The sequence below is a fragment of the Chenopodium album genome, chromosome 8 (assembly GCF_948465745.1).
Source record: "Chenopodium album chromosome 8, dcCheAlbu1.1, whole genome shotgun sequence".
Classification (NCBI taxonomy): domain Eukaryota; kingdom Viridiplantae; phylum Streptophyta; class Magnoliopsida; order Caryophyllales; family Amaranthaceae; genus Chenopodium; species Chenopodium album.
In genome coordinates, this window is record NC_137841.1 from 64,835,363 (window position 1) to 64,896,177 (window position 60,815).

At 35.6% G+C, this 60,815-nt stretch overlaps 8 protein-coding genes across 8 annotated transcripts; 4 read left to right on the forward strand and 4 right to left on the reverse strand.

The window, feature by feature from the left end:
• Nucleotides 1-5,258: 5,258 nt before the first annotated feature.
• LOC145643199 (F-box/FBD/LRR-repeat protein At5g22660-like) lies at nt 5,259-6,713 on the reverse strand. The gene has a single exon (XM_081694353.1). It carries the CDS (start codon nt 6,711-6,713, stop codon nt 5,259-5,261), a length of 1,455 nt encoding a protein of 484 aa, XP_081550479.1.
• A 2,653-nt stretch (nt 6,714-9,366) lies between these two features.
• On the reverse strand, nt 9,367-10,926 carry LOC145643200 (F-box/FBD/LRR-repeat protein At5g22660-like). Its single transcript, XM_081694354.1, has one exon. The coding sequence runs from the start codon at nt 10,924-10,926 to the stop codon at nt 9,367-9,369; it is 1,560 nt and encodes a 519-aa protein (XP_081550480.1).
• A 1,696-nt stretch (nt 10,927-12,622) lies between these two features.
• On the reverse strand, nt 12,623-22,785 carry LOC145556262 (uncharacterized). Its single transcript, XM_081617913.1, has 8 exons — nt 22,649-22,785; nt 22,274-22,553; nt 21,954-22,016; nt 21,085-21,124; nt 15,050-15,114; nt 14,510-14,620; nt 13,786-13,914; nt 12,623-13,454 (listed from the first exon to the last, which is right to left on the reverse strand). The coding sequence occupies exons 1-8, from the start codon at nt 22,696-22,698 to the stop codon at nt 13,341-13,343; spliced, it is 852 nt and encodes a 283-aa protein (XP_081474039.1). The 5' UTR covers nt 22,699-22,785; the 3' UTR covers nt 12,623-13,340.
• A 2,058-nt stretch (nt 22,786-24,843) lies between these two features.
• Nucleotides 24,844-38,034, forward strand: LOC145641994 (DDB1- and CUL4-associated factor homolog 1-like). Its single transcript, XM_081693039.1, has 14 exons — nt 24,844-25,256; nt 28,647-28,728; nt 28,864-28,980; nt 29,071-29,252; nt 29,338-30,241; nt 30,348-30,445; nt 30,564-30,984; nt 31,140-31,742; nt 31,815-31,994; nt 32,102-32,629; nt 32,881-32,991; nt 34,985-35,103; nt 35,199-36,801; nt 37,107-38,034. The coding sequence occupies exons 1-14, from the start codon at nt 24,979-24,981 to the stop codon at nt 37,788-37,790; spliced, it is 5,910 nt and encodes a 1,969-aa protein (XP_081549165.1). The 5' UTR covers nt 24,844-24,978; the 3' UTR covers nt 37,791-38,034.
• A 470-nt stretch (nt 38,035-38,504) lies between these two features.
• LOC145641995 (protein NRT1/ PTR FAMILY 6.4-like) lies at nt 38,505-42,246 on the forward strand. Its single transcript, XM_081693040.1, has 6 exons — nt 38,505-38,746; nt 38,837-38,954; nt 39,050-39,267; nt 39,694-40,241; nt 40,995-41,569; nt 41,662-42,246. The coding sequence occupies exons 1-6, from the start codon at nt 38,744-38,746 to the stop codon at nt 41,937-41,939; spliced, it is 1,740 nt and encodes a 579-aa protein (XP_081549166.1). The 5' UTR covers nt 38,505-38,743; the 3' UTR covers nt 41,940-42,246.
• Nucleotides 42,247-48,093: 5,847 nt separating this feature from the next.
• On the forward strand, nt 48,094-50,738 carry LOC145556263 (uncharacterized). The gene is made up of 3 exons (XM_081617914.1): nt 48,094-48,305; nt 50,474-50,574; nt 50,672-50,738. Exons 1-3 carry the CDS (start codon nt 48,165-48,167, stop codon nt 50,706-50,708), a joined length of 279 nt encoding a protein of 92 aa, XP_081474040.1. The 5' UTR covers nt 48,094-48,164; the 3' UTR covers nt 50,709-50,738.
• A 230-nt stretch (nt 50,739-50,968) lies between these two features.
• LOC145556264 (uncharacterized) lies at nt 50,969-55,337 on the forward strand. Its single transcript, XM_081617915.1, has 9 exons — nt 50,969-51,123; nt 51,241-51,456; nt 51,539-51,758; nt 51,894-52,441; nt 52,916-53,030; nt 53,634-53,683; nt 54,232-54,335; nt 54,436-54,523; nt 54,853-55,337. The coding sequence occupies exons 1-9, from the start codon at nt 51,022-51,024 to the stop codon at nt 55,183-55,185; spliced, it is 1,776 nt and encodes a 591-aa protein (XP_081474041.1). The 5' UTR covers nt 50,969-51,021; the 3' UTR covers nt 55,186-55,337.
• Nucleotides 55,338-56,214: 877 nt separating this feature from the next.
• LOC145641996 (protein Dr1 homolog) lies at nt 56,215-59,551 on the reverse strand. Its single transcript, XM_081693041.1, has 6 exons — nt 59,360-59,551; nt 58,837-58,907; nt 58,167-58,256; nt 57,843-57,937; nt 56,904-56,972; nt 56,215-56,790 (listed from the first exon to the last, which is right to left on the reverse strand). Exons 2-6 carry the CDS (start codon nt 58,892-58,894, stop codon nt 56,623-56,625), a joined length of 480 nt encoding a protein of 159 aa, XP_081549167.1. The 5' UTR covers nt 58,895-58,907; nt 59,360-59,551; the 3' UTR covers nt 56,215-56,622.
• Nucleotides 59,552-60,815: the final 1,264 nt, after the last annotated feature.

Below are 60,815 nucleotides of genomic sequence, written 5' to 3' on the forward strand. Positions count from 1 at the left end.
CCAACATGTTAATCAATAGGTCTAAGATGCACACTTGTGCACCTATTTTAGATGCAACACCAGCTCACAAGCCCAATTTCAAACGCGCCCTATTAAAAAAGCCCCAAACCAAAATGAGCCCACCCAATAACTGAACATATTTTTAAAATGCAGCCCACTTAACCATCACTTTCAACAACTATTATTTTTTAAATATATATTTTTTTTAAAAAAAAAAAGCGTTACTCTTAAGTTTAAATTTCTGAAATTTATTACTCCTCTCTTTGAATTTCTCTCTCTAACAATCAAACACAATTCACTCTTTCACTTCAAAAACAACCATGAATATTTGAGATGAGATGAAAAATTAAACGGATTCTCCCCCAAAAGGCAATTTTATGTAAATTTCACTTAATTTTGTTTGAATATTGTTCGATACTCTATTGTTCGAAATCTTTTATTGGAATTGTCAAAAAAATTAGTGAAATCAAACCGATACCTTATGTTCACATTCTGAAATGCATGTGTTCATATTTTGAATACTTATGTTCACTTTCTGAAATGCATATGTTCATATTTTTTTATGCATATGTTCACTTTCTTAAATGCTTATGTTCATATATTGAATCCTTTTGTAAATTTTCTGAAATGCATATATTCACTTTCTAAATCCATGTGTTCATATTTTCTTATGTTTACGTTCACCTTTTAAAATGCTTAATTATGTTCATACGTATTAAAAAATGAACCAATGCAAATGTTCATATTTGAATGCGTATGTCCATTTTCTAAAAAGCATATGTTCATATTTTTAATACTTATAATGCATATATTTTATAATCATATATTTTTTTTCTTCAATTTTTTTATGTTCATAATTAAATGCCTTATATTCATGATAATATTTTATATGTTTATAATGTAAATATTTGTTGTTCATGAAATATTCTCATTAAGTCTGTTTGTGCATATGTTCTGTTTCTTAAATGCATATGTTCATATTTTTTACGCATATGTTCAACTTTTAAATGCTTATATTCACGTTAAGGAAACCAATGCTTACGTTCATTTATTGAATTGTTATGTAACTAGCTGAAATGCATATGTTCATATTTTTTATGCCTATGTTCATATTCTGAAAAGCTAATGTTCACATTTAAGGAAACCTATGCATATGTTCACATTTTGCATGATTATGTTCATTGCTAAAAAAAATGCTGAAAATCAGATGAAATTCATATACAGATGAATTTGATCGAAGCTAAAAAAAAATCAATTCATATGAATTCAAAAAATCATATAAACTTAATCAATTGAAATTAAGCACACATTCACCACATAATAAATTCAATTGAAAAATTAAATCAAAAAATTGAAACAAAAGAGAAAAAAAAACAGAGGAGAGAGAAATTAAAGAAGGAAGGAGAAAAAAACAGAAGAAAAGAAAATCATAATGAAATTTTTGATCGAAAATTTTAATGAGAATTAGGAAAGAAAAGAAAAGAGAAGAGAAGAGATAGAATTGGTAAGAAGGAAACCAAAAATTGTTGACCGAAAAGAGGAGAAAAAATTGGGAAGAAAGAAATGTGTTGGCGCGAAGAACGTTGATAGAGTTCAGAAGAACAAGACCTTGTTTTGCTGCGTTTCATTCAGTGAAACATGCGTTTTGGGTTGTTGCATCTACCTCTACATGCACAAGCATGCAGCTAAGTATATGCGCATGTTAATTACTCACTATTCCAAAGGGGCCGGGCCTTCGACGTGCAAGATAATAATTCATTGACCAAATGCGCATATTATTATGGTACCAAGCTTGGAATCCTAGGCTCGTACGCAAGAACATGTGATCCTAGGTTCAATTTGATTCTTTAGTACAATACTAAACTTTTCCTAAGTATCAATTCTTTTATTTCAGACTACAAATTTCAATAAGTCTTTGATTCTAGGTATGATATGATATTAGGTTTTTTTTTTTTTTTGAAAGGAGCAAAGTTATATATTAATAGCAAGAATATCCATCGTTACATATGGGGTTACAGAAGGTGGGACACAAAAATCCCAAGTTTGCTCAACATTAAAAGGAATAAAACTTGTGATAGATAAGGTTGTGTGCCACCATATTTCCTTCTCTTCTAACATGGCTCCATTGTAGATATTAGTTAGTGTGTCAACAAGTATGATTACTCAGTTTTAGATTGATATTGAGGTTTCTAATAGCTTCTGCTACATGTTTATCTGAAGATTATGTTATAAGCTAAAGCTCGTATCAGTTCCAAACTCATTTGAAGTCAAAGAAAAATGTTTCTTTTAATAAATAAATAATAATAATCCTAAGACAAAGGCAAAGGATCAAAGTGATAATAATCTGTTTGCTACTTCTCTTTATGCAATTATCCCGACTATACAAATTCTTAAATGGACCTGGTTCACACTAATTTATTGTAAACCACCAACATTAGAGATAACACGATAGTTTTATTAATAAAGAAAAGTCATTATATTAAAATAAAGGTTATTATGTAAAATAAAAAAGATTAAAGGTCACACAATAATATTATAGTGGACCAAGTCCATGCAAGATTTTCTGTGCTATAGCTATACCTTAAATTACCAGAAATATTTGTTATTTATGGTACAGTCAATGATTTTTTTTTTTTTCTTTCTTTTTTTTTTTTTTTTTTCAGAATCCACTGAAATGTATATTTCCTGAGTTGATATTTCAATCTTACTCTGATCCCAGTTGAAAAATATAAATTTAAATGTTTGGTTTGACATTTGCTGCTGCTTGTTCAATAGATATTTTATTTTCATAAACAAGTATGCTAGAGAAATACCAATTAAAAGAGGAAAAGTCAAGGAAGAAAACAGAGTTTAACAATTATAAAGGAAAAAATAATACAGGTATGCAGAAAATTACTAACCTTAGACAAACCAAGGAAACAGAGAAGAAATAAATTAGAAAGAAATCAGTTGTTATCAGGGCAAGGAGAGGGGTCATGATTTGGAGTTGGGTGATCAAAGATGTTTTTCGAGGTTTGCCATATTAGGGGAGAGGGGTAACAGTGAGTTAAGTTATAAAAAAGTTGTTAGTAGCTTGAAGGAGAACTTAGTTTGTTTTTTTAGGGAAAAGCCGAAAAGCTCTTTAATAAATTGAGTTAATTAGAGAGAGATAATCATGTTGAGTATTTTGATGAGTGATTAGTTGTAGTTTTGGGAGAGTGCCCTTCCCCTTGAAAGATTGGCAAGGCTGTAATTGGTGATTACATTGATTAGCAGTAATGCATATATATCTCTGATTGTTCTTCCTGTAATTTTCTTCTTCCTCCCTTCGTTCCTGTCCTTAATTTCGATGTTTGGTCACTTATCTGAGCTGACGACTGATAGCATTTTGATATTCCCCAGCAGGGCAAAATAATATTAAGAGTGAAAAGGGTAGCAAATAGCATATGTTTGTTGCAGAAATGCTCCCAGCTGCCTGATGTCAAGGATCCAAGGCGGATTTAATTGAGTTGCTTTTTTGTAATGCTGCTTACTGACTAGATTTACCTGGTTTAAAAGCTTCAAACTGTCAGGAGCTAATTTGATGTTTGGTTCAGGTTTTGTTTGTAAGTGCATGTTTTGATCCATGTTATCCTTGTTTCATGCTTGTTGCTTCTATACCTTACTTTGCTAGTAAATTTTGCTATTGTTTCTGCACTTTCTACGAACTGGTTAGTGTCCACTAAGGTTTGCACCTCCTGAATCAATTTTTCCATATACTCTAATTCTACTTGAAGGAACACGTACAGTACAGATTTAATTGAAGGAACAAATTACAGATATGATTGCTTTAATTATAGTATCAGTAGCTGATATTCACTGAATCACTGGTGCTTGTTCTTTACTGATCACAAAAAAAATATGCTAGGGAATTAATTAATTAAAAGAGGATCATAAAAGTCAAGAGGAAGGTGAATTGCTGAAAAAAATTATGATGAATTCATCTAGGGGAGGGGTTGGCATTGATGAATTACTATCGAAGCAGAGAGATTAAGAAAGGGTACATATTAGCTTCCGGTTTGGATTGATTTCAATACTTCGTACTCTCGTATTAAGGCATTCTTGTCACAGTTCGTTCCTTTATATGAACAGAACCACAAGGAAAGGCTTTAATATTACAACCTGCATTTGAGTATTTATGTTTTATGACTCTAATCGACGTATCATTTTGCCATTTTGGTTGTGCATTCGACTAAATTTAGCCTGAGGATATTATTGAGGGGTTTGCAACACCTAATGCCTAGGCTTCCTTGGTCTACATATGGTTTCTAGCTATTTTGTTTCAGCCTAATATGTTATTAGGAAATAATGGTGTAATTGTGTTTGATTAATGCGGAACAAGTCAATGAAATTAAGAACGAGAAAAACAATAAAGAAGATAAACAAAGAACACAAGGATTTACGTGGTTCGGTCAAAATAGATCTACATCCACGGGTGGGGGATTCGAGACCTTCTTCACTATAATGGAGAAAGAAACAAGAGAATAATACAAGGAGTCCTAAATCTAATGGCTCAAAAGGTATGATCTAATTGATCAACTAAAGGGTCCTTTTATAACACAAGGAAACCTAATAAAACTCTAAAATTGTTCCCCAAGTATACTCAAATAGCCGTCATAGAAAAGATATAATTTTAGGAAATATTCCATAAATTATCCTAGAATAACCTAACTACCGAGCTATAGCTCGGCAGCTAGCGGCCCGCAAGTCTTCATAGGGCCGAGCTATAGCTCACTCGCATACTCGCATAGAGCTATAGCTCGCAGCCTCGTTGCAAATTTCCAGCTTCGTCAGGTTTTCCTAAAACGGTCATAACTTTTTCGTTTCTTATCGAAATTGGGCATATGACCTATCGTTGGAAAGATCTTGAACCAAGCTATCACCTCCAACTTGAATCACCTCAAAATCAGTTGTAGTTTGAGAGATATAAGCGTCCAAATTCAGCCCTACTAGATTTCGAGTCACAATTTAACATAATACTTATTACACTTTGTGCACTCATTTCGTACAGTCCACATGACTGTTTAATGTGTACAGCTGAGAGCTGATGAAGGAGATCAGAACTATTCTATTAAGTGTATAATATATACAATATCCCATAATCAGTAGCATGTAATTGAAGTAGGTCTTATTGCCAAGTTTCTACCAACCAACATATAAACATGAATAATAAATAGCAAGGTTTAAGGTCGTTGACACCATCGAGCACTTTTGACAAGTGATTCTAAGCATTAAAAAAACTACTGTATACAAAAATAACGTCTGATTCTTTCAGGTGTAAGGGTAATTCCGTTTTCCCAATCATCACTTGACGTTTCGAGCCCACGTAAACTAAACACAATCTCACAAGTTGAAGATGCCTTGGCTAGACGGAACAAAGACTCACAGAAATTACACATTTCCCTTAATCGATCGTCTTTTTCACCAATAATACATCTACCACGCACTACATAAAGCTTTTTCAATACAAGTGCATTACGTAGAATGTACTCTAGCAACACGAGCTCATCATCAATAGCATCTAGTCCAAATATACCTAACATCTTCAACTTACTTAAACACTCTGGTACACACCAATTCCTGGGATCCATTACGGAATTTGTACAACCCATATTAGTTAGGCATACCGAAACATGCCTTAAGTTAGGAAAACATCTCATCGAAAGTAGCAAATCCTTCCAGCCGCCATAATTTAAATTCGTTTCAAGACGTTCTAGATTAGGAAAGGTCCCGAGATTTACAGAGTTAAGGCAATGATATAGGTTTGTATGCTCTTTATGCGCTAGCAGGAGAGAAAGCTCCCTAACACTAGACAATTGCCAAATAAACTTGAACATTTCCTGTCCATCTAAATGCCTCGGATTCCAGTACATGTCAATCGATGCTTTGACTAATTTCGACGGATTCTGAATTGAGTAATAATCTGATGTGAAGCTCACTAGATTAAGGGTCTCCAATTTGGGTGCATCGATGAGGATTTTAGGCTTTTGGTTGTACATATGTTCCAACAATCTTATTTGCAACGACCTCAGATTCGGCGCTGATATATTTAGAACAATCTGGGGTTCGGATTGGGTTATATAGTGATTGAATATCAATTTTGCATCTATCAAACATTGACAAGACCTAAATAGATTCCCCAAAAACTGTTGAGGGACGTCAACCATATAGTTTAAACTAATCTTCTTCAAATTCGGAAGTTGAATATCTGTATTTTCTGATGAATTAAACTTGATCATACCTCTTAATATCAAAACAACCAGATTCTTGGAAGAAAACAGAAACGAAGGAATAGGAAAGCAATCCTTAGAATAAGGGAGATCCTCTTCAATAATGACCTGCTCCACGTTTCGGCCACAAACTTCCCGGAAACATGAATCTGCAACACTAGGGTTACATAAGTTGGACAGAGAACTTAACTTGAGTTTGAAGACATGTAGTGTCTGAGAGGTCAGTTGTCGAACAATGTCGACGACAACGGTAGAGAATTTATTTGAGGCTGGTTTGGAAACGTAATGTACATTGAAAGTGGTGACACCGGTCCAAAGGTAGCGCCATCGATGGGATAAGACGGAGGTGGCAACGGCGGAATTGATTTGGAGACGAGAGAGTATATTGGCCAGAATATCATCCGGAAGAGAACTCAATTTGTCTTCCTTGCTCTTCATTCTCTTGTAGGCTGTAGCAGTAGACATACTGCAGAATTGAGTAGGTTAAGTTGAGGGCTAAGGTGATGGTATTGCACCTGTCAAAAAACAAAGGTGATTGTATGGGTGTTAATACTTGAAAAAATAATCAAGAATTATTCGAGATTAAATTTATAAAATTATTGTTTAAAAAGAATTATAAAATTATTGTTTAAAAAGAATTATAAAATTATAAACGTTCCATATATTATACCATGGTTAACATAATTATAATTATTCATATAAAAATTGATAGAGAAAATCCGTAGATATCATAAAGATATTCACTGTCAAAATATATCCTTAACTTAAAAAGAATGTTTTCTACGGATATCTATAGTTTTTTATATACTAAATTAATTCCATAGTTATCCCTAAGATATAAAGGAGAGTTTTTAATTTATTTTTTTCAATGGCCATGTAAGCAAAATTAGCGAATGAGATTTAAAAACTGATCGAAATTTGTAGTCTGAAATAAAAGAATAGTATCTATAGGATTTAATTATTATGCATGTTAGTGTGTGTGTCGGTCATCAATCAGTTTGCGTTTGTTGATTGATTTTTATCAATTGTAAGTGTTTACTGTAATTTACTGTACATCGAGTACACTTTTGTCAGATTTAGTGTCACTTTTGTCAAATTTATCAATGAAGCATAAATAACTTTCACATAACAAGTGAGAGGTGTGATGGCCCGCTATCAGGTATGGTCCATACCAAGGGACGAAAACATTATAAGTTATAAAATCAATAATAAAAAAAAAAGTATAAAATTAATAATAACAGTATAAACAAAACACAAAAAAAGTACTTGGTATGGACCGTATCAGATATTGGCCTATACTTACTCATCAGGAGACATGCAAAATGATCGCCAACACAAAATACACACTTATTATTCGCTAGTCACAAATGTGATATTAACAATGAGGAGATCAAAATAATACAATAGTAATTGACAAAACAGAGAAATTATTCTGTTGCACAGCAGAGTATCATATATAAGGATGCAATAACCAACATTACTAGAAGCAGCAGTAAAGTTTTAATACAGATGTTTTGAACTAGAGGAGAAAGAAATGGATTGAACGAATGAACGGAAGTAAACCAAAGCAAGACAGTAAAGATTGTCTGACAGATTTTTTTTACAACATAACCCTAATAAATAACTAGAGCAACAAAAGAGTAGCCTTGTGAATAATATCAGAGATCATGCTTGGGACAACAGTAAGGGTAATAACATCAGATACACATTTGAGTATTTTACCAAAAGAGAGGTTCTGAAAGGCGGAAAGGGTCCAAAAAAAGAAAGGAAACATCCCTTAAAGAGTAAATGACTCGAAAAATAATTGGCTCCTACATAATAACAAGTGAATTTTCATTAAGAACATAAAAAGCACCAAATATTAAAGTGGAGGTTTCAAGGGCCTGAAAGACCATTCCAAATGTGAATCCAAAGCATAAGGCGATGTATAGATAGATGTACCGTTAAAGAAATGAAGTTAGTAAGAATCAATATCAGGAGTAAATCCTAAATAATAAGCAATAACAAAGAGAGAAAAAGGGGCTGAAATGACTTGCAGCAAAGCAACCAACAATGCAAGACTAACTTCAACACAGATGCACAAACGTTTTAGAAAAGAATAACAGATCATCAACTCCAACTACATAGCTATCACTAGCCAATATTAAGGAGTTTGCAAAATTCAGGGGTAGTTTTTAGTAAGCAGAACAGCAGCTAATGCAATCTGAACAGAAACGGATTTATTGAATCATACAAGTTTCGTACATTGCATTGTGATTGCTGTTTACAAGCTTTGCACATCATCAGTCAATTATTGATTTTTCACAATTCTTACAGTTCTTTAAGCTCAGAGGAGAAACCCTTTTAACACTACTACACAAAGTGTCAAGAACTGTACAAATTTCACACTGTAAAAAAGGACTGACAGTGTAAAATTTGTAAGGAATGAGCTAACAAATGCTCAAGAAAGACACATCTTTGCGGACAACATATCTCACTAGCTTAGTGTTATGCCTTCAGAGATCAAAACCAACAATTTGAAATGGAAAACTACTTTGTAACACTCACTTATCAATCAATTGTATAGTGGCATTTGTAGTTTTAACTGAGCCTGAACCACTGAATCAGATTATTGTTTTGTCCTGTTTGTTGATCATATATACTTTGAGCAAGATGCTAGCATAAATTAGCCTTTTAAAGGATGTAAATCATGAGAAACTTCATTCTACACTCTTGATTGACAGGTTTAGACAAAATAAATAAATCCTCTCAAACATCTATTTAAATACCCAGTTCAATTAAATGACCAAACCTATGTTCATTTTCACCAAAATTAATATGCTTTGTGCCTGATAGTTTTGACAATTTATCACTAGAATTTAACATAAATTAATGATACACAACAGCAAAAAGGAGAAAATAAATCATTCATGAAATTATTTTATCAATAACAGGTTGGATATGAATACATATCAAAAGCATAAAACTAGTACATCTGGAGGGAATTGAATAGTCCAATACACACCAGCCCCAATGCTCATCTTAGAGAACGCGTCTCATTCTCACCTCCATCCTTTAAATAGGAAGCACATTGTAGATAAGTTAGCACTTAGGCACATATCAGTCAGTACCCTCTATTTTAAATTTCTTCAAAGTTGGCTTTTGGAGAGTAGCAAGAAAATAAATTGTCAACCAGCAACCTATGCCATTTGACATTAAGCTTTCTGTTTTCCGAAACATTACTTGATAATGTAACACAATTACCCGAAAACACAACCTCACAAGTCAATGAGCTCTTAGGAAGCTTATACAAGTACCTACCAAACTTAAGTTCTGCTTCTTCAGAATATTCTTTGACACAATCTTTTAAGTACAGCTCTTTCAAAACTTTTGCATTAGCTAGAATGTACCTTAGCAACTCCAACCCACCATCATTCTCTTCCACTCCCGTTATCTTAATCGTCTTGAGCTTACTTATTAAACAGCTTGGTACAATATTTGGTGCACGCCAATTTCTCTGCTCCATTCTAAGCTCAAAAATATTATGTTTATTGTGGGTCACCCAAAGATGTTCTAAATTGGGGAAGCATTGAAGTGAAGCCAACAGATCCTCGCAACCATCAAGACCAAACAGATACAAGGTCACTTTAAGACGGACTATATTAAAAAACATGGGCTGATTCACATTCAAACAAGTGAATATAGTAATTGAACTCTTCACCACCAATAGCTCAAGGTCGCTAGTATTAGAAATTCCTTTAAAAATCTCGGAGAACTGGTGATGATTCAAATCATTTTTACAATAGACTCCATATCCATATTCATTCATACATAGCCTCACCGAATCAATACATGCTTTGACTAATGCAGTTGGAATACTACGAAATCTATAAGGTAAAACACAACCATATATCACAAGGTTTGTCAATTGGGGTGCATCGATAGAAACCGGATTAATATCCTCCAACACTCTCCAAGGGAACAAATCTAACTTCAATGACTTTAAATTCGGGAAAAATATATTTACGGAAGGTATTGTATCTAAAGGCTGCAAAAAGGGTAGAGCAGAAATGAGAGTTAAATCTTCTAATAAAGGGGAAGACATATAAAAAGACTCTAACCATTGAGGCAGATAAGTAAGATGAATTAACGAAAGCTTCTTCAAATTCGGAAGTTGAATATCAACAGCTTTACTGTAATCATATCCAAAGGGACCATACAAATCCAATACCACCAAAGATTGACAATTAAGCAAACAATCTGGTAACGGAAAGACTATACCATAATCTAGGTTACTGAAAATGAATTGCTGTACATTGCGACAGCAAATATCATGAATGAGTGATTCTAATGCATGGTCACATACAAACCACTCGAATGTCCATGCAACCTCAACTTCGAATACGTCAAGTTTTGGGGAAGTCAGTTGCAGCAGGATGTTGCTGAGGAAGTCGGTGAGGTTTCGTGTTTTAGCTATATGATGATGACCTTGACCTCGGTATGGTAATAATAATGGTTTAGTGCGGAATTTAAAGCAAGTGAGTCTGGTCCAGAGGTGGCGCCATCGGTGAGATAAGACAGAGGTGGTGGCTGCAGAATTGATTGGAAGGCGAGAGAGGATGTCAGTGAGGATTTCATCTGGAAATGAGCTCAATCGATCTAGGCCTTCGCCCTCGGGGATGTGGTCTGCCAACTCCATTGGCAATATCACTCTCTTTGGGTTTCTACAAAGATATTCAGTTTCAGCAAACGAATATGGAGGGGATTATTAGTTTATGATCCGTAAAATATGCAAGGATAAATTTTCAACGACTATTAAGATATTTTAGGGTTTTATATATTTTATATCACAAGTACTATGTAAATTAAAAGAAGACAAAAATAACCTCTTCTAAATCAATACTATCGTTTTTGGTTATTATAATCAATACCGTAGATACTCCTTCCCCCCTTCTCTTAGGCCCTGTTTGGTTTGATGTAAAAGGTTTTCCTGGAAAATGAATTTTTCATTTTTTCCCATTTTCCTTTGTTTGGTTTGTCAAGGAGTGGAAAACTATTTTTCAAGGGTGGAAAATTCCATCTTTAATGATGGAAATCATTTTCCTTCTAAAAACAAGAGAAGCCACATTTTCCTCTCTCCTCCTTACCTCTTTTTTAACTTCCCTCTCATTGCAATTGTGTTTTTCCTTGAAAATATGTTTTCCATGAAAACTAATTTTCCATTGAAAATGTTTTACATTAAACCAAACGGGGCCTTAATGTCTACTGTAGATTCTTAAGTTGACTTCACAAATTGTTGTTATATACTTGTATTTCATAATAAGGTAGTTTACTTTTCATATATATGTCTAGTTTGTGGGGAAAAAAAAAAAATGTCTTTACGGGGCGTTTGGCAAGTGGGAATGGGAATTTGGGGATTATAGGATGGGAATGGGAATAGGAGTTAGAAGGTGAGAATTCATATCATATGTCCAAAGTCTTGTTTGGAAAGAGATGGGAATAGATGGGAAATAACATTTTACAATTACGAAAACACCCTTGTAAAAATTATTCCATTCTATTTCATTAATGGCATTTTAGTCAATTCATTACTTGTTTCCAATTCCCATCCCTATTACCTACTCCCCCTAGGTAATAGAATGATGGGAATAGAAACATTTTATTCCCATTCCCCTTCCCCTTTATTTTCCCATTCCCATGAACAAAACATGGGAATCACCGTAGGTTGGGATTAATATTCCCAATCCCACCCTCAATTCCCACTTGCCAAACGCCCTCTTTAAGTTATAATTCACTGTAGATTTGATAAGGGAATTTGTCTTGACGCCCGGAAACATCATCCCGTAGGTGGTTTAGAGTCCCGTAAAAATAATTCGATAGGTAGTTTAGAGCCCCGAGAACATCATCCGGTACACAGCTTTCAGCCCCGGAAACGTTATCCGGCAGTTGGTTTTAAAGCCCGAACATTACAACCAATTGCTAAATGTTGGTAATGGAAATTTTTTAGAGAAACTTTTCCATCAATCTTACAAGTATTATATACTTCGTATGACGAAAGTGACAGGAAAAAAAATCAAAAGGTTAAAGAAGTTGAAATTTGTGTACAAGGGGTGAAAGGGATGATTATACACTACATATACTCCGTATATAATTTCTGGGTTGGAAGTTGGAACTCTTGGACTTTAGAGTCTTTAAAAGAGGTTATTTTAACAAAGGGTAAGATTGGAAATCAATTTCTTCGTAAATTTTAATTTGTCCTGCATTTAGGTAATTTTGTACCTGCATTTAGTACCTCATTTTAAAATGTAGGAAGTTGAATTTTTAACTAATGATTATGTTGAAGTTTAAAATAAAACTGTAAAGAATAGATAGACTGGAAGAAGAAAACAAAAAAGAGAGGGTAAAAAAAAATTTAAACAAAAAATAAAAACGATAAAAAATGACAAATTAAAAGAACACAAATTTTAAACAAAATGACACAAGTTTTAAGCAAAATTATACGGAGTACAAAGTTTTGATTATTCACGTAATCACGTTAATTTTCCTTTGGACATTACATATAAAACTCACCTTGTTAGAGACTTTGTGGAGTTGATCTAGATCCAATTCACCTTATTAGAGAGCAAAATATGAGTTCATGAGGCAGAAACGTTCTTTGAGTTCCCTTTTTAACTCTGCCCAGTGCCCGTGTTAATCTTTATATTTCCTGCTTTGATGTCGGCATGCTTAGTGAGCCACCAGAACTAGGCATCGTCTGATAGGTGGATGAATGCAATATTCACTTTTAGATCGTCACTCAATCGACACATTCAAATGTACTGCTCCACGTCAAAGAGGAAGTTATCTCTTCTCTTTTGCGTCTTTAACGCCACTATAGTCACTAGTTTGGTAGGTTTGATCTTCACCGCACCAAAACCACCGACGTCCACATTAGGACAGCACACTTCTCAAGTGCTTCCTCACCTTGCCCTTGTGCACAATTCAACTACTCACACAGCATTTCTCTTTCTTGCATTAACTCGTCAACCACACTTTCAAGTCGATCGATTTGTTTGGACTGCTCGATCATAACCTGCCTGAGCTTGGTCCATTTTCTGACATACCTTCGAGAAATCAGGGTCTTTCTTCAATAGTTTCCATCGTTATGTAGCCCTCACTAGGGTTATCACATGGGGTCTTTGTCAATGAGGCTTGATTGCGCAGATAATCTCTTGACCTTAAATCAGCCTGTGGAATAAGGAGAGATGTAACTTCTTTTTTCTCATTGATCTTTAGTCAGTTACATAATGAAGGCTATAATATTGAAATTCCAAATCAAAAGCAGTTAAGGGTTCTAGTAAACGGTAAAAGTAGAAAACAGCAGTGACAAATAACAAACTGCAAACACATGAATATAAGTAGATGCAACTATGCAAGAAACCCATCAACCTACTTCTTAAAGTCCTTATCACCTATTTAGCACTCAGTGAAAGTGTGAACTGTGAAAGTGTGAAGTACTTAATTTGTGAATGACACAGCCCATACATGTGACTGTGAGCAAGGAATAAGCAAGAATTACCTGCCTGATTGGCTCCGGCACACGGTACTTGCAAGTCAATTTTACAACCTTCATGGCCGTAGTAAGTGAAATACGATGACCAATTGAAATATATATTGGCTTCAAAGCACCCAAAGTGGATCTCATAGCCTGCAACAAATAGTCAAGACCTAAATTTTAAGACATGTCAACCTGGAACTACATTTAAGCCAAGGGATCAATAAGAAACAGGTGTTGAACAGTTGATCTCGAACAACTCAATTTTCCGAAAAGTTACAAGATATGAAGCTTTTATACTTCAAATTTAATCATTTTCCTACCTCAGCACAGCTAGTAAACTGGCAAGAGATGGCATGACCTGATTGCCACTTACCCTACTCATCTACATTCCCTATACAGAAATTTTGAGTAAAGCTCACACCTGACCAGCCCCTTAGATCAATGCAGCTTCAACAAATGACATATCTAGAGATATAAAAGAGCACAAATCACAAAATTCCGGTGACATCAACATCAAATTTTGGAAGCATGAAAGCAAGACATTGTGATTTCTAATCAAATGTGGAGCTAAAGGAGACAATCGATCAAATTACTCCCTCCACATCCATCAAAACTTGCCCTATATATTTTTTTTTAAAATGTTTAAAAAAATATTTTTGTTTTTTTAAAAAAAAAAGAATTTTATAAAATGAGCTTTTACAACTAACTGAAAAGATGTAACCTTTGGTGTATGTTGCTTGCTTACCACACCCAATGTCTGTCCAGAGTTTCCATTCAAATAAACTGATTCATTATAATCACCGGTCTTAAAAAGGTCTCTGACTTCTGAATGCTTTAAACCCTCAACATGATGTAACTGCATTTAAGATTAAACAAAGTGAGCATCTTTTATTTAAATCACAAGATTGCCAACTCCTAAAAACACATATGCAGCAATGCATGGAATCATCCATGACAAAAGATGGATTATTGCTACAATTAACAAATCTAAGATAAAGTATTCACATATGATAAGCAGGTATATGACGAATTCCCTAAAAAATCACTATCTGTCATGGTAAACCTTTGAAAGAAAAGCTTTTACACAAATCTGGCATAAGAACATACGAAGTATCAAACATAAGGCCATAAAGTGGAACACTTTTTTTGGGATAGTTAAAACCAGAAAGTGTTAAAATCTCTAACAGAAAATTAGAGTTACCAGAATGAGCATATGTAAGTACTAAAGCCTTTAACAAAAAAAATCAAAAATGGATTCATGCAGCCATATACAGACAGAACTCACATTTTTTCCTATTCCGATTGTTGGAAGATCAGCCATAACTCCAAGGTGACAAGCCAATCCAAAACCTATAAAGTAACATTTCAGAATAAATATCTTGCCTTCAGCAGCAAAGCTACATCCAAATGCATAAAATGCATTTTTCACTAGCATATTCTACATCATTTCAAAATAAGGGAATGCCGCATGTTATCACACAAGAACACAGCCAATCATACTTATAGCTTCTTTTTTTTTTTTTTTTTGAAAGGATGGAAGGAATCATCCTGTCACCAAAAAGAAAAAAAGAAATAAAAAAACCGACTCTCTCAGTTCATTGATAATAAATAAAAAGCCAGAGTCCAGAGTGCCACTGCTCAGTATATAAGAATTCTTGAAAATCCGCATCTGAAGATTTGAGAAAGTTGAGCCACTATTATGACTTATTCGTCAAAGTCTCATAAAAAATCTTGGCTCTGAATTTCACACAATATGAGCAGCTAAGACCCTAAGCCTCCTTTCATAGGTCATAGTCTTTTATATATATGTAATGCAACATTAAGTAAATAAGAACAATATGTTTGAAGTATTTGTAGGGATCGGAAAGGGGTCAATAAGACACCCACTATGTCACACACAAGACAATCAACCCAAATTCAATTCAATCAAACCAAATTCTCACACAACTAAGATTACACAACCAAAACAGCAATAGGCAGTAGCAAAGCAACAAATACACCAACAACAATAGAAAGAAACAATAATCATTAACACACAAAGATTATACGTGGAAAACCCCTTTAATGTGAAAGATAAAAACCGCGGCACGGTTTAAGGAGTCCACCCTTTCTTCTTCTCTTATAATGATAAAATTGAGGGCAAAATGAACCTAATTCAGTTCACAACAATTACAACCCACCAAAGAACATCATACAATAAGAGATTAACAAGAAGAAGAGCAAAAAAGTGAATAATATCACCAAAACACAAGTATCTGTCCAACAGCAATTTCGGACGAACCAAAGCTTCAAACAACGATCCAACCGTTCAAATAGAGGCCCTATGTGTCCTCAGTCAAAATTCCAGCACGATCTAACGATTGAATGTCCAGCATTTCTGGAAGTTGTCCTTGAAAAACCAAAACTGAAGCACTTTCTTTGAAACCCTTGCCTATCCTTTTCTTTTTCTGTTTTTTTTTTTTTTTTTTTTTTTTTTTGTGTGTGTGTTACTTGCTATGCCACGCCCACGACTCTTTTTGATGACTTTTAGATACCAAGTATACATCCTTGCAAATTCCAAGAGAAGCCACCAATTAAAGAACAACATGAACTAAACACATGAGACTAAGTTTTGAGCTTCTCCCAAAACAAACTATCACAAGTTTACAAAACTTATGCTCAAAAGTGGGCTGGACCCTAACAAATCTTCCTCTCCAGCCCAACACGAGGAAGACCAACATGCTTCAATAATCACTTGAAGCTCATTCCCACAAACTTGCTACAAACATCAAGCTTGCTCTCGAGAACCACTTTAGTTAACATATCTGCAGCATTCTTGTCGGTGTGGACTTTCTTCAAATTCAAATGCCTCTCTTCAATCACATCTCGTAACCAATGATATTCAACATCAATATGCTTGGTACAAGCATAGTACATTGCATTTTTACTCAAATCCATAGCACTTTGACTATCACAAAGCATTACATATTCTCCTTGCTTCAAACCCAGGCTCTTAAAGGAACCTTTTAAACCATAGCATCTCTTTGCCAGCAGCTACAATGTACTCTACCTCGGGACAATGCTCTACATTTTTGTAGCTTGGATTGCCATGAAATGGCTTCCCCTGAAAATGTAAACATAAAACCTGAGGTAGATTTTCTGTTATCGAGATCACCTACCATGTCAACATACATCTGAATAGCCTCCAAGTAAAGGTTTGCCACTTCCATAACACAAACTCAATTTGGAAATGCCCCGCAAGCTATGTTACTCGGACACGGCAATTTTGTCGTCATATCCGAGTCGATACGACCCGACACGGTTCCGGGTATGAAATCCGTTCCAGACACGCCACTTGGCTCTCGGGTACGACATTGTCGTCTTGAAAATGATTTTCATGGCAAAGATCTGTAGAAAAAACCCATAATTTAAGCTCCTGTATACTTTTTCGGCGAGGTTAACTGGCTACTTCCATGCCATATAAAAAGTTTTTTATTTATATAAAAGGAGTGGGTTGGATAAATCTGTATTATTTTAACTTTGACCTCTTGACCTAACCAGCACTTCTGTGACCATACAAATTGTTTCTCACAATCTATCCCACGTAACCCACCCCTTTTCCCACTTTTTATTTTATTTTACAGTCTTTTCATTACTACTCAGTGCTCACATACTATATTATTACTACTAGCTACTCCGTACTACTCTACAGTCTACACATGGTAAAAGATTTTTAATTTTGTTTGAATTATTAATACGAGCATATTAATTATCCATTTTTTTCTGAAAAATTTATTGTCGTATGCCCGTATCCGTACCCGAGTCCAAAGTAAAGACGATACATGTCCTAAATTTTTGAAATTAATGTATCGGACACTTGGATCCGTACCAATATCGGATACCCGTAACCGTATCAATGTAACATAGCCCGCAAGTATTTGAAGATCCACTTCACTATTTCCCAATGAGTCAAACAAGTGGTATCACGGTTCACTGGGACCATACGGGTGGTGTTATGTGTGTGGGACGTTCCTTCAAATGTGTGACCTCACGATTAAGGTGCCTTGTGCCGAAAGTCCTGACATTGTGGCTAAGGTGGCGTGTCCTCTGGTGATAGCCCAAGATAGTTTCGCTGGAAGGGGAGGTCATGAGTTAAGTGGTACTTGGTCCGAGGGGAGGTTTGTTAGGGTTGTTCATCCCAAGTCCGACATGGAAGAAACAAGGAAAGAATGACTTCCTTATAAGTGATTACACGTTCCAACTAGTATGAGGCCTTTTGGGAAGGTGCCCAAAAACAAATACGTGAGAATTAGGCCAAAGCGGACAATATCATACTAATGTGGTGTGGAGTTGTGTGTGCGACCTGTTAAGGTGTGTGAACCAGACTCAACAAGTGGTATCAGCGCCCATGGTTCAATTAGGAAAATATGGGCGTTATGTGGGACGATTCCCTCAAATGTGAAGGGAGGTTTGTTGGGGTTGTTCATCCAAAGTCCCGCATGGAAGAAGTAAGAAGGTGAAGAGCTCCTTATAAGTGAGTGCTCACTCTATTAGTACAAGGCTTTTTTAGAAGATGCCCAAAAACAAATTCGTGCGGGTTAGGCCTAAAGCGAACAATATCATACTAATATGGTGTGGAGTTGTGCGTGTGACCCGTGAAAGTGGGTGACCCAGCCCAACAAGTGGTATCCAGCCCACTTTTGAGCATAAGTTTTCTAAATTTGTGCTAGTTTGTTTTAGGAGAAGCCAAAAACTTAGTCTCATGTGTTTAGTCCAAGTTTGACTTTAATTGGTGGCTTCTCTTGGAAGCTTTGTAAGGGTGTATACTTGGTATTCAAAAGTCAACAAAAAGAGTCACGGCATAGCAAGTAACACACAAGAAAAACTAGAAAAATAAAAGGAAAGGCAGGGATTTCAAAGAAAGTGCTTCAGGTTAGATTTTTCAGGGACAACTTCCATAAATGCCCGTTGCCGGAAATTCAACCGTTGGATCGTGCTGAAATTTTGAAAGATTACACATAGGACCTCTATTTGAACGGTTGGATCGTTGTTTGAAGCTTTGGGTCGTCTGGAACCGGAATTGCTGTTGGACATAAACCTGCGGTTTGGTGATATTACTCACTTTTGCTCTTTTTTTGGTTAATCTCTTATTGTTTTATATTCTTTGGTTGGTTATAATTATTGTGAACTGAATTGGGTTCTTTATGCTCTCAATTTTATCATAATAAGGAAGAGAAAAGGGTGACTCCTTAAATTGTCCCGTGGTTTTTATCCTTCACATCAAAGGGGTTTTCCATGTATAATCTTTGTGTGTTGATGATTATTGTTTCTTCCTATTATTGTAAGTGTAATTATTGCTTTATTAGTGCCGTATTGTTGTCTTGGTTTTGTAATCTTGGTTGTGTGAGAATTTGGTTTGATTGGATTGAATTTGGGTTGATTGTCTTATGTGTGACATAGTGAGTGTCGTAGTGACCCCTTTCTCATCCCTACAACTTGGTATCTAAGCCGATAATTCGGCAGGATAGATACGGGCACTATGTGTAAGACGTGCCTTGTCTTTCTGATATTGTGGCTCAATCAACGTGTCCCATGGTGATAGCAGCGGTGCAAGATAGTTTCGTTGGAGGAGAGACCATGAGTTATGTGGTCCTTGGTCTGAGGGGAGGTTTGTTAGGGTTGTTCATCCCAAGTCCCACATGGAAGGAGTAAGGAGGTGAAGAGCTCCTTATAAGTGAGTGCACACTCCATTAGTATGAGGCCTTTTGGGAAGGTGCCAAAAACAAATCCGAGTGGGCTAGCCGGCTAGGCCCAAAGCGGACAATATCATACTAATGTGGAGTGGAGTGAAGTGTGCATGCGACTTGTCAAGGTGGGTGACCCGGGCCAAACAGTATTCAACTAAAGTAGAATCACATAGATGTTTGCTAATTGGAATCAAGTCTAAAAGTTGACCAAAAGTCACCAAGCTCCAAGCCCTTCACAAAAAAATATCATATTCTCATTTTAACCTCTATCCCTGCAGGCCACCAGAATCAAACATACTCCAGAAGGAGAGGCAGCCACAAAAAGTTTTCAAACATAATCCCTTAATGATCATACACAGGACAAATAAGACAGAGATAGTATGCATCTCTTATAGTATAATGTTTTTATAAAGAAAATCTTGTAATACTTGAGGGCTTTCATCTAGAAGAATTGTCTTAATTAAGGTATTATTACAATTTTTCAATTGAGACTAACAGTTCCTACAGTTGGTTCATTAATTAGAGAAATTATTTAAGATAAAGTATTTGCAATAACCAGAGCTGTGTGCTTGGGTTAAACCCTGTATAACAGGAAATCTTTAAGCTGGACATTTTATCATAATTTCCACCAACATAGATCTTTCTTTTCCTACTTGGTGTGCAAGTAAGTATATCTCTGCTCCATGCCTTCCAAATTGTTTTTTTTTTTTTTAACGTTCTTAAATAGAATAAAGGGTTTTTTTTTCCATTTCAAATATACTGGTTATTTAACTCTTTCCTTTCAAGTGCCACTTTCGTCTAAAGTTCCATCTTGTAGAAAAGAACTTCATTTAACACTTCTCAAAAAAAACTTAAAATATCTTCTTATATTGTTAGTTTGTTACTAAAAACATTCAAAAGGATAAAAACAGTGGAGTAATTGATGCATACTCTAGAACCTGATTCAATTGATTCAGAGAATAAAAACAACACCCAACTATTCATCATTGACAACCAGAACTTGTTATTATAACCATAAGGTAATAATTAAAGCCAGGCGTGGTTCTCTCATGATAACTGTGGGACTGTGGGTGGAGGAAAAAGCAATTCAGAACCCAATAGCCTATTTAAGTTTTATAATCTTTCCTGACCACATATAACTTCCAAAGCCAGGTAAGAAAAATAAACATAGGTTTAATAAACTATCGTATCAATAATAACAAAATCTAGAGACTGGACATCCTCGAGTACAAGTACCATGCATATTAGTCACAACAAATTCAAGCAATATAATATGTACTTGTAGGCTATAACAAACATGACAATTAGTGTATCAAGGACCAAAAGGAATTAATCGATGAGCTTTTAGGTTCAAGTAAAATATAGGAATGGTCAGAAACATGACAAGAACCAGCAATGCTAGTTTCAACAATGTTTATGAGGCTCTGACCTATTTACAAATTACCATGATCCTATTCACAATGGTCAAACTGATGCAGTAAAATATGCAGATGCTTCTCTACAGTAATATTAATTCAGATAAAAGATGACTGATTTAATTATTGCAATTGCATATGCATGTTCATGAGTCGGTGAGTGATCTAGGATAACCTGCCTCGGGGATGAAGAATTCCATTGCCATCAACCATCAGTAGCTGTCAACAAAGTGTATAATGTCAATACAGTGAAATAGGCAGAATTTATTTGGATAGAAACAGCACAATGTTAAATGAGAGGGGGACAAAAAAGTTAAACTAGGACAAGAAAAGGAAGCATAGAGAGAGAGAGGCTTTGAAGCCTTGTAGGTTGTGAATATTGAGCATCAGCAGGAATGTGATTGGAGAGATGAATTGCAGTATATCAAATTTAGATTAAGAACACTAAAGTATTCTGTTACTTGTATACAAGGTAATTAGGTAAACAAGCCAGTGGTGATGAAGATTTTAGAAGCCATCACTAGTTCACAACGCAGTTCATTGGCTAAAACACTTGTTTATAAAGTTGAATTTAATCTAATCTCCATCATAATTCTACTAACTGGAAGCCCTTAAACTTCCATGTATCCCTTTAAAGTAAATTTTTAAAAAAATCATTAATACTTCTCAATTTCTTTTGCATAATTCACCAAAACAAGGCTTGTCCTTGATATAAGTTAACATGGAAAGTGATGAATATCACCAGTTCACAATAGCCAAAGGTACCCACACCGGTTTGTAATATATAAACAAAACAGGTAAACAGAACGACCACAAAATAACTATAGTGAGTCCCTCATATGCATTTTCCATAACAATGCGAACCAATTATAGACTTCAAATATATGCCCATCCTAGTACATCTTTTCAGATTAAACCATTTTCATTCTCAAGATTATGTTATCTCTCCCTAACATATTTTCAGTCACTCTTACATAATTGAAGGATAGACAAATAATTATGATCGACAATCATTTTCAATGTCAAAGCACTACATTACACAAAGTACCTGAGGATAAAATGGGTGAGCATTTTCCTTCATTTTGTCCAAAAGCTTCAGAAGAATAGGAGCCTACAATACAAATTAAACAAATTCATATAACACCCAACAAATGCTCAAATGTTTCAAACAAGTAAAATAACAATTTTGCACTAGAAGCTGAACAATTACCAACAAAAAAAAACATACTATGTGCAATAGGTGTATTGTATACAATGCTCTTAGTCATTCTAATCACAAAAACAAATCAGATTCACAAATAGGTGACTTTTAATTAGATACGAAATACAATACACCCGTTGTATACAAGACCGAACACGAGCACAAACCTCTCTAAAAGCAAGGAAACCCGGAACATAGGGGATATGAAGCTCGGCAACAGAGAAATCATCATAGACAACATTCAACGAGTCAAGTTCCAAAACCACAAGGGTCCCACAAGCAACAGAAGGATCTTCCTTCAGGAAGCTAATGTCAACCCCTCCAACATACTTCAACAACTCTTTTCTCTCTCTTTTATCACCCATGTCCAATTCTTCAGAATATGATGGAATTTCCCATGAAAAATCATCTTCTTTTACTAATTTCTTTTTGAGTTCATCTTGAATCCTGAAATGTAATACCCAAAATTAAGAAAAATGCTAAATTAAAAATACCCATTAACGAAAAAAGGTGCAATAGTTGAGAATTACAGAAGAACATACTCAATCCAGTTGTTTTGATGATGAGATGAGGAGGAAGAACTCTGTTCCATGCCTTCTAAATAACAAATTCGAGGAATTCAACTAAATTTTGTTTTTCCTGGAAATGAATTTTTGGTATGAATTTTGAACAATTGATAGCAACAAATGAGGACAATGAGGTAGACCATCATCATGTGCCGGACCGGGCTCGTAATAAAAGCTGACCCATATTGGGCCTAAATTTTCCCCTAAACCCACTATTTCGGGCTGAAACTCAGATTATTTGGGTCATTTTCGGATTGGACCAAAATTATAACTACGGAGTATATACAAACTGTTATGAAAATATTATGTAGATATCCATTATCCTTTTTGTAAGTTTCCGGAATATTCTAGATTTAGGGTTTATTGTTATCTAAACAAACCCTACTTATTATATTCTATGTATATATACCTCTATTATATGGAATAACACACACAAATTAATTCTCTCTCAATCTCTCATGTTTCTCCCAATTTTATATTCAGTAAAAATAATTTCATTTTAGTGAAAATAAATTTAGTATAATAACATTAATTTCAGTTTAGTAAAAATAAGTTTAATTTAATAAAATTAATTTAAGTTCATTAAAATTAATTTCATTTCATTAAAATCAATAAAAATAATTTCAGTTCAACAAAAATAATTCTAAACCAATCAAATTAATTTTCATTTCAATGAAAAAAAAATAAGTTCAATAAAAATAATTTCAACTCTATAAAAGCAATTTAAGTTCGGCAAATATAAAGTGAAGTGGACAAGTCTTAACTTCGTTTTTTTAAATGCATCACTTTGTACATATAGATTTAATAATAGAAGTTTAATTTAGATACATTATTTTTCTTTTTAGTAGACTTGATCAAAGTGTGGGCCCAGTCGAGTTCGAGCTGGGCCAAAATTGACATTACATGCCAAAACTCTTCCTAAATGACCGGCCTATTTTTCAAGCCAGGCTAAAAAAAAAATCGACTAAAATGACATAAAAATGCATTCCCAAGCCCAAATTCAGGCTGGGCCAAAACTGACTTTGATCAGATATACTCTTCCCGTCCCATAATATAGTTTTCGTTTTCCTATTTTGGTTATTTTGAAGAACCAAATTATTGTTCCTGTTTTTATTTTTGGATGGTATATAATTACCATTAATGTACTTCTTAGTTTATCACTTTTTTCACTTTCTCCCTCTAACTTTTGTCTACGATTGTACTTTTCACTTTTATTAATGTACTTTATTTTTTTGAAGCCTTTTTTTTATTAATGTACTTTATCCACTTTCTCTTCCTATTTCTTAAATACCGTAGAAAAACACAAACAGAAACTATATTATGAGATGGAGAGAGTATTTTTTTAGTTATTAAATTTCACTCTCTCTCTCTCATATCATATGGGTCCTCTTTTTTTCTTTCTATCTATTTCTCTCATCCATAAAAATTTGCATAAAAATGAATGAGAGTCGTGTCAAACTTAGAAATGAGAGTCTCATGCATATTTTTTTTAAAATTATTTCAAAAGTTTGATTAAGAATGAATAATAAGCGATCAAGCAAGTTGAAGTTTTGGGAATGAAGGTTAGTTTAGGGGACAATAACCCACTTTAAGATTTGTAGATATGGAATATTATGGTTTATCCCTGAGACATTTGGTTCACAATATGGAATATTATGGAATATTATTCAAATAATATCATAAGTTTAAGACATTTGGTTTTATGAAAGCTAAATAAATTATATTTTCTCTATGTTTTATTGGTTGAGAGAAGGTGTGTTGTACCCCTTGACATATGCAACAATTATAATGAGTTTATTGCTAGTTGGTACTACCATTCTATTAGATAATTGGTCGATTTAGTGATACAATTAACATTTTAGGTAACTCTTAAGTTTCATATAACTATTTTAGTTAGCAACTTATCAATTTCAGCTCTATTTCACACATGTGTAGTCGAACATAGCCATAATTTGTTTTTTTTTTTTTGGGGGGGGGGGGGAGCCATAGTTTATTTATAATCAAACCTAAATTGTGATAATTTTATATTTAATAATGTAATTAAAAAACAAGTGCACTTTTGAGAAAAGAACTCCTAGAACATTCCAAAAGTAGAAAAAACCAACTAAGCCAAAAATGAAAGTCCTATAACCCGAACACAAAAAACCCGACCCGAAAATCTAATCCCGAACATTCCAAATTCCCATCTCTCTCTCTCCATCCCTAAACATATTTCCCTGCGACACACACAAACATAGACGCGAACCAAATTATATAATTAAGAGAGAGAAACACCTCCTCAACGTATTTCTCTCAGCTATCCTTTAATGGAGGAACCGACTACGTCATCCATGGAAGAACAACAACCTCCTTCTCCTTCGCAATCTCAATCGCAACCTCCTCCGTCACCTCCACCGCCGCCGGAGATTCCCGAGGGTTCCGGCGCCGGCGAAGATGTAGAAGATGATGATGAAGATGATGAGGAGGATGATGGGTTAGGTCTCAAAGCTCAGAAGTTTATGGAAATGATTACTTCTTCTCCTGATAACCCTAATCCTAAAGCTCTTCATGCTCTTGCTTCTCTTCTCGAAACTCAAGAATCCAGGTTTTTTTTTTCTTTTTTCTTTTTTATTTTTTGAATTTGAATTTGAGCTTGAGTTTTTGATTTTGTTTGTTATGAATTTTAGTGGATTTTTGGATAATTGATGTTGATTTTGGAAGTGGGGAGCCGAGGTGATACTGTGAAGTGGGAAAGTTGGAATTCTTAATTTTATATATTTGTTTGTGAATTATTATATAATAATGAATAAAGAAAGGGTTAATTTGTTTGAGGTTGTTGATTAGTGAAATTATCAAGTTGATGAAATTTTCTGTATATTATATAATATAGCTGGTGATGATTGTAGTGAGCTGTATTTGAGGATCACCTGGGTTTTATTGTGACGTTGCAATGATTATATCTCTCTTCGGATTATCGTATTTGAGGTTCAATTGGGTTTTATTGTGATGTTGCAATGATCGCCATCGAATCGATGCCGTTTATGGCTAGCTGGGCAATGCTTAGGAACAGAATTATTGTTTCTTACGGAGTAAAATCTGTTGGGATTTTAGCATCTGCTATATGACTATATCGTCGTAAAGATTTGAGTATATAATGAGTTTGTAGGTAGCCATAGTTTAATGAAAGGGATTTAGGTTACTTGTCTCCTTTTTTTCATTCTAGTTGAATTATAAAAAAAATTCTTCTTTTGTAGAAAATAATTTTCTCATTGTATGGTAAATGAAAGCCTGCAAACGGCTTGGGATTCTTTTCTTACATACAATTTTGAGGCTTCGGGCAATCTTTCTCCTTTTTTTTGCTGTTGGATTGATGTACCAAAGATGAGAGCTATAACTGCTTGAAAAAGTAATTGTTATTTCAGTTGTTTTCACCCTTTATAAATACTTGGGCTGTTTGCTGCAAATACTGTTTGAGCCTTATGGTTCGGTGACTTGTTATGGTGGAGGATAAGATAGAATAAATAAACATATCCCAATGTTGCATTTATGATTTTATCACATTATTATCTGGGTTGGAATTCTTAATTTATCTCCTAATTCCATCTGGATTTGGATTTTGAGTGGTTTGTGAAGAAAGAAATTGATTTCATGACGACTGGTTTGATTACTTGAGTATCTTTGTTACTTAATCCTGTTTAAGATGTACTTATATACCAATAAAAAAATTCAGTGATTACTAATTACTGGTATAGGGTGCATGCCTTTTCTTCTTGAGAGAGAGAGAGAGAGAGAGAGAGAGAGAGAGAGAGAGAGAGAGAGAAGGATGGGATTTTTATTTGATGACATATCAAATTCCCCAAACCATTTTAGGGGGTGTTTGGTATAGTAATTTTAGACGTAGGAATCGGATTCAATTAAGTGTTTCCATTTCTAGTTGTTTGGTATGTGTTAAAAGTATTAAATACCGTTTCCTAAGGGTAACAAAATCCCCCAAATTGTTACCCTTAACAAACTAGTGGAAACAAAATACGTTTCCTTACTCAATCACAATCTACTCAAATTGTTTCCATTCCATTAGGATACCAAATATATAGTAAAGGTAACGTTTATTATTACCCTTTCCCCTACTTATTTGAATCCTTTCCGTTTCATTTACAATATTTATACCAAATACCCCCTTAATGTAATGGTAAATCATAAACAATGCTATATGTCGTGTCAGAACTAGAAGTCTGGAAGTAGTTAATTGGTTGAAATAAAGGAAATAAGGATGGGATCAAGAGTAGAAACAATGCTGATTAACACTTTTAAGAGAGAGAAGAATGTGACACATGAGAATAGGAGGACAATGAGGAAGGAAAGTTTTGGTCGAATCATAGGTAATGGGCTGTGATGCTTTAGGTAGAAGAGATGCAGGGATATCGTATGACTTGGTGGAAGAGGAGGAACAATAAAATTGCAGATACTAGCTTTATTGTTGCACCCCTTTGAAAATGTGCTCCAAATGTCAACAAAAAACAGTGTGGCATTCTTTTTATGCTCTACAAGTGGTTTAGTGTTGAACAAAAGGAGTATTCCCTCTCTTCGAAACCCCTTGGGTAAACATTTTACATCCTTTCTTACGTTAAGGCATAACCATAATGGATTAATTGTGTCACAAGTAGATGAACTTGGGTTTAAATTTTGTGTGGTTCATTTTCTTGAAACTTTGGTGCTAGAATGGTTCTTTTGGCTGCCTAATTTAAACTACAACACAATTTAACATCTAATTATGAGATGTTTGATTATGTTGTCATGGTTTTAACTTTAAAATCATCTTAAATATGGTCAACTGGTACTTACGGTGATAATTAGAGGCATGGGGGTTCAAGAAGAAAAATTGATCTTTAGTTCCCATGTTAAACTTTAAAGCCTTGATTTTGATCTGTACGACTGCTTTAGTGCTTGCTGTGTGGATGTCAGGAATTTTTGGCTACATGCTGTATAAAAAGCTACTGTGGTTTCTTGTTTTCTCTCTCTCACTCTAATTTGTGTGTGTGTGTGGGGGGGGGGGGGGGGGGGGAGGGGGGTGGTTCCTTTCCTCATACTTCTGCTGGGTGTGGGATTTTTGGTACTACCTCCCGTCCAAATTACTCGCAACTTTGGAGTAGTTTACGGAGGCCGAGGCAAAATTTCCTAAGCATGTTTATTGAAAGATAAGGATATACACTTAAGTATTAATCAAGTAATAAAAAAAAAATTCAACCCAATTTTGAAAAAAAATCCCACGACCACCAACCCAGCCACGACCACCAAACCATTGACCAAACCACCGACCATGACCACTAACGACCACACCCAGCCACGGCCACCAACCCAGCACACCGACACAACCAACCCAGCAAACCCGACACACTGACACCGAAACCACAACCCAGCTCACCGAAACAACCAACACTGAAACCACCAACCCCAATCAACCGATTTGAAACCCACGACGCCGCCGATCTTAAACCACGAGGAAGGAGAGGAGAGAGAAAACTCATTCTCTTCATTATTACCGACGAACCCCGCCGCTCTTAACACCACAAAGCCACCATGAAAATGGGGTTGGAGGAGGAGAGAGAAAATTAACTAGGATGAGGGTTTAATTAATTAAGCTATTTGTAATTTAATAAGGTTGTTTGAAAAAAAATAGTAAGGGTACATTGGTCAATTACCACCCAAAATTTTACTAAAAAAGGAAAGAAATAGGAAAGTTACGAGTAATGTGGACCGGTCCAAAAAGGAAATAGTTGCGAGTAATTTGGACCGGAGGTAGTATATTATTTTGTTAATGTGCTCTACTGAGTAATTTCTTTGATTTTTTTCTAGTTCACTTACATTTTTTTTTATTAATAAAGACTGTCTACATTTAGTTTTTTTCTTGCTTTCCTGCATTTTATTGTGTTCTAGTTGTGGAAAATTTTCAGAACTCATAGCATTGAATAACTGGTTATCACACACATTGATACAGGTATATGGAAGAGGCAGATCATTCCTCCCCCAATCACACTCGAGCTTCACATAGTATTGGACGCTTGGGTAATATAATTCGGGTAATGGCTAGAGGACAATAGGAGTTTAGACTTCGTAATATTCTCCTTCATCAGAGCATCTACAATTTCATTATGGATTTGATTTTAATTTTGTTTGAAAATTTTCTCAGCTACCTGAATTGTTATCTTCTTCAGGAAAATGATGAATTCTTTGAATTAATCTCATCAAAATTTCTATCAGAGTCTAGATATTCAGTATCTATCCAGGCTGCTGCTGCGAGGGTGCTTCTTAGCTGTTCACTAACTTGGATGGTAACTTGTTGATTGATTTAGCTCACATTGTCATCATGCAGAATCATATGAGTATTTTAATCTTACTAAATAGCTGTAATATATGTGCAGTTCCCCCATGTATTTGAAGATGATGTTACAGAAAACATAAAAAACTGGGTTTTGGATGACAGTGCGAAATGTTGCAGTGGTGATGATGGCTTATGGAAACGACAATTTGGTGAAACAAAGTGCTCTGATTTTGATATGCGCAAGACTTATGCTACAGGACTTCTTGCATTATGCTTAACTAGGTATGTCAGAGATTCAATATCTTGTTTTGGACTGTGCTTTTTCCCCTAAAATTTGCTCACTAATTTTCATCCATCAAATTGGCAGTGGTAGTCAAGTTGTTGAAGATGTCTTAACTTCTGGTTTGTCAGCTAAGCTGATGCGTTGTCTTCGTAATCGTGTCTTGATTGAGACAAGTAGTAGTCAAAAAGATACAAGTCATGTCGCTGAGAATAAAGGTGTTTCTACAGTAGGTGGTGGAAGAGGTAGAGATGAAAGTCGTACCAGATTACGACCACCTATGGAGACTGCTTCTCTAGACGATTCTAGGATACTAGAAGATGGAGGTTCAGCTGATCTAGGCAGTGAAAGGGATCATGATAGAAGCTTTAACAGGCCAGTGCATGGAGAAGAACGATGGATTATTGGAGAGCCACTTGATGGATTGGCTGAAGATATTGACTTTTATGATGCTGATATTGACGGTGAGGATCGTTGGCATGGGCGGGATATGCATGATGGAAGGTTGAAAACTGGGGAAAGAAATGGACCGGGAAGATCTTTGCATGATGAAGATAATGATGAAAGCGCAAGAGATGATTCAGCTAGGCGTAGGGTGAATCGTGGGTGGATGAGATCTAGGAGTAAAACCAGGGGTAATGAAAGCACTACAGAGCCTGAACAATCTATTATGTCTCCTGGGTCAGGAAGCCGTGGAGGACAATTGCGTAGTGGTAGGGAGAGGAGTTCAACTAAAAATTTGGATGCTAAGCGAGTAATTGATAACAAGAAAAGCTCAAGTAGGACAACTGCTGAAGGTATTGCAATGGATAAAGAAGATATTGATGAATGCATCTGTGAGTGCAGAATTGGCTCCAAGGACATCTCAGATCTTGTAAAAGCAGCTGTTAGGGCTGCTGAAGCTGAAGCAAAAGCTGCCAATGCACCGATAGAAGCTGTCAAGGCTGCTGGAGAGGCTGCTGCTGAACTTGTGAAAAGTACTGCAATGGATGTAAGCAAACACCCTCCCCCTCTCCAAGTCACCACCATTCCCCCTCTCCTTGAGCTTTGTCTTTCAGATAAAACACATTTTCTAACTTTGTATTTTACATTAATAGGAGTTCAAAACTACAAATGATGAAGAGGCCGCATTTTTGGCAGCTTCAAAAGCCGCATCCACTGTTATTGATGCAGCTAATGCAGTTGAAGTTTCAAGGTTGTCATTTTAGAATCATGCCATACAATACATGTCGCAGTATTAATTAATTGGTTTTGTGATTATGTTTTATGGGTTTCTTTTAAATATGCTAAATGGTGTAATTGATTGATTGTAGGAATACTGAAAGTGTTAGTGTGGATTTACCAAAAGATGGAGCTGCTGAGCCGGAACCGAATGAGGATGTAGAATTTTTCATCCCAGATAGTGATACACTTGCCCAACAAAGGGAGAAGTTTTGCATCCAGTGTCTTGTGCTCTTAGGAGAGTATGTTGAAGTATTAGGGCCTGTGTTGCATGAGAAGGGGGTTGATGTTTGCCTCGCGTTATTACAGAGATATTCTAAAGAAAAGAAGGAATCAGAAATAGTCTCTTCCTTGCCTGAAGTGTTGAAGCTGATATGTGCTTTAGCTGCTCACAGAAAATTTGCTGCAGTATTTGTGGATCGAGGTGGCATCCAAAAATTGCTTGCTGTACCAAGAGTCCTTCACACTTTCTTTGGCCTTTCCTCTTGCTTGTTTACTATTGGGTCTCTTCAGGTAAGATATTTCATTCGGTTTGCCTTGTGAATATTTTGGGATCTATTTTGTAATTTATCCTATTGAGTATAACTCCATGTGTGTTTGTACCTGTAGTTTATTTTTATTTCCAAACATCTGACATCAAAATATTATATCTGAAATATGTGTTTTAGGGTATCATGGAACGTGTTTGTGCCCTTCCTTCTGATGTAATTTATAAGTTGGTTGAGCTGGGTCTTCAGCTTCTGGAGTGCCCGCAGGATCAGGCTCGAAAAAATGCAGCTTTATTCTTCGCTGCTGCATTTGTGTTCAGAGCTGTCCTTGATGTTTTTGATGCACAGGATGGTCTGCAGAAATCACTTGGCCTTCTGCGTGATGCTGCTTCTGTAAGATCGGGAGTTAATTCAGGGACCTTGGGGGCTTCTGCCCCAGGAGCACTTAGAAATGATCGATCAAATGCTGATGTACTTACGTCATCTGAAAAACAGATAGCTTACCACACTTGTGTTGCTCTGCGACAGTATTTTAGAGCGCAACTGTTGCTGCTGGTGGATACTGTTCGTCCTAACAAAAGCAATCGAAGTATAGCTCGTAATATTCCAAGCATGAGAGCTGGCTATAAGCCTCTTGATATAAGTAATGAGGCTGTGGATGCAGTTTTTCTCCAGATACAGAAGGACCGAAAGCTTGGCCCTGCTTTGGTCAGAGCTAGATGGCCAGCAGTTGAGAGATTTTTAGCTTGTAATGGACACGTGACAATGCTGGAGCTATGTCAGGTGATCATCTTTCTCCCCTATTTGAATGATTCTCTTGAATCTTAAATATAGTACTAACTTTTATAAATATAGGCTCCACCTGTTGAGCGATATCTTCACGACTTGCTTCAATATGCATTGGGTATTTTGCATATTGTCACATTGGTACCATATAGCCGGAAATTGATAGCTACTGCCACATTAAGCAATGATCGTGTTGGGATAGCTGTTATTTTGGATGCTGCTAGTGGGCCTGGCTATATCGACCCTGATGTAAGTTCACTGTTGTTCTGTGCCAAGTATACAAGTGGAGATATTCTGATTAGTTTCTTGCAGCCTTGACTCCTGCTTTGCTAATTTTTTGTGTTTTTGATATTCAGATTATTCAGCAGGCATTACATGTGTTGATCAACCTTGTTTGTCCTCCACCATCGATCAGTAATAAATCACCTCTCCTTGCACAAAACCAGCAATCTGTTTCAGTAAATCCTTCTACAGAGGCCAGAGATAGAAATACAGAGAGGAATGCCACTGATCGAGCACTTTCCAGTCAAAGTGAAGCAAGGGAGCGAAACGGTGAACCCAGTACTGCAGATCGGGGTTTGTCTGTTAATAACACCATGCAAAGCCCATCTCCAAACTTAGCCTCTGGATTAGTGGGAGATCGTAGAATTTCCTTAGGTGCTGGTGCTGGGTGTGCCGGCCTTGCTGCTCAGTTAGAACAAGGATATCGCCAAGCAAGAGAGGCTGTCCGTACTAATAATGGCATTAAGGTTCTTTTGCAACTCCTTCAAACCCGTGTGGTATTGCCACCAGCTACTCTTGATTGTCTGCGTGCACTAGCATGCCGAGTCTTGCTTGGCTTAGCCAGGGATGATACTATTGCACATATATTGACAAAGCTTCAGGTAAGATACCTTCTCTATATAGGTTATTCTTTGTCGAAGGCACCGCTAGTTCAGTATCATCTCATTTGTAGATGGGTGAAAATACGCTTGCTTTCAACTAATACAATAATTAAATAAGTTGTAAATCTAAATAAAGAGGATATTAATGTGAGTAGAATGATGAGCTTATATTTGTATATTTCTTAAAGCAGAAAATATGATAAATTGTCATATGATTCAAAAACATATCTTCTTTTAAACTGGATTTATAGGTTGGCAAAAAGTTGTCAGAAGTGATCAGAGATTTGGGAAATCAGAACCCTGGAACTGAGCAAAACCGGTGGCAAACAGAGCTTACACAGGCAGCTATTGAGCTAATTGCGGTATGTGATGGTTAGAGATGTACTTGCATTTGCATATGTTGTCTTTATCTGTTTCTCTCAACTCCTCCATTTTCTTGTTAGATTTAGCGCCTTCTTGACTGAATTTGATACTACACCTCTGAATTTCTTATGCACAATATTACTATTTTTATATCATAGCTTATTTAGGACTTCAATGTTTACCTTTGGAGTATTTTAGATGCATTCTTTGATGCATTTGCATGTTGGGTCTGTTTTTTTTCTAGTCAGTTGCATCTTGTATCCATGAGCTTAGTTTGGTAAGTTAACTTGTGAGTTGGCCTGTTCGAAGTAGTCCAGGCAAGAGAAGCATAACTTAATTGTTCAAAAAATGAGACTAATAATTGATGCAGAGTTTTGGAACAATCAAATTGTAGAAGAGAATAGAGAGAGGTGGCTGGAAAAATTAAAAAAATATTGGTGTTAAACACTATAGTACTACACTGTGGCATTATAAATGTGCAACCAAAAAATTGGGATATACTACTTAAATAGCAGAAGCCTTCCTACAGTAAACACAAACCAAAATATAAGAGAATCTAATCCTAACAAAATATGAAAACATTTGATGCATGTCTATTATAAAGTATAGTAAGATAAGATACATTGATATTTTAGATCTCAAAAGGTAATCTAACATGTTAAGTTTTTTTCCCTCTCCAATGCTCCCCAACCAATAAGGTGTTTCAGTACAATGGTGTTTGGGGATAGAGATTCTTTTGAGTTTAAAATCAAGAATTTTGTGACCCTTTGCTTGGAACTAATTCTAGTAATACATGAAGCATAAAAATGTTGGCTTAAGAAGATTTCCGTGAGAATTTTGTTCTTATCAGGCAACCAACCATATTCCATTCTTGCACTTGTGAGGTTTGGGAAGCCTAGTGATCCGTGACTTGCAAAGCACTAGTGGGTAAGGTTGGGAGGATCAAATATGCCTTGGTGGAGCTTTGAATTTCCATACTAATATTTGGACTAACAGTCAACATGTTAAGGCAAATCAAACAAGTTAGTCATTGGTCTAAGCCTCTGGGTAAATGGTATCTATGGCTTCAGCGTGCAAATCTTTGTTGGATAACACTATAGTGATTGCATACTGTAACTTTGTCACCTTGATCAAGTTCTGTAGCCTAGTAGCCTAAAACGGACATTAGCTGAAAATAAATAGTTGACAGCACTCGTGGCTGATTTATCTTTCCTTAGCTTGCAGATTCAGATTGTGCTGTACAAAGGTAGCTCTAGGTTGTGAAATACGAGTACATTTGGGGTAAAGGGAAAAATTCATTGGGTGTTCTTGAGGTATAAACCTGGTACATCGTCAAACAAGGACTCTTGCCAATCGATCCATTCACTGTGTGTTTGTGTGTCTTTTATGTATTTATTTATTTTATTTTACACTGGAAGGAAACTTGACGATTTGCGTGGTTAAGTTCCAAATTATCTAGTTTGCACCAAGAATTTGCCTTAAGTGCTCACCTAGACAGCTAGGCTAAGTGTTCTTTACATACTTCCGGCTGTGAATTTGGTGTTAGCCATGCTTGTGGCCTTGTTTGGCAAATGGCTGTTGGCGGTTGGCTGATTCACTTGGCTTGTTTGACCAGCTGGAATGTTTGGCTGTTTATAATGACTTTTGAAATTGGCTGTTTAAGCCGGCTGTTTATAAAAGTGTTTGGTAAATTAATTGTTGGTTGTTGACTGTTTATTTGATAATTTGTGAGCCAACAAGCCAAAAGCCAACAAAAAAAGTTACTCAAAGCAGCTTTTTCATTTTGGCTTAAAAGCCAGCTTTTTCGCTGACTAAAAAGCCAATTACCAAACACGTTTTTTGGCTGTTTGACCACATAAAAAAGCCAAAAGCCAAAAGCTAACCAAAAAGCCATTTACCAAACATGGCATGTATATTTTTATAAAATGTTAACCAGAGTTTTGATTGTATACCTATTTAGATTTGATATTATGTTTTTCTCTTGATCCACAGATTGTGACAAATTCAGGCCGTGCTAGCACTTTAGCTGCTACTGATGCTGCTACCCCAACACTGAGGCGTATTGAGAGAGCTGCTATTGCTGCTGCTACCCCTATCACATACCATTCAAGGTACCCTGTGTTTGTGATTCTGATCCTAATTTTGTCTCTTGTACTTGTGTGTTCTAATTTATTTATTTTTTTGTTTATTTGTATTTTATTTTCAGGGAACTCTTGCTGCTTATGCATGAACATTTACAGGCTTGTGGTTTAACCTCTAGTGCTGCTACACTGATGAAAGAGGCACAGTTGACGCCTCTGCCATCCTTGTCTGCACCGTCATCTCTTGCTCACCATGCTTCTGTGCAAGAGATGCCTTCTATACAGATTCAGTGGCCATCTGGTCGAGCTCCCGGTGGATTTCTAAACAAGTTAAAATTGCTGGCTCAGAATGAGGAACTCCCCTTGAAATGTGATTCGGCTGTCTCTTCAAAGAAGAAGCCTCTTTTTTTCTCATCTAGCTTCAGTGCTCGATCAAAGGGTAGACCTTCATCTACTGAGCTCCAAACACCTTTGATAAGCAAATCACACAGTTTTTCAAGAAGGGCTCTGGGACCTGCTACTCTTCCAGAAAATTCTGAACCAACTTCAGATATGACGGCCGATGGCGATACTCATATGAAATCTCCAATAGTGCTGCCTATGAAAAGGAAGCTTACAGAGCTAAAGGAGGCTGCAGCAGCCTCATCTGCAAAACGATTGAATGCCAGTGAGCATGGATTAAAGTCTCCTGTATTCCAAACTCCTAATGGTGTCCGCAGAGGGAGTCTATTAAATGACCTTTCTGGTTCCGTTACCCCAAATCCAAGTTTCAAGGACTTTTATGGGAGACAAACGCCTTTAGCAGGCCAAATTGATAATATTGAGGATGGTCAGTACAATGAAACTCCTTTTGCTCCCAACCCAGGGCTTTCAGCTGACTTACAACCTGCCAACTCTGAAAGGCTGACCTTAGACTCCATTGTTGTTCAGTACTTGAAGCATCAACATCGCCAGTGTCCTGCTCCCATAACTACTTTACCTCCCCTTTCTCTCTTACACCCTCATGTTTGCCCTGAACCTAGACGAAGTCTTGATGCTCCTTCTAATGTGACTGCACGTCTTTCTACTCGTGAATTCAGAAGTATGTATGGTGGCATCCATGGTAGTAGAAAGGATCGTCAATTTGTGTACAGCCGGTTTAGGCCATGGCGAACTTGTAGGGATGATGCTGCTGCCCTTTTGACATGCATGACGTTTCTTGGCGACTCTTCCCAGATTGCTGCTGGGAGTCATTCTGGAGAGCTCAAAATTTTCGACACCAATAGTAATAACATTTTAGAAACTTGTACCAGCCATCAGACTCCTTTGATACTTGTTCAGTCGTATCAATCTAATGCAACTAATCTAGTGCTGTCTTCCAGCTCCCTTGATGTTAAGCTGTGGGATGCATCTTCAATATCAGGCGGGCCTATCCAAACATTTGATGGATGTAAAGCCGCTAGGTTTGGCAACACTGGTTCTTGTTTTGCAGCCTTACCAACTGAAGCATCTCAACGAGAGATTCTCTTGTATGATGTGGCAACCCACCGGTTGGATCAGAAACTCTCAGATACCTCTTCTGGTCCTTCTGGTCGAGGTCATGCATACTCTATTGTGCACTTTAGTCCTGATGATACAAGGTTGCTTTGGAATGGAGTCTTGTGGGATCGACGGGCTTCTGGTCCAGTGCATCGATTTGACCACCTTACAGATTATGGTGGCGGTGGCTTTCATCCTGCAGGAAATGAGGTGAATTATTATGCTATAACATAATCTTGTTTCAATTTTTTATACTTCTCCAAAGAGTTTCTAATAGGTCTTTTACCAGTTTTTGACCATCCTTGTCTTGTTTGAATTTGTTTATTATTCCATGCTGTTATTTTAGAATTGCTCCTGATTTTGCTTTCTGTTTAATTGGGGTGTTTGGAGTTAAGCTATATTGTCCAGGTTTTGTGGCATACACCAAAGTTTCTGTAATTTTCTGATATTCAAGCTGCTCTTCCTTTTGTTGTGATTTATGTTCATCCCATGACTAAGTTCATTTGTTGTTTCAGGTTATTATAAACTCAGAAGTTTGGGATCTCCGAAAGTTCAGGCTTCTTAGAAGTGTGCCTTCTCTTGACCAAACTGTTATCACATTTAACAGTAGCGGAGATGTCATTTATGCCATTTTAAGGAGGAATCTCGACGACATAATGTCATCTGTCAACACTCGTCGTTGCAAACACCCACTGTTTTCTGCATTCCGCACATTGGATGCTGTCAGCTACTTTGATATAGCCACAATCCCTGTGGACCGTGCTGTTCTGGATTTTGCAGCCGAGCCAACAGATTCATTTGTTGGGCTGGTCACTATGGATGACCAGGATGAGATGTTCTCGTCTGCTAGGGTTTACGAGATTGGTCGCCGAAGACCTCCTGATGACGACTCCGATCCTGATGATGTTGAAAGTGAGGAGGACGACGACGATGATGATGATGATGAAGATGACGTGGATCTAGATCCCATATTGGGCCCAGATCTTGACGGGGATGGTGATAGTGACGGTGATGATATGAGCAACGATGATAGCGGGTCTGACATCGATGACGATGATGAAGATGACGGTGACTTCTTGGTTGATGGTGGCGGTTACGATGTAGGGGGCGGGATTCTGGAAATCTTATCAGAAGGCGATGAAGACGACGATGACAGCGACATGATGGGATCTTTTAGCAGTGGGGATGAATTCATGTAATGGCAATGCCTGATTGAGGGGAGTGGAGTTGTTGGGTTTCAAGGGTCCATCCAGGTACCATTATCTCAAAAGAAAAAGGGGGTTTGGTACTTGGTCTTGTAACTATAGTTAGTTTAGGTCACAAATACATCACCTGCCTTCCATGAGTCATAAGAGAGAGAAAAGAGAGAAAAATGGAGGCTATTCCTTTCCTGTTCAGGATTTTGATTTCATTAATCTAAAGTGTCCTCAATAATTTTCCTCATATGATTGTCATTTTGTTGTTTTGTTAGTTATTATTGTCTACCGTTAATACTGAGTCTATACATACATTGCCACGCGTCGCGAACGCGTTACTGCCTCAAATGAAATTTAAAGTAAAAAGTTTTACGCAATTTGGATATTTCCAGTCATCATCTCTTTTTTGATGCTGTATCTCCAGTTGTTCAAAAGCGTTTTGATATTGTCCAAATGAAAGGAAGTGTGAATCACTAACCTCCCTTAATTATGACGCTATATGCTAAGAAATTCATGATAATCTTAAAGATAAGCAACTGACAAATAAAATGTCTTTTTCTGCTGTGGGTTCATTCATGCACCCTATAAAACTATAAGAGCCACATGAACATGCTATGATAAACAAGCTCTTAAGACTCTTCACCACTGAAAGTTTGTGTGGTTTACTAATTTTAAGCTGTACTTCCAAAGTTACAGTAATTTGTTTTTTATTTGGCTTTTCGGGCCACCGTTCAATAATTCATTTGCCCATTCATATGTTTGCTGTCTTTACTGCAACTGAATCCAGGACAAAGTTGCTTACCTGCTGTATTATATAACTCTCTTTGATTCATTATCTCTCTTGCTCCCACATTCTCTATTGGTTCATATATTCTCTCATTTCTCATTACCAAGTAGCAGTATCTTTCGAGTTTCAGCAGTGCTCTTTGAGGCTTAAGCTCTGCAAGTGTGATATCATGGTAATGCTACATGATTTTTTTTTTTTAACTGTTTTCTATGTTTGTGTTTTCGACTTTCCACCTGATATATTTCTGCATTGGTTACTGCAGGTTTTGGTCGGAGATTACGACAAACATGGTGATGATAGTGAAGCTGTAGTAGACTTTAATGGAAATCCAGCAGATACAACTCGTACTGGAGGGTGGCTTGCTGCTGGCCTCATTTTAGGTTGGTATACATGCAGTTTTGAGCTGCATTCTTCCCTATCTTTTCTTTTTATTTGTGACAGCAGATTTTTGACAAGTTTTTTCTTGTTATTGTAGGGACTGAATTTGCTGAAAGAGTATGTGTTATGGGGATTTCGATGAATTTGGTCACGTACTTGGTTGGATCTCTGCATCTTACCTCATCAAAATCAGCTACTATAGTGACCAACTTCATGGGAACTCTCAATCTTCTAGGCTTGTTTGGAGGATTTGTCGCTGATGCTAAGCTAGGGCGGTACTTGACTGTTGCTATCTTTGCATCCATAGCAGCTGTGGTGAGTTTCAGCTTCAGAGCTTACAAATCTAGTTTAGAATAACCGAATAAGCTTATTTTATATTTGTGTTCCAGCACAAAGTATGTCACTAACAAAGCATATTTTTTGTGCATGACATAGCTTCTAGAAATAGAATATTAGGCGTATCTAAACTGGATTCATTTATCAATGTATTATAATCATCAATTAGATTCTTGGGTATCCCTATCTTTAGGTATATGTTATAACCAGGTGTATTTAAGAATCTTCAAAGTCAATGAGCTCTTAAAGGACTGATTGTGATTTTATTTTCTGATTGTGAATTTACAAAGTCTAGGTGCTTTTTCCTCCTGTTTTATTTCTCGTCGAGACTAAAAACATTTTTTTTTCCTGTTATGTAATGTGAAGTATTGACTTGTTTCATATAATCTTTTATGTATAAACTAGGGAGTGTCACTCTTAACATTGGCAACCTCACTTCCAAGCATGAGACCCCCTCCATGCAGCAACATAGGGGCACCAGATAGCGACTGCATTCAAGCCAATGGCAAGCAATTAGCCATGCTCTATGCCGCTCTTTACATCCTTGCTCTAGGTGGAGGGGGCATAAAGTCCAATGTCTCAGGCTTTGGTACTGACCAATTTGATCCATCAGACCCAAAAGAAGAAAAGGCCATGATATTCTTCTTCAACAGGTTCTACTTCTGCATCAGCATAGGCTCACTGTTTGCTGTTACTGTCCTTGTTTATGTTCAAGATGATGTAGGAAGAGGGTGGGGTTATGGCATTTCAGCTGCAACCATGATGGTTGGGGTCCTTGTTTTACTGGCCGGAACACGGTTGTATCGGTACAAGTCTCCTCAGGGAAGTCCCCTGACAGTTGTCTGGAGGGTGCTTTTCCTGGCCTTTAAAAAGAGGAAGCTTCCTCATCCCTCTCATCCCAGCTTTCTGAATGGGTTTCAGACTGCCAAGATCTCTTACAGTCCTTTGTTCAGGTAAACATCTTCCTTTTGACACATTTTTTTTCCTTTTTCTACATAAAATAAGGGAAATCCAGAAATATCTTTTAATGGGGTCCTTTATTTAATTGCTTTGCATGTTTCTTTTTTGTCTTTAAATTATAAACTTTTTGGATATTCTTATATAATACTTACAATAATTGGCCTTTCTTCCAGTGTGGGGTGTTGGAGGACCCTATTATGCATAATTATTGGCTAATCTTTGGAATTACAACTTTGCATGATAACAATCAATTAATGCAGTCTGGTATTTGTTATACCAAATCAATTCAATCATTGTACTGGGATTCCAAATCTATTTTTTCTGTCCTGTATTGCTTTGTATTTCGTATGTACTCGAAAATTGAGTGCAGTAGATGGATAGAAAATAAGAGGATGTGTGAGGTTGATGAGAGAAAAAGTAATGGAGTGCGGGGATCGAGAGAAAAATAAACACAAAAGAATATCCTTCAGACAACTGTGCGATTAATTTTGACAACTAATTTGATTTAGCAAAACTGAGCCGACTTAAAAGAATATGACCATAATCAAGATCGGAGAACCCAGTTTGATTCAAATTTAAATTTATCCTAATCAACCTGAATATGACTAAAATAAGCTAATTTTCAGACTTAATTGATAATTATTAAAACTCTTCAAATCTGTTAGAAAATTTGTGTTGGATTAGAAAGTATTTAAGCTTAAATATGATTATATGAAGACTAAGTTTGTGAAATTTTGAACCTGCAGATGTCTTGACAAAGCGGCCATCATAGACGATTTTGCTGCAAAGGACGAAAACAGGTACAATCCATGGATAGTCTCAACAATGACTGAAGTTGAAGAGGTGAAATTGGTGCTTAAATTGTTCCCCATTTGGTCTACCTGTATTCTCTTCTGGACAGTCTATTCTCAGATGACTACATTCACAATTGAGCAAGCAACTTTCATGGACCGAAAAGTAGGATCCTTTGACGTTCCTGCAGGCTCTTTCTCTGTATTCCTCTTCATTTCAATCCTCCTCTTTACCTCCTTGAACGAAAGGGTATTCGTCCCCATTGCCAGGAGACTCACACACAATTCTCAAGGCCTCACGAGCCTTCAAAGGGTTGGGATTGGTCTTGTGTCTGCTATGCTAGCGATGATTGCTGCTGCCATCGTTGAGATACACAGGAAACAGAAAGCACATCAGGGAATTAAAATCAGCGCGTTCTGGCTTGTCCCTCAGTACTTATTTGTTGGTGCAGGGGAGGGATTCGCTTATGTTGGCCAGCTCGAGTTCTTCATTAGGGAGGCCCCTGAAAAGATGAAATCTATGAGCACTGGTAAGTATCAGAAGCTGTATTTTTCATAGAGAAATTTGCCTACTACTACAGCTTAATATCGAAATTCTAAACTGTCTGTTTTATGAATGCAGGGTTCTTCCTGAGCACACTTGCAATGGGATTTTTTGTGAGCAGCTTGCTGGTTTCGATAGTAGATGAAACATCACATGAGACATGGTTGAAGAGCAACTTGAATAAGGGAAGGTTGAATGATTTCTACTGGCTACTCGCCGGGTTGGTGGCCATAGACTTCGTTGTTTTTCTAATTTTCGCCATGAAACATCAGTACAAAGTAAAGCAACATATAGAAGTGTTACAAAGTGATGAGAAGGAACTCGAGAGTTGGGAGAAAGGCAATGGAGTTGCTTAGTGTAAGGATGCATGAAAGAAAATGTTCATGTACAATTGATTAGGGGAGTGTATTGTCCGAACTATGTAAATCATGTAGAGCTCGGAGCTCGATCCGATAGCTTGGAGCTCGATCCGATCCAATAGTTTCAATCACCTCTAAACCTCAAGGTACAAACCTTAGAGGTTAATTATTGTTAGGAATTTTAGTATGCTTTAGTTAGAGTAGTTTATGTCTTGCACTAAGATTGTTGATTCTCTACAATGTGTAAATTGCAAGTTCTCCATTTCCTTAAAGGGTTGAAGATATAGCAATGGTTTTTCTTTGATGTTTTCACTATTAACTTTTAGCTAATTCATAAATGGTTGATCACTAGGTTACAATTATTGTACAAAGAAAGACACAAACGACAAATTTTAAAATTGTTTAGTTATGAATGAAAATGAATGAAAATAACATCATGTTTTATATAAATATTAACTAAATTTTATTATAACATTTCAAAACCAAATCGATATCATACTTTTATTTGGTGTTTTATATAAATAATGTGTCTTTTTGTATCTTTTGAGGTGGCAATGTCACATTAGTCACTTTAATAAATTCTTGTGGGAGAAATGTAACAAAAAAAAAAATTGGTCACAAAAGATCAAAGTTAGGTTAGATGACATGACAATGGATAAATGGTGTAGGAAATTAAAGGAAATATACTCCTTCTGTTCCTTTTTATTTGCACCATGGGCCCATTTAATTTTATGTAAGAGTTTTATAAGTCATTTGACGCAAACAAAAGGGAACAAATGGAGTAGTAAGAAAAATATATATTTTAAAGGAACTCATGTTTCAAAATAAAGGTTACTTGATTTCTTTTTTACTAATCGACAATTTAACTATATTAATGACTAAAGTTGTATTTTTGCCAATTTGACCATCAAAATTATGCATTTCAAACAAAAACATAGAGAACAATAATCTTGACAAAACGCGTTTATCTTTTTTTTTTTGGTTATATATAGACCTCAATTAATATAGGGTTTAATACACTCAAACCATATATTTGACAATGGTAGGGAAGGGAACACTACTATATACGGTTATACACTGTCCCATATTGAAGACATTTTGGTGCTTGAGACGACGTCCAATAGCCATACTTGTACACCCTTGTCATTATAGACCACATTAATTAGCATGTTTATTAAGAGCCTTGGCTATCTTAATTGCAATTATTGGGACCACATGTCAACTTGCATGAAATTCAAAAAAAAAAATTAGCAACATAATCTAAGAATTAAGGAGGGAGCACAATTAAGCAATAAGAAACTTTGAAGTAGTAATTGGTATGATGCAAGGCTACTCTGGTTTAGTCATTCACTTCAATTCGTGTTTCCTCTTTTGGTAAGTGGCATACCCAGTTTGTGAGTTTGTTAGGGTTTGCCGGCTCAGCCTCGAAGCAACATGTTTCTCTTTTGGTGTGTTTACGTTTAGCTAGGTGTGGACGTGTGGTTGGTTGTTTTTAATTTTTTTCTTTTAAGCTGTAATTTGTTCTTTATTAACGAATTTCGCAAATTTGAGGCATGAACTTGTATTTGCCGGTTTGTCAAAAGAAGAAAAAAAAACAGAGTTTAATGTAAAATCCTTAACTTTCATCAAGATAATCATCATTAGCAACAAAAATTAATTAAAATTTTCAATATACGTTCATTCATATCCAACATGTAGCTTACTACATATCAATCATTATGGGAATGATCAATTAACCACTCTTCTAATAATGAGACGTAAATCTATGAAAGTGATACTTGAGTGTTATAAATAATGAGACTAATATTAAAAGAAATGCTTATAGAATTGAGATTAAATATTATATAAATGAGACTCATACAGCTAGTATTTTTTTAAAAATGAGATACGTGTTAAAAATGAGAAACTTATGAGTTTTTGAAAGGTACACAATTAATATAAGAAAATAAGGTCCAAGTAATATTTGAAAATGATATTTTTGAGTGTTCAAAATTGAGACCCACCCAAAACATCACCGATTTCAACATGAGTTTATTATGTCAAATGTCTTTAATATGAAGCTACTTTTTTTGTAGAGCTTGGAAAATTATGAATAGATCAAGAATAAAACATGTGCAATATAAGTTAGGCCTTGTAATTTTGTGAAAGTGTTGCACTTTTACATCTTGGTGTGTATAAAAGTTGTCTGTGAAAGTTTGATGTATATAAAAGTTTTCTGTGAAAGTTTGATGTACGACACATTGTTGAAGTTGATAATTTGATATTGTCATTGCTAATCCATTAAACAAGCACCTCTTGAATTGAGCTTCCTTCTTCTAATAATGTTTTGGATTCATTTTGGGGTTTGTCTTATTTAGGAAGATAAATTAATGTTGTTTGAAGAATACGAGATAGAATGAATTATAAACGATACATGATGATTGATGTTGTTTAGGTCTTTGTATGCAGTTGCAAACGGCATAAAAGAAAGGGAAAGTAAGTAGAAAATATAGTATGATGGATGAGAATCAATCTCAAGATCTCTTGGTATAAGGAAGGAAACTCTAACCACTTAATTTTTAAATGGACATGGTTCACACTAATTTATTGTGCACCACTAACATTAGAGACAATATGATTGTTTTATTAATAAAAAAAGTCACTATATTAAATATAAAGGTTATTATGTTGAAATAAAAGTTAGTGTGACATTATAAAAGCTATAACAGCTTAACTTTTTTTAAGGAAATTTTGTGAAAAACTACCTATTATACTCCAGAATTTGCGAGAAACTACCTATTAAAAAAAATGTTGTAATTGACTACCTAATTTTCGAAAATTGTTGTAATTTACTACCTTACGCCGGATTATGAAGGAGTTTGACCAAACTTCTCCGGTGTTGACTTGGTCACGTGACCATCACGTGACACTTAATGACCCTTTTATTTCACAAGTGTCACGTGACCAAGTCAATGCCGGAGAATTTTGGTCAAACTCCTTCATAATCCGGCGTAAAGGTAGTAAATTACAACATTTTAAAAATTTTAGGTAGTCAATTACAACATTTTTTTTAATAGGTAGTTTCTCGCAAATTATGCATTATAATAGGTAGTTTTTCACAAAATTTCTTATTTTTAATGAAATTTTTAATATAATGGTTAATATTAATAATAAAGATCATAATGTTAAAATTAGGTTATTATTCAACATAATTTCGTACTTTAAATTCATAATAATATTAAAGGTCACACATGTTTTAAAAAAAGGTTACTATGTTAAAAATAAGGTTACTATAATATATATAATTCGGGGTCACTATGTTGAATATAATGCCAGTTACGTGTGTATAAACCTTAGGTCCACAATAATATTATTGTGGACCAGGTTCACGTAAGATTTGTTGCTTGTGTTATTCCTCACTCTCAATGCATAACTCCGTACATAATTTTTATAAATCTTATGATGTTTAACTTTCTTCCCCCAACTCTTTATTTGTGTAAAAAGACCTTGTAAGTGGTCGATTTATTTAAAAGGACCTTTTAAGTGAAAATTTGTGAAAAAAGACCTTTTTAAGTTGTATTGTTATTATGAAGAGGTACTAGGCTGATTTTTCGAGTGGTCAATGGTGGAGCTTCGACATTGAATTTCATGTGGGAGACACGTGACTTTTTGTAAAAAGCCCACACGTTTTTCTTTTAGGAAGTATGAAAGGGGGGAAAATGAAAAGGGTAGTTCGAAAAGGAGGGAATTTTGGGGGAAAAGGGAAAAAATGGGTGGGCTTTTTTTTAGAAGTCACTTGACCCCACGTGAGAGTCAACGTCGGAGCTCCACTGTTCACCACCCGGAAAACCCAGGCTAGTACCTTCTCACATCATAATACAACTTAGGGTGCGTTCTATTCACCTGATTTTTACTTATCTGAACTTATTATAATCAACCTTATTAGAACTTATTTTAGTTATAAATTAAACTTGGGTAGTCCTGATTAACCCTTATTACAACTTATCTGAATTTATTTTCCCTGAACTTATCTTATCTAAACTAATCTAAACTTATTAACCCTTATCTGAACTTATTAATCTTTATCTAAACTTATCAACCCAGAGAAAAGTGAAAATAAGGTAAAATGAACATGGCCTTATAAGATTTTTTTTCACAATTTTTCACTTAAATTATCCTTTTAAATAAAATAGACCACTCAAAAGGTCCTACACAAATCTTCCTTTTACTTTTCTAAATCTTTTGTCATATGAGCGTTTACATGATTTTTGTTGTCATTTGGACTTTTACATGATTTTTATTGTCATTTGGGCTTTTACATGATTTTTAATGAGCTAAAATTCATGATTTTTTATTGGGCTTTACTCTAACTTTTTGCCAAAATGTTTTTGGGGTCAAGTACTCAAGTATGAGCTCTAAAATAATATGTCATTGGATCTTAAGTTTTGTATGTAGGTAATTCCTTTTTTTTTTTTTTTTTTTTTTTAATACAGTTACAGTATATATATAATTAGAATCTTGCTAACGAACGCCCTCGGGACGTTGGATAACCATTTAAAATATTGCGTAAAATGATATTAATTTGGAAAAGCATGACAAAATCACACGTTGATTGATGTAATTAATGTTCATTTTAATTTAATCTTTCTACTTTTAGGCTTTAGCTAGCTTATCCAATGCCCCTAGGGTGTTCGTTAACTTTTGTCATATAATTATTATTATTATATTATTATTATTTTTTTTTTTTTTTTGATACATGTAATATTATTATCTAATATAAATAATTTGTTCTCTAACATATCTGTATTAAAAAGTTGTGGCATGGTTAAGAATTCTGATTTTTGATTGAACAAGTATGGTTGGATCAAACACCTCTAACTTTAATTTTTTTTATCTAACATCCACCATTAATGATGATTACGGTATTGAAGTTAATAAATATAGTTAAGGGCTTAAGGCCCTATTCTCAATTTAGTTTTAATATTATGACTTGTAGCCTAAAATCAATCATATATAAGCTATAACCTCATGTTACAAGATAGAGAGTGAAAACATGAAACTATACTTAAGATTAAAGGTGGGCATGCATCGTGCCGTGCCGTGCCTGGGTGGGGCTCGTGTTGGGCCGTGCCGTGCCAAATTTTGGCACACCCCAGCCAACGACACGGCCCACGTGTCTGGCGGACCGTGCCGGGCCGGGCTGCGGATCAACCCGTAATTTTTTTTTAATATATACTTTGTATGTATATAAAAAAAAAATCGATTTATAAAAACTTAAGTTTATATAAATAATTGTGTAGAATTGGTAATCATTTTAATACTAAAATATTTTTTTGTACCAATTTTCTTTTAGGCTTAGTTTGATACCAATAGACTTCTTTTTAGTACTAAGATACCAAGCTAATTTAGTACTAATAAATTTTACTATAATCCTTTAAGATACGCGTTACTTGAAACTGTGGACTTTTCCTTTAGGTGGGTTATACGAGAAAGTCTTTGTCTCAATAGCTTGAGTTTTCTATGACTCTACTATTTAACGTTGTTATTAAATTACGCATAGATGATATCATTCAGGCACCAAAATGCTTCTTCATTAGTATCTACAAGTTCAAAATTAGGAGTAGGATATAAGCTTCATTGGCATTAATAGCAATTCTATACTTCATATCATATTATCATCTTATTATAACATAATACAAGCAAATGTTATAATTTATTAAGTATCATTAAAATCTTAAGTTATTTAGAGAATATAGACTGAGACATTCTTCGGGGTATAAAAGAGTGGGAGATTCGATGCTCATTTTCTCTCATTTCCAAAGGAGAGCTGATGCACATACAATCATTGTATGTGGTCCCTACATACAATACCATTAGAAATTTGACATATCATTAAAAAAGGGAAGAAAACTAGGAGTCAAATATAAATTGAATTCAAATGGAACTTGGACCCATAATTTTAGCCAATAAAAACATGACAAATTATGGTTGTATATAGGGACCACATACAATAATCGTACGTGTAGCCTTTAGAAATCAAGCTGAGTAGACTAATTTGGTCATTCATCTTACTCACTCGCAAATTCGCAATACCCAAAAAAAGTTACAGTAAAATAAAATAACTTCCCCTCATTCCCACCCTTTACCCATGCACCCTGTCTTTTCCCTGCATTACATACTGCAAGCTTGAAGAGAAAGTCGCAGAAAAATACAGTGGCAGTATCAGAATTGCAGTAATAAAAAATGGTGGTTTTGCCAGATTATCCAAAATCCTTCAAATTAGACCGAAAATCCAAATTTGCTACCAAACTTAAACCCCTCATTTCTCATCAACTCAACCATATTTGCCCAGATTTTACAAATGAGAGCGATGACGTCCTTGCTGTAATCTCTCTACTCTTTTTCTTCCATTTTCCCCCATTTTTTTGTTGCTTTTTATATATTTGTTTTATTTATCTTTGTTTGCTTGAAATTGAACCTTAATAAGTTAAGATTATGGAGTTATTGCTATTAAACTAGTTATAATACGCATTGATGTAGTTGGGATTTGTGGGTTTTGTTCGCCATTTTATTTTGTGGGTTTTTGTTCGTCATTATAAATTTGTGGGTTTTGTTCTGCACAAAATTTCAGGAAATGGGTTTCATAAAAACTTCAATGGTGGTGAATTATTTGTACTAATTTTGATGATTATTAACTGAGGAAATTGTTAATCAATTGTTGTGTATCTTTGGTGTAGGAGCCCTAGTTGTTATTGAATAAGGTGAAGAAATTGTTTTATATAACTGCATTGTTCATAAAATGTTGTGGGGTTGTAAATTTGTTGTTGGTTGCTTTTGGCAATTCTAGTTTGATGCTTACTTGGCATGATTTTGGGGTGAATCTAACGGATAGCCGGCGCTAATTACTTGCCAAACCCCATTATTAGTGTTGTGATAATAGTATTAATGGTCTCATGGTGAAGTTATATGATAAGTTATTTATTTTGTGTGTGTATGGAACATGGAATGTTAGTATAGAGCCTGATTTCAAAAGGGTTTGTAAAAAGCAACTAGATGAACATATGTGAAGAATTTCCTGTTTAAGCTTGGATGCAACTGTACCAGGATGTTTTTTCCGCGTTAAGTAACTATCCCAATCTAGGGTAAGCTGGTAGAAATGTTATATAGTCCAGGTTCATTGCTCATGCCACACACAAGAATTGATTAGCAGGGAGCACAAGTTCCAGATCATACAATAATAATTCATAAGTGAACATATATAGAATGCTGTTTGTGGTAAGATGCCTATTGCTGTTCAGCTGACGAAATTTGACTTGTTATGACAAAAAACACCCAGAAGTAACATGCCATATTAGTGTGGGCATCGTTGCATTGTTGTTCCTTGGACGAGTCATTGTTGCAAGTTCTAAAGTTTGGATTTACATGTATGGATTTTAAACTACAGGAGTTGAAAATGGCAAGTTTCAATTAGGGTGAAGGTCTCAGAAAAGAATTGTTTCATTACTAACTTTGGAAGCTGTTGCTTCAAACATTGGAAGCTGTTGATGATGAAAGTGAAATTATGTGATCTTCTCTATGTGCATGGAAACCTATCATCTTACAAAAAAAAAATTCCCCTTTAATAGAATATGCTAGTGATCAAGCTACAATGTTCCTTCAAAAAAAAAAAAAAAAAAAAAAAAAAAAAGCTACAATGTAACAGAGAAACAAGCACAAATTTACCTGGCCTGGAGCTTCTTTGGGAAATTGGAACTTCCTTCTCAGTAATGTTGTACTATATTATTAAATATTATTAACTAATAAACAAATTTTAAGCTGTCAATTTTTTATTTATATACATTTTTTTTTATTTGAAAAGCTGTCAAATTGTCGGTCTCAAAAAGGAAGCAGTTTGGTGACTGGTATAGATTAAAGTAACTGGAGGGCTTCAATGTGAGATAAGTTACCATCTGACCAATCCTTGTCTGAGCCTTTACTACCCTAAATATCTTTAGCTTCTAGTTCCTGTTCAAGTGTTCAGTCTGCTGGATGATCTGTGTGTTCAGCTATACTTATGTTGAATTTGATACTCTGGAGTCTTTTACCTGATTTCCTTTCAAACCATGCTGTTTTGTTGTAAGGTGGCATCTCTTTGACTCATACCAGAAAGAAACATGCTATATGATCTATTAATGAAAACCAGGTAAAACTGGGTACTTGAACAGAGTTTTTTACCAAGTAGAGGTGTGTTTCAATAGTTTCACATGCATTGCTTTTTGAATCTTGCTTTCCTCTAGAGTATGAAGTCACTTAGATCTATATCAAAATCATATACCAAGGGGTTTTGAACAGTTCATATCTGGTAATCTGGTATTATTGCTTTGAATGCTTGTAACTTGGTACAAAATTTTTCTGCATGTGAATGATCTGATAATGTGACTCTGTTCTTTCTTATCTAGTATTATGATTTCATTTTCATACCATCAGTGAGCTCGTGTTTAACATTGGAGCTCACTGTGAATTGGTTTTCCGTTTTCATAACTTACTTTTTGCTTCCTTTCCTTTTTCTGCAGGAGTACATTACAGTTTTGGTATGTAATGGGAAAAACCAAAATCAGGCAAGAGACGATTTGCACGCGTTTCTTGGAAGGAGGACTGAGGAATTTGTATCTTGGTGAGTAATTCTTGATCTACTGATCAGCTGTTTTATCATTATTCAACAAACGCTTGTTTCTAAATCAATTGCTGTTCTCCTGGACTACTGCATTTAGGTGGGATAAACCTTGCAAAACATATAGTGTTAGATAGCATTCTTGAGCTACCTCACAGCAACTTGCCAACTGCAGCAATTGTTTAGTTACTGATACAAAACAAACATCTGTCACTGTTGCCTCCTGATAATTGTTTGTGACCAATAATATTGTTGTTAATGATATCCTTGCAGTATTTGAATAGTGAAACTCCAATGTAAATTTAGTGAGGATTCAGACATCTGAACTGCGTACTTGCTTCCTAATTCTATAGCCGAAATTCTCTTTTGATATTTCCGGCTCAATATTGTAGGCTATGGAAGTTTCTTCTGAAGAATGAGACTCAATTAACTGCTTCGGTATCATCAGATATGACTGTTGGCACTGTCCATAGTTTGTGTGATGTTGATAGAGACAAAGCTTGCGCAAACAGAACATTTAAAAGTTGTCCGAGTTATTCTGTCAATATGATGGTAATGGAACTTTTTGAACTAAACTTCTTTGTGCTAGAATCGTCTGTAATTCTTGTCAAAAAAACAGAATTGTCAGTAATTTTCTGGTGAAATTTTGAAAATTATTTTTATCGACAGGGTAAACATGATAAATATCATTCATCTGGGCAAGCCTGTAAATCGCCTGATATCGAACCACAAAAGGATTATCATCCTCCCCTAGCAAAAGAGTTGGCAAAAATTGCCATCCAGTCAAGTGACCTTCGAAACAAAGTTGCTAAGTTTGATTATTCGAAGAAGGTGCTGTCATCAGTTAGGAATTATCAGCTTGAAACAGTAAATGACTGTGAAAAGGTAGACATAATGAGTGCTAAATTTTGTTTGTTCGTGTGGGTATTGATATGCATTATATCTGATTTTTTAACTACTGATCCAGCATTCTAGGTGCACTGACTTGTTCCCTAAGGCTGCTTCTTTAGCAAGGAAAGATGTTGCTTTGAAACTCGATTATCTCCCTGCATCTGTAGCTAAGTCTACTCGAAGCTGTAAGCTGCCAGATAAGGAACCTGCTAGTTTATTGGGGAGGCCTCCTACTTCTTTACAAGAGAGGAATCCTGCTTCTAGAACACAGTTCTCTAATGTCAGTAAGCTTTCAGGTAATATAATTGCTTCCAAGAATTAGCCATGTTCTTCATGAAGACTCATTCATTGAAATGCTGCTTGATATTATCATTGTAAACACCAGCATTACTTCTTTTTTTTTTTTTTTTTTTTTTTTTTTTGGGTGGCAGAGTGCCCACAAATGCGTAATGTGGGTAATGCCTTGAAAGGGAGCCTTACTCCAGTAATTTCATCCTCCAATATCAACCAGCCACGGAAAAGTGTTTGGGACAGATTGGGGAAGCCTCAACAGGATGCACTATCCAGAAGCCAGATTGTTGATTTTTGTGCAAGAGAAAAGGCTCATTGCAATAAAAACTGGACTGACCACCATTCTTCAATGACTCCAATTCCTTCTGAACAAACAGTTCAAGCTTCTCCCTTGCCTGCTCTGTCTAGAGGTCAAGGCAGCCGAAAATTGGGACAAGTACATCAGTCTTTCCGGGGAGGTGGCACTCACCAACTTGATGACACCATGAGACCAAAAATTGCCGTTAAGACAAATTTTGAGGTTCCATCTATTAGTAATATTGGAAGAAAAAGGCAGTTTGGTGAAATTAGTGGCCAAATAGATGCTGGTATGACAACAGAGAAGATAACAGAAAACCAATTTGAAAAGCCTTGGCAGTCCCGTAATATATCAGAAGTACCATTAGAGGGTTCTCAGTCTGTTGTCCCTGTATGTGAAACCTTCTCCCTTTTCCCCCTATCCCCTAGTCCACTCTCTCATCCTCACCATAATGAAATATTGAACTGGTTGGCCTGTATATCTTGAAACTTGTAAGGGCATGATACCTCTAATGCGGTTCATTTAAGTTGATTTCATTTCATAAGCAGTGAAGCCGGTTAATAATTGTCGTCTGATATCAAGTTATACTGCTCAGGAATCGAAGACTTAGTTTCTTAATTGTGGAAGGGACCTATGTTTTTTTTTTTGTTTGTGGAAGGATCTTGCTGCTTATTTTTATCTAATGACCTAGAAGATGCTTACTAATAAAAAGACTAGGTTTCATCTAAATAATTGTCGTCTCCTTTGAAATTGCTCTGTTTGTTACACCGCGCCATTGAGATATAATGAATGTGATAATATCCCTCTGCTGTGGCTTAGTGCTTCTTGCCTTATAGTACTAACATGCCCATGCATCCTATGCAGCAAGTGGATGATATGAAATTGCGTTTGCGTCAGATTGAGCTAGATATGGTTAAGCTACGAGAAAAGCAAGTATCATTGGAGAAAGATGGAAAGACCAACTTACTAACAAAATCTGGTAAATAGTGTTCCATTTGCTCATCTGATATCTTGATAATATTATAGTGCCATGCCTATTGTACAATCTGCCTACAACTTTTACATGTAATAAATTTTTAGCCTATGGATTTGTAATTAATTTTTTGAACATTTTAAACAAGTATGTGCTGGATTGCCGGATCTTTATTTGTTGATGGCCATATATTCACAAATGCCTAAACATTGTGCGTTACTGGGATATTAAAGAAATATGCTCTGAAATCTTATCTGTGCTGGATTGCCGGATCTTTATTTGTTGATGGCCATATATTCACAAATGCCTAAACATTGTGTGTTACAGGGATATTAAAGAAATATGCTCTGAAATCTTATCTTATTCATCAACATAAAAAACAAACAAACTAATTATTATTTGCTCTGCTATTTTTTTAACAAGTTTCAAGTTATTATGATTTTGTCTCACAGGTTCCTTCTCAAAGTAACTATCATCTCTTTCTTGTTTTTACAGCTATCTTGTACTCTTAATACTTAATTAGCTCAATGTTCTCCTCCCTGTGCTTCTCTCTTATATTCTGACAGAGGTTTGCCATTGCTTAAGTAAACTTGATCACTCCTTTTGCAGGTGTGATAAAGCCAACAGTGGATGAATCAAGAACAGTGCTCGTGACTAATGTAAAAGCCTAATGTCCTACAAAAAATTGCAATAAGTCCAATATGATTGATTTAACCCCATCTTTTCTACATTGCATGTATCTTCCACAGGAGGGAAATTCATATGTTAAGACTTTGCTTAGCATATCTGGCCTTAGAATAAATAAAGCTGACATGCATAGAAAGTGGTTTGCATAGAACATAATTGGAAATTGGCTGAATGCTAAAGCAAAATATTTACATTTCATTTCTTACTTATGTTGAATGGAAGTTCTGGAGAATTGGTGTATTGATTTTTAACTTGAAAGTACAGAAACAGTATGGGAGCTTAAATACCACCCCCCCCCCCTTCCCCTTTACCTATCTAAAAAGAATATGAGTATAAAAAGTAGGGCACTCATGCATATATGCACCAACCCTGAGAGCCATCTTATCATTTGCTTTGCTTTTAGAGAAAAGACAGATTTTGATTAATTGCCTGTTCAAAATATCATCTTTTCCTGCATTTGAAGATATAAGTTGGGTAATGAGACTGATGACAAGTATGTTAATGACTAACAAATTTGTAGGTACATTTTGAGGCAACAAAAGAATCTTTATTGATGTACTTCTGGAAGTGTGGAGCTGTTGTAGACATCAAATTTGCTGATAATATGCCATCTGCACGAGAAAAGTAGATTTCATCTCCTTATCTGTCTTTCATTTGTCAAAAAAAAAATATATATATATATATATATGGATATCTGATATTTGAGAAAAACTCCCATGTTTAGGTCTGCTTACATTACTTTCCAAAACAAGATGGCTGCTGATAAGGCTTTGAGATTCAGTGGGGCATCTTTTTATTCAAGAACCATTAAGGTAAATTTTCAGCTCTACTGATGCATTTTTTTAAAAATGATTCTTATAGCTGTTATTCTTATAGACTCAGTGGCTCAGTGCCTTATCGAGTTATCGTACACGTGTTTGTATAACACTGGAACAGCTTCTTTCAGTAAAGACTGGGTCAGGGAGAGGGGGGGGGGGGGGGGGGTTGTAGTATGTACTGTGTAGTTCTTCATAGCAGAGATTGACTGTAAACTACAGTTCTTTGGTTCTCCGTTGGAAGTCGGGACTGTTCTTCTACTTTAGTTCAGCCTTCAGCAACCAAGCATGATGTAATTAAAAAGTTATGGTGCTGAATTTTGTAGGTTTGTAGGACGGGGGAATTTCCCAGTACAGCCACAGCACCATCAGCTGAAATTTCTGGCAAGAAGATGCAAATTACTCCTTCAAAAAGCAACGTTAACCCTGAGGGGTTTTCTAATTCTGAATCTCATTCCAAGTGTCAGAATGAACCTTTTTCTTCAGCTCATTCAGAACCCTTGTCTTCTACCTTTGACGAAACAAAATCAGTTGCGGAATCTTCTTGTCAGCAAGGACCTTCAGCTGCTTCTTCCGTAGAGATGCCTGCAGAATCAGAGCAGCAGAATTTGGCGACTGAGACATGTACCTCACAGCCAGAGCATCTGTCTTTATCATGAAAGGCCTAAAAAGTGCTCTGATAGAACTGAAACTTACAATTTGATGTCAATTTTTACAAGGGTGAGTTGTGGATTATACTTTTAACTTGGGATAAACAGCATATACCTTAAAACGAAGTATATAATAATTTCTGTAGGTAATTGTACAGAAAGTCAGAAAGAGCTTTGGCAATGTCATTCACCAGTTGAAAAGGACATGTTTGGATCCTGTAACGGATTTCTTAACTTTAAATACAACGAATTGCATGTGCATTGGTACAACACTTGTTTTTCTTTTCCTAAAAGCTACAGAGTGCAAATTATTATCTTTTTATACAAGTCATTGTTTAGTATTGATGCCTTTTGTCCGATTTTGGTAAATTTTTTAGGCGCCAAACCAAAATCAGATCATATTTCATGGCTAAACCTAATAAAATGATTAGGTGTACAAATATATACTTGTATCTTCTGAATTTCTAATGTCTTGGAGCTTAAAATCTGCCAGAAAAGAACAATAAAGTGAAGTGCACCAAATGTATTTTCAAGTGTTTAAAAGGGATTTACGACTTAAAACTGTTAATAGTAGCAAATTGGCCTTTTCATACTGAGTACGAGACTACTGGCATCTATCCGCTTCAGTAAACAGCTGATAGCACTGCTAAGTGCTAACATATAAAAATAAGCTTAACCCTGTAAGCTTTATCACTACCTTGTCAGTAGTGTCTTCTAAACATGCCCAAAATCTGAGACATGGAGATGGTGATGAATACTCTACTGAGCTTGGCAAGCTGTGCTCTCCTGTTCAAGCTCTCAAAATTTTAATCAAAGTGTTACATATAAAAGCTCGAGAGACATTTCCTGCTGTCACATTGCACATTTCTCTGATCCATGTTATGCCATCTTCAGGCAGTCGGTAAATACATTTTGTTAGAATTAGAATAGCACAGACAAAATATATAACCCACTCAGGCACTAACAGCCACAGACTTGACTTCAGAAATTTAGATGGCTTTCGGAAAGAAAAGTGTCAGTCAGTAATACATCCCGAGGAAAAAAAACATTCACTGCATTCAAGATATTAGAAAATAAAATAAAAAAAGTTACACTACATGTTCGCTGGCTCAGCTATAGCCTGCAATACAACTGGTAATGACTAGAAAAGAGGGCTGTGTACTAGTCACACCCTTTACCAAGGAAAAACTAAAGGTAGAATTCTCCATTGATAGCAATATGTACCCTCTAAGAGCATCTCACTACCAAAGGTGAAATGCTCCCGCTAATTACATTCATTTATGAACAGGACAATTGGTGAGATACAAATTTATAAAGCTTTAAACACAGGCCAGAGCTCTTGCCTCACAGCTTTGTACAAGAAAATATGAGGTCAGATGCACAGAAGATGTTAATGGGTGCTTTTGCCTATGATTTAAAGAAAACAAAGACCTAAGATCCTAAAAGTTAGCTCTCTGGGGTAGGGTCGGTATCTGATTTGGGAAGAGGTACATTCCCATTCATTCTTGCCCGAGCCTCCGCAAACATCCTCTGCTGCTCAGCAGCAGCTTCTTCCTCGGTCATCTCGGCAGCGTTGCCCCACTTACCACCACCACCACCTCGAACTCCATCTTGCTGAGAAAAATACAAACATAGATTATTCAAAAAATAGCTACAGCAAATACTAAGCCTGATAGGCCACCAGGATCAGTGCAATCTTTAAAGTTAACTTGGAAAAGAAGAATCACCATTGTCTCCACTTTATGTTGTTCGTATGCAGCATAAACATCTTCAATGTACTCCCCAAAACCAAGAACCTGAATGATAAACATGATGAAACCATGATCTGTCTAAACTCAGAACGAATAAAATAGTAAGACAAGAAAAAATCAATAAAAGAACAAATACAAATCATTAAGGTGACACAATCAGTTCAGAACACAAATCAGCTTCCAGATATCAGAACAGGCAGAATAGATATTACTCCGTAATGAAAAGCAATGTAGATGTAACTTTATCAACATAAAGAGGGGGGCCAAAGGCAATAAAATTAGATGCTAAAATTTTTTTTGCTCCCAACCCTCTCTACATAAGTCAACAAGATTGGAAAGAGACCGATAGAACTAAGAATTTGTGCCCAAAGAGCCCACTACAACACAAAAGAACTGCAACCTAAGGGAAAGAAACTGATCCAAACTTCTTTCAACTTAAGAAAGATTGAGAATCTTTCCAGAAATCCAGGAGATTGCCACAAAATTTCCCCTGGTGAAGGCCTACAATGACGGCTACAACCGAATTGATAAGGCAAAACGCCATTAGGAGGTAGCATCTTTGTACAAGCTATGTACACTACAAAATTCTCACATCTACTTGTTACAAGCTACCAGAGTTGTCTCACTAAATCAATAGTCACTATCAAAACAATCATGGCCAACTTGCCAAGCTTCTATACCTGCCCAAAGTATTGCAGTATCTATTCACCTATCCCATTAATCATCTATTTTAACTTCAAAACTGTAAAAGGTCAAAGAAATTCATTAACAATCTTGTGTCCTTGACTCCCCAAAATAACAAGGAAAACCAATTCAACTTATAGATACCACAAAGGACACCAATCATACAAAAAAGAGACCTTTAGTATATTTCAAGGAGGGAGACAGATGGTTTAGAATTTATAACAAAAATACCTCCAAAGCCTTCAGTACATGCTCAGGTGCAATAGTTCGTTTTTCTTCTCTGTTGCAAACGTCATTTGATTCTGATGAAACAAGATTTATAAACTCTGAAAGAATGAGATTCTGTCAGTATAAAAAGCAACTAAAACCACAGAAAATACCTTAGATACTGCAAATGAAGGGGCTTCACTCCACAAATAAACAGTAAAATGCAATTTGGAATCATGGTATCCAACACCAACTAGCAGAAACATAAACAAAATAAAAATAACCATACAAATAAGGCCTTTTGATATAACTAAAAGTATTAAGGGAAGAAGAAAATCATATACTCACCAACACAACATTCAATTAATAGATCTTGAGCATCTCTAGCCACACGAACATCTGGGGGCAACATCTCCTTTATTATTTTAGTCATTGTAGCTGGAAACAAGTAACAAAATGTATTGAAAACTCAATCAAGTCACAGAATATAATGACTATTGACTAGTTCTATTCAAAACCATGGTAATTAAAGTTTAAAATCTTTTGGAATTAAGTCACAAAGCTAGCTGCATACTAAAAATTAAAGTAACAATTAAGCTTTAAGACATACTTTGATGCTACCATAATTCCATAAAGAATGTATAATCAGAAATAAGACATTTGGGAAAAAAATAAATGGCAGTGCATAGCGTTTCCTGAAACCACAAGGCCCCTACTTATGATTTTCAAATCCCAAATAGTCACGAAAATGCTTTAGTCTGTTAATATGCTTATATGCATGCTTGAAAATGCAGTGCAATCAAGAGCAAGAGGAAAGAGATAACACCTAATCAACTTTATACAGGCCTTATTAATCCAACACATTACGCCAAGCATTTAGCTCAATGAAGGAATGTTAGAACAATTGCATCATACAATTGAACCGAACAAAACAATATTACTCCGTATAGCTCGAGAATACCTTAAAGAAAATCAAGAGTAGGAAATTCAAGTTACTTGTCAAGGGTGGCAGAATTACCTTTAGGGAGTGAAGCATCTTCTTTTGCCTTCCCAACTATGTCCATTGGCTCCATCATACAAATACACAGCCTACAAGCAGAAGCACATAAACATCATACGCGCCGTCATCCCGACACATCATAACTAACAAATTAGCATCAACACAACAACAACAACAACAACAAAGCCTTAATCCAAAAGAAATATGATTTGGGGTCGGCTAAAATGAATCGTCATAAGGAACCGTATGATAATAGAAATTTTAAAATCTCTTTCAAAGTGTTTAAAGATTGTAATAATCCGCCTTTTCTCGTAATATCTTTCAACCCTCACATCAGTCAGATCAAACTAGGCTAATCCTAATTCACATAAAATATCGTACTCAAAGAATTGCTAGATTCTATTTAATCAAACCAGTTTCAGATAATAAATGAGAAAAATTGCAAATTGGAAGTAACCTCTTCGAAAATAAACCCTAAATCAAATTTAATTCTGAAAAAGCGAAACAAATCACAATCAAATTAGGTATAAAGAAAACTAACCAGAAAGATCGGAAAAGAGGTGGAGAGTTGAACCGATGAGAGTCGCCGGAGAAGGCGGCGTCGGCGGCGGAGAAGAGGGGAGAAAGAGGGAAAGTCACCGGAGAACGGTGGAGTTTGGCGGAGATTTTAGGGTTTCAGAAAATTGCGAAAATTTGGGGGACTTTTAAACTATGCAGTCTTAATTAATTTTTAGAAATTAATTTTTTTTTTTAAATTTAAAAATAAATTAGAATTGGCAAAAGTGGTGTTGTTTTGTTTGGTCAAAATATAATTATAGTGGCTCTGTTATCATTGTTTTAAGATTGGGATAAGGACAGATAATTGAGGTGCAAACGTCCAAATTATTAAATTAAACTTGTTCTATACGGTTCTCGAGTTCTAGTGCCCTCAACAGTGAACACTTACCACTTTTTAAGTACTTGACTATGTGTGGCTCGGGCCAAAAGACACTTTAAATAATTTTTTTACATGGTAAATTTGAAAACAATGACAACAATAACTCATTTTGAATTTTTTTTTGTTTTATATTACATTATAATACTTGTACTATATGTATTTATACATAAATTTTGGTATGGTTTGGTTTTCTTTAGAAAAATCGAATTTAAAACGGTGTGATTTGGTTCAATTTCAATTATAATATGGTGCGATGTGGTTTGAAAAATCCAAAACCCAAATTAATGTGGTTTGGTTTTTGTTTAGGCTATAAACAATACCGTAAACCGAACTTTATGTTATACTAGGGCAGCTAACGCGCGCGTCATAGCTAGCCATATCTTGAAGGTTTTTTTGATTTGGCTTTTAAATCACAAAATTAGTTAAATTACAATAAGAGAAATTTTTCCTAAAAAAAAAAAACAATAAGAGAAAATATGTAATCAACTATATTTAGGTGGTATAAATGTTCAAGACAACTAACATTTATGAAAGCATAAAAGTACATAAATACTTTAGAGAGTATAGTTGTCTAAACACTATTCATTAAAATAGCATCTACATATTAATGAGGGTATGTATGTAAATATACATTTTGAAGGGTATAATTGGCATTACACTATTCATAAGAGTATGTTTCTACTTTTTATAAGGTAGGGATTTTCTTCTTAAAGGTACTGATTTTACTAAACGAAAATTATTTTTACAAAACTGAAATTAATTTTAATTAATACAGAGTATAATTTAATTCTAGTTAAGATGGCAATGCATGTGTTTTTATTCAATGAAGTTTAGGTTCAAATCTCTTTGCATGAAATTTTAATTTAATTTGGATGATTGAATGATGATGTGGCAAGATGGTAGAGGTTATTGAATGACGATGTGGCGTAATACGGGTGTAAGAAGGGGTACACGTGGGCACGTGGCACATACACAATTTTATAAACGCCTTTTTTAATATATAGTATAGATACTCCTTTCATATTTTATTATTTGTATTTGTTTGATTTTTCTTTTGCCA

What these genes read in the sequence shown, in the direction of transcription:
- LOC145641996 (XM_081693041.1), bottom strand. Translation starts at nt 58,894, where the DNA reads ATGATGGAGCCAATGGACATAGTTGGGAAGGCAAAAGAAGATGCTTCA. An exon ending in AGATGCTTCACTCCCTAAAG is followed by an intron (nt 58,257 to 58,836) that starts GTAATTCTGCCA and finishes ACTTGTTTCCAG; the next exon opens with CTACAATGACTAAAATAATA. An exon ending in ATTAATTGAATGTTGTGTTG is followed by an intron (nt 57,938 to 58,166) that starts GTGAGTATATGA and finishes TCATTCTTTCAG; the next exon opens with AGTTTATAAATCTTGTTTCA.
- LOC145556262 (XM_081617913.1), bottom strand. Translation starts at nt 22,698, where the DNA reads ATGGAACAGAGTTCTTCCTCCTCATCTCATCATCAAAACAACTGGATT. An exon ending in CAATCGGAATAGGAAAAAAT is followed by an intron (nt 14,621 to 15,049) that starts GTGAGTTCTGTC and finishes TCTTAAATGCAG; the next exon opens with TTACATCATGTTGAGGGTTT. An exon ending in TGCCGGAGCCAATCAGGCAG is followed by an intron (nt 13,455 to 13,785) that starts GTAATTCTTGCT and finishes CTTATTCCACAG; the next exon opens with GCTGATTTAAGGTCAAGAGA.
- LOC145641995 (XM_081693040.1), top strand. An exon ending in TCTTACAGTCCTTTGTTCAG is followed by an intron (nt 40,242 to 40,994) that starts GTAAACATCTTC and finishes TTGAACCTGCAG; the next exon opens with ATGTCTTGACAAAGCGGCCA. An exon ending in GATGAAATCTATGAGCACTG is followed by an intron (nt 41,570 to 41,661) that starts GTAAGTATCAGA and finishes TTATGAATGCAG; the next exon opens with GGTTCTTCCTGAGCACACTT.
- LOC145641994 (XM_081693039.1), top strand. Translation starts at nt 24,979, where the DNA reads ATGGAGGAACCGACTACGTCATCCATGGAAGAACAACAACCTCCTTCT. An exon ending in CTCGAAACTCAAGAATCCAG is followed by an intron (nt 25,257 to 28,646) that starts GTTTTTTTTTTC and finishes ACATTGATACAG; the next exon opens with GTATATGGAAGAGGCAGATC. An exon ending in AATGCAGTTGAAGTTTCAAG is followed by an intron (nt 30,446 to 30,563) that starts GTTGTCATTTTA and finishes GATTGATTGTAG; the next exon opens with GAATACTGAAAGTGTTAGTG.
- LOC145556263 (XM_081617914.1), top strand. Translation starts at nt 48,165, where the DNA reads ATGGTGGTTTTGCCAGATTATCCAAAATCCTTCAAATTAGACCGAAAA. An exon ending in AGAGCGATGACGTCCTTGCT is followed by an intron (nt 48,306 to 50,473) that starts GTAATCTCTCTA and finishes CTTTTTCTGCAG; the next exon opens with GAGTACATTACAGTTTTGGT. An exon ending in ACTGAGGAATTTGTATCTTG is followed by an intron (nt 50,575 to 50,671) that starts GTGAGTAATTCT and finishes TACTGCATTTAG; the next exon opens with GTGGGATAAACCTTGCAAAA.
- LOC145643200 (XM_081694354.1), bottom strand. Translation starts at nt 10,926, where the DNA reads ATGGAGTTGGCAGACCACATCCCCGAGGGCGAAGGCCTAGATCGATTG.
- LOC145643199 (XM_081694353.1), bottom strand. Translation starts at nt 6,713, where the DNA reads ATGTCTACTGCTACAGCCTACAAGAGAATGAAGAGCAAGGAAGACAAA.
- LOC145556264 (XM_081617915.1), top strand. Translation starts at nt 51,022, where the DNA reads ATGACTGTTGGCACTGTCCATAGTTTGTGTGATGTTGATAGAGACAAA. An exon ending in GTTATTCTGTCAATATGATG is followed by an intron (nt 51,124 to 51,240) that starts GTAATGGAACTT and finishes TTTTATCGACAG; the next exon opens with GGTAAACATGATAAATATCA. An exon ending in CAACTTACTAACAAAATCTG is followed by an intron (nt 53,031 to 53,633) that starts GTAAATAGTGTT and finishes CTCCTTTTGCAG; the next exon opens with GTGTGATAAAGCCAACAGTG.